The 72089-nt window shown below is 44.2% G+C and overlaps 2 protein-coding genes across 3 annotated transcripts; both read left to right on the top strand.

The window, feature by feature from the left end:
* The first annotated feature begins 943 nt into the window (after positions 1–943).
* On the top strand, positions 944–35934 carry prpf6 (PRP6 pre-mRNA processing factor 6 homolog (S. cerevisiae)). 2 transcript variants are annotated; one of them, XM_042304079.1, is made up of 22 exons: positions 944–1322; positions 2089–2251; positions 2344–2462; positions 2578–2656; positions 2846–3022; positions 10898–11035; positions 12454–12548; positions 12642–12798; positions 13296–13349; positions 13458–13566; positions 17516–17634; positions 17794–18012; positions 19051–19173; positions 19317–19438; positions 20120–20258; positions 20403–20522; positions 28040–28216; positions 30122–30255; positions 30354–30445; positions 31484–31598; positions 34995–35121; positions 35216–35934. In XM_042304079.1, exons 1-22 carry the CDS (start codon positions 1033–1035, stop codon positions 35366–35368), a joined length of 3021 nt encoding a protein of 1006 aa, XP_042160013.1. In that variant the 5' UTR covers positions 944–1032; the 3' UTR covers positions 35369–35934. The 2 variants fall into 2 exon arrangements, with proteins under 2 accessions (XP_042160013.1, XP_042160012.1); XM_042304078.1 differs by lacking the exon at positions 13296–13349 and having other exon boundaries at positions 13404–13566.
* Positions 35935–48036: 12102 nt separating this feature from the next.
* aar2 (AAR2 splicing factor) lies at positions 48037–52158 on the top strand. The gene is given in 6 exon segments (XM_042304374.1): positions 48037–48096; positions 48098–48503; positions 50727–50786; positions 51161–51357; positions 51595–51774; positions 51944–52158. Coding segments are annotated over 5 exon segments (873 nt in total). The 3' UTR covers positions 51745–51774; positions 51944–52158.
* Positions 52159–72089: the final 19931 nt, after the last annotated feature.

Raw genomic sequence — 72089 nt, forward strand, 5'->3', positions numbered from 1 at the left:
GTAACAATTTGCTCTTAACTGACTTTTCTAGTTAAAACAAAGGTTCAATACAAAAATGAAACCAGGTCTGTGAAGATTTGCAGCTCTTTGGATCCATGAAATGGTTCTGGGCTGTTAAAGCCATACATCCTCTAATGCAGCTGACAGCACATTTTCATCACAGTGAAATAATGTCTGCCCTGGAGGCAAATTAAATGAAGAGAAATTAACATGCTGAGGCCTTGGCTGTAGATGGCTAAAGTTAAAGGTGATGGAATCAAATTGATGCATAGGCGGAGGTACTTCATCACAAGACAGACAGCACAGAAACGTCATATTAGGTTGTAATTACATTTATCGCAGTGAGCCCATCCTGTGATTGACAATGGACCGCCCAAGAAGGCTTTAGTGTCCATGTTAGACTGGTTTGATATATATTAGATAATGCATCGCTGTCAAAATGTATGCCAATTAATTTTAAAACACTTTTTAAAATGTGTCGGCCAATCAGCTGTGTTTTTAAATTGGTTCTCTCAAGAAATAGGACAGTGTCGACTTTCATTATGTCAATAATGGTGAAATGCAGACTCAAAATGACCTGGCTGTCAACCCAGACTGAGGTAGCCTAATGAGCTTCTGTTGATGAGGGCTAGCAGATTCACTCTACTATGTGCTGATCAAATACATGACCCGAAACCAATGCATATTTATTCCCTATAGTTACAGGTAGACTTAATAAACCATTTAGACTCCAAATGCCAGTTGCCATGTCTGGGATATGTGCAATGGGCCTAAAGTTGGCTATTCTCCTAGCCTGCACATTTTCCTGTAGTCTGCTGCACTCTGCTGGTAGAGCATGGCAGTAGTAGTTGTGGAGCGCCACAGGGGGCGCTGTTGCAGACCAATGCCATGATTGTAAAAGGAAGTGCGTATGTTATTATTTCCAAAAGTTCCAGTCTGCCGGAAGCTCATACGAAGAAGATTATTCCGGAAGTGAACCCGTTCTTATTATACCTTAGTGAGTGAACCGCGTTGTCGGTATAACTAGCCACGATGGCTGGCAGAGATGGAAACTATAACAACAGAAATCAAAATGATGGTAGAGGCTCTAGGGGCGGTGGACAGAATTTCGGTCGAGGCTCCGGTGGCCGCGGGCAGAATGATGGTAGAGGCTTTGGGGGCGGCGGGCAGAATTCTGGTAGAGGCTCTGGAGGTGGCCGGGGTGGCGGGCGAAATGCCGAGCCCCCGCCAATGCCCATGTCCTCCCCGCTCATGGGCAAGAAGAAAAAGCCCTTCCTTGGGATGGCCGCGCCGCTAGGCTATGTGCCTGGACTCGGCAGAGGGTAAGCAGGCATGATGTTAGTTAGCTTAGCCACATAGCTAGCTACAGTAACTAAGCCACCTTTGACTGGAAAACAATCTTGAATTTTGCTGGCAATCAAGTACTTGTACCTAAATCTTGCTAATAGTGTTAGGATGCAATACGTCTAAAATTCCTTCTTTCTTGTTATTAAGTAACGTTAGTAACTACTTGTGTACCAATGCAATGTTTGGCTCGCTATCTACCTACGTAAACACTCAAGAACCAGACTGAAACAAAAACTAGAGGCTGTGGTCTCCAGGAGCAGGATTGAAGATAGCCAGCAGATCTGACCAGCTGCTAACAACTGCACTAGAGTCAGACAGACTTCCAGTGTAGATTAAGACACCACTGAGCCAACCCGAGATATGGCTCGGAATATGTATCTCGATACAGGGATGAGAAATGAGTTATACTCCGAATTGCCCCATTATCCCAATTTAACTGCCCCATTATCCCAAAACAACTTAGTTTTTTGCTAGTTTTTTTAGCAGTCGTTTAATCTTCTTGGTGTAACAGTTGGGATAATGGGACAATTTGAAGAACACCACATTTCTCATCCCTGGATTGAGGTATGTTTTCCAAGCCATCTCTTGCGCCTGCTCTGCTGTGTAATAATCTACACAGGAAGCCTGTCTGACCCTAGTGCAGCTGTAAGCAAGTGGGTTGGATCTGCTGGCTAGATTGAAGAATAATGTTCTAGTCTGTTGTTGAATCTCTCCATCTAACTCCACCTCTTCTGTCTCCAGAGCCACAGGTTTCACCACCCGTTCTGATATCGGACCCGCTCGAGATGCCAACGACCCGGTGGATGACCGCCATGCTCCCCCGGGGCAGAGGACGGTGGGGGACAAGATGAAGAAGAACCAGGAAGACGACGAAGAGGATCTGAATGACACCAACTATGATGAGGTGCTTGTTTACACATGACATCCAAGAACAAGTTCAGGCAAAGCTCATCTCACAACATATTGTAACACCTACCTCTGTCCACTTTGTCTCAGTTTAACGGCTATGCTGGCAGTCTGTTCTCCAGTGGACCCTATGAGAAAGACGACGAGGAGGCAGATGCCATCTACGCAGCTCTGGACAAGAGGATGGACGAACGACGCAAGGAGAGGAGGTGAGAGAAGATAATTCCATGTGTTTATTAGTGTGGGTTACTGCTCCTGAGGGTGTGTGTGTGTGTGTGTTACTGCTCTGTTGTGTTAACCCAGTCTGTCCTGTGTGGTCCCCAGGGAGTTGAGGGAGAAGGATGAGATAGAGAAGTACCGTATGGAGCGCCCCAAGATCCAGCAGCAGTTCTCTGACCTCAAGGTTGGTCACTGTGTTCTCATGGCAACAGAGTCAACTCTCATGTACTGTCTCCGAGCAGTTCTACCTTTAAATCTGCCAAAGACACAATTTCCATCTCTTAATGGATAATGACACTGAAAGCAATACGTCTATTCTACTCTTAATTCTCTCTCCCTTTCTCTCTCTCTGGCTCTTGGTCTCTGTGTGTAGAGGAAGCTGTCAGGAATGTCAGATGAGGAGTGGCTGAGTATCCCGGAGGTTGGCGATGCCAGGAACAAGCGCCAGAGGAACCCGCGCTATGAGAAACTCACCCCTGTACCAGACAGCTTCTTCTCCAAACACCTGACCACAGGAGACAAGCACACCACTGTGGACCCACTGCAGGGGGTTAGTAACGTTACATGCACAGAAGCAGACACACACTCAAGCATCACCAACTTCTAAGGGTCATGCATTGCCATACTCTCATACCACACTCTCTGTTTTGTCACATGTTGCAGTTTCATTATGTGCCTGTAGAAGTCAACTTCTGCCACTGAAACATTCTCCAAATCCTACCTAGGGCTGTTGGGGTGACTGTATTACCGCTACACCAGCAGTCATGAGTCATGACCGCAGTAAAATTCCATGTGACTGTTGAGTCGCGGTAATCTCCTCTTATGCACTGGACATACTTCGAGAGTACCCAACTTGCTAACTATCATCTAGTCCTGATGGCCTGGGTCTCAGGGCTCTATTGTCCCTCCATCAGGTCCTAATGGCCTGATGCTCAGGGCTCTATTGTTCCTCCATCAGGTTCTAACGGCCTGGTACTCATGGCTCTATTGTCCCTCCATCAGGTCCTAACGGCCTGGTACTCATGGATCTATTGTCCCTCCATCAGGTTCTAACGGCCTGGTACTCATGGCTCTATTGTCCCTCCATCAGGTCCTAACGGCCTGGTACTCATGGCTATATTGTCCCTCCATCAGGTTCTAACGGCCTGGTACTCATGGCTCTCTTGTCCCTCCATCAGGTCCTAACGGCCTGGTATTCATGGCTCTCTTGTCCCTCCATCAGGTCCTAACGGCCTGGTACTCATGGCTATATTGTCCCTCCATCAGGTCCTAACGGCCTGGTACTCATGGCTCTATTGTCCCTCCATCAGGTTCTAACGGCCTGGTACTCATGGCTATATTGTCCCTCCATCAGGTTCTAACGGCCTGGTACTCATGGCTCTATTGACCCTCCATCAGGTCCTAATGGCCTGGTACTTGGGGCTCTTGTCCCTCCATCAGGTTCTAACGGCCTGGTACTCATGGCTCTATTGTCCCTCCATCAGGTCTAACGGCCTGGTACTCATGGCTATATTGTCTCTCCATCAGGTCCTAATGGCCTGATGCTCAGGGCTCTCTTGTCCCTCCATCAGGTCCTAACGGCCTGGTATTCATGGCTCTATTGTCCCTCCATCAGGTTCTAACGGCCTGGTACTCATGGCTCTATTGTCCCTCCATCAGGTTCTAACGGCCTGGTACTCATGGCTATATTGTCCCTCCATCAGGTTCTAACGGCCTGGTACTCATGGCTCTATTGACCCTCCATCAAGTCCTAATGGCCTGGTACTTGGGGCTCTTGTCCCTCCATCAGGTTCTAACGGCCTGGTACTCATGGCTCTATTGTCCCTCCATCAGGTTCTAACGGCCTGGTACTCATGGCTATATTGTCCCTCCATCAGGTCCTAATGGCCTGATGCTCAGGGCTCTCTTGTCCCTCCATCAGGTCCTAACGGCCTGGTATTCATGGCTCTATTGTCCCTCCATCAGGTCCTAACGGCCTGGTACTCATGGCTCTATTGTCCCTCCATCAGGTTCTAATGGCCTGGTACTCATGGCTCTATTGTCCCTCCATCAGGTCCTAATGGCCTGGTACTCGGGGCTCTTGTCCCTCCATCAGGTTCTTATGGCCTGGTACTCGGGGCTATTGTCCCTCCATCAGGTTCTAATGGCCTGGTACTCGGGGCTCTATTGTCCCTCCATCAGGTCCTAATGGCCTGGTACTCGGGGCTCTTGTCCCTCCATCAGGTTCTAATGGCCTGGTACTCGGGGCTCTATTGTCCCTCCATCAGGTCCTAATGGCCTGGTACTCGGGGCTCTATTGTCCCTCCATCAGGTTCTAATGGCCTGGTACTCGGGGCTCTTGTCCCTCCATCAGGCCCTAATGGCCTGGTACTCGGGGCTCTTGTCCCTCTAACCACCCTGACATCAATGTAAATGCTTTCTACGGTGATTAATTCAAAACACCCATACTATTAGAGCCTATGCATGGTCTTATGAGTCCAAGCCCCCCCAAAAAAAACTACATTAAAATGATCGTGCCCTTATACAATACATATTATGCATGGAAAAAAAACATCAAACATAACTGATTTAAAATGTATTTGATACATAGTTGGTATAGTCTGTGAGTGTGGACTGTATTATTATGCTTACTGGATGAACTGGTTACCTTACGCTCCAAAATGTCTATCCATGAGTCTGGGAGAGAATGTATAGCCCTAGGCAATGCTGCTGGTTCATTGATTGTGCAGGTCGGCTTACAGTTAGCCTACAATTAGTGAATTTGTATTTGATTTTGATTAGCTTAGTAACATTACCTTTAGCTATACAGCTTATCTCACCACCATGCGTTTCCATCTCCTCTCCTTTATTCCTTTCTCAAGCGTGCAGACGGGCTGTCAACAGTTTAGTGAAATGTTTTGTTCTGAAAACATGTTACTATCAATGTTCCCGAACAGCTTCCACTTCCACTCCCAAATTAAGCACTGGGTAGCTGCAGGATCAAGGTTGAAGGGCCCGTGGCATACATAATTTGGGTGGAAAATCCCGTCGGGCAGCAAGAGCGTGCTCCTCAAACAGTGGTTGATGCGTGGAGTGAAATAAATGGAGTGAAAATTATGCTCCACTAACCCAAGTCGCCTACAAATCGGACTGGCGGGAAAGCATGCTGCCTCCATTCACACCAGTACATACAGATGACATGTCTTTTTTCCCCTGTCCTTTTGATAATGGGACATTCTAAATCGAAGACATGATATTCATTTAGAATTGTCTGATGGGTGAAAATATGATCACTTGATGAGAGAACAAGTTGTGCAGCCTGAGGCAAGGAACAGAGCGCAAATCTTTTTTTTGCTACTTTCTCAAATCATCATTAGCCTATAGTCCCACCATGCAGCCCATATCTTTTCTGATTTCTAAGACATTCTAAGGTTTGTATCATTCACAACTAAGGTTGACAAATAACTAAATCTAGCATATATGACCTGTTTCAAATGATCACTTTTACACTTACTATAAAATAATGGCACAGGATTTTTAAGCATATCTTGCCAGCTAAATGAACAAGCCTACAGCCTATGACATGGAGCATAGCCATATAACTAACATACAGCAAGCCAACTCATATTCTGTTCTTCTGAAATACATTTTCTTCATATCATGTTTCGTTAGACCGGACTAAAATAAATAATAGATTTATTGTGAGGGTGTATATTCAGGGTTGGGTAGGTTACTTTCTAAATGTAATCCGTAACATTTAGTAGTTGTCTAAAATTGTAATCTATAAAGTAACTTTTGGATTACCCAAACTCAGTTATGTAATGTGATTACATTCGGTTACCTTGAGATTACTTTCCCCTTAAGAGGCATTAGAAGAAGTCAAAACTCTATGTTACCAATTGAACGTCATCTATTGCAGGATAAATCAATGTTAAAGTTTACATTGCTGGCCGTGTATGGATGTTTAATTTTACTTTATGGGTTGGTTATGTAGGCTTCTTCTAACCTATCACTTTCTACTACATATAATAATACTATTAAATTATATCTTTACATTAAAAACAAAAGTCTATCAGAATTCCATATTTCCAAGTCCTATTCTTGAAGATCAAGGGGTACAACATTTATTGGACTGACTGGCAGTATAGATTAGCCAAATTGTTTTACCTGCGCATGACCCCAAAACCAAGGACTTATTAGCCAGCCCTACTCTGTTGTTTATGATTTTGTTGTCATGGAGGACTGATTGGGCTCATTGATTCAAGTTGAAAAATAAATCCTGTGCTCATGGAATGGCATGCTTTGAGCACTACTGAAAAGTGCTATTTACACGTGGGAAAGAAATGCCATATGCCGCATTTCAGGGTAGCCTAGTGGTTAGAGCGTTGGACTAGTAACCGGAAGGTTGCAAGTTCAAACCCCCGAGCTGACAAGGTACAAATCTGTCGTTCTGCCCCTGGACAGGCAGTTAACCCACTGTTCCTAGGCCGTCATTGAAAGTAAGAATTTGTTCTTAACTGACTTGCCTAGTTAAATAAAAGGTAAAATAAATTTGTTATAGGCCTATAGTTTACCTTTATGTTGGGGACACTGATATCTTGATAATATGCCGCTGTTTAAAGGGCAAATCCTATGCTCGTTTCGAGACAAGCAACACTAAAGCATGCACGACACCACCCTCTGCAACTGGATCCTGGACTTCCTGATGGGCCGTACCCAGGTGGTAAGAGTAGGCAACAAAACGTCTGCCACGCTGATCCTTAACACTGGGGCCCCTCAGGGGTGTGTACTTAGTCCCCTCCTGTTTTCCCTGTTTACCCACGACTGTGTGGCCAAACACGACTCCAACACCATCATTAAGTTTGCTGATGACACAGCAGTGGTATGCCTGATCACCGACAACGATGAGACGGCCTATAGGGAGGAGGTCAGAGAACTGGCAGTGTGGTGCCAGGACCACAACCTCTCCGTCAATGTGAGCAAGACAAAGGAGCTGATCGTGGACTACAGGAAAAGGCGGGCCGAACAGTAGGACCTGAGCCCTAGGACCATGCCTCAGGACTACCTGGCCTGATGACACCTTGCTGTCCCCAGTCCACCTGGTCGTGCTGCTGCTCCAGTTTAAACTGTTCTGCCTGCGGCTATGGAACCCTGACCTGTTCACCGGACGTGCTACCTGTCCCAGACCTGCTGTTTTCAACTCTCTAGAGACAGCAGGAGCGGTAGAGATACTCTGAATGATCGGCTATGAAAAGCCAACTGAAAAAGCCATTTACTCCTGAGGTGCTGTCCTGTTGCAGCCTCTACAACCACTGTGATTATTATTATTTGACCCTACTGATCATCTATGAACATTGGAACATCTTGACCATGTTCTGTTATCTCTGGCCACCCCTCATAGCCTGGTTCCTCTCTAGGTTTCTTCCTATGTTCTGGCCTTTCTAGGGAGTTTTTCCCAGCAAGAAAAGCCCCATGCTTATTCCATAGGCTGAGATCCGTACTATGTAGCTCTTGCAAAAGGGCATTTTTCACTGGCTGTCCACTGGTTTCAAAAACGATGCTTGATAGGCAGCTTACATTTCTTGAATTCAACCATTATTGAGTTCGAGAACACATTTAGATTTGTGAACGTTCATCCACAACAACCACAATCCGTGAGGCGCAAATAGCTAAATGAGAAAGCAGCAGTGTGAATCACAGAGGCTTTCGACTCAATCACTGCATTCTTATCGGCAGACTCAAAAGCCTTGGTTTCTCAAATGACTGCCTCGCCTGGTTCACCAAATACTTCTCAGAGTTCAGTGTGTCAAATCGGAGGGCCTGTTGTCTGGACCTCTGGCAGTCTCTATGGGGGTGCCGCAGGGTTCAATTCTCGGCCAACTCGCTGCTCTGTATATATCAATGATGTTGCTCTTGCTGCTGGTGATTCTTTGATCCACCTCTACTCAGACGACACCATTCTGTATACTTCTTGCCCTTCTTTGGACACTGTGTTAACAAACTTCCAGATGAGCTTCAATGCCATACAACACTCCTTCCATGGCCTCCAACTGCTCTTAAAGGCTAGTAAAACTAAATGCATGCTTTTCAACCAATCACTGCCTGCACCCGCCCGACTAGCTTCACAACTCTGGATGGTTGACTTAGAATATGTGGACAACTTTAAATACCTATGTGTCTGGTTAGACTGCAAACTCTCCTTCCAGACTCACATTAAGCATCTCCAATCCAAAATTAAATCTAGAATCAGCTTCCTATTTTGCAACAAAGCCTCTTTCACTCATGCTGCTAAACACCCTCGTAAAACTGATTATCCTGCCGATCCTTGACTTTGGCGATGTCATTTACAAAATAGCCTCCAACACTCTACTCAGAAAATTAGATGTAGTCTATCACAGTGTCATCAGTTTTGATGCCAAAGCCCCATATACTACCCACCACTGTGACCTATATGCTCTCGTTGACTGGCCCTCGCTTCATATCTATCTCCAAACCCATTGGCTCCAGGTCATCTATAAGTCTTTGCTAGGTAAAGCCCCGCCTTATCTCAGCTTACTCATCACCATAGCAACACCCACCCGTAGCACGTGCTCCAGCAGGTTTATTTCACTGGTCATCCCCAAAGCCAATACTTCCTTTGGCCACCTTTCCTTCCAGTTCTCTGCTGCCAATGACTGGAACGAATTGCAAAAATCGCTGGAAACTTATCTCCCTCACTAACTTTAAGTATCAGCTGTCAGAGTAGCTTACTGATCACTGAACCTGTACATAGCCCATCTGTAAATAGCCCACCCAACTACCTCATCCCCATACTGTTATTTATTTATGCTCTTTTGCACCCCAGTATCTCTACTTGCACATATTTCACTCCAGTGTTAATGCTAAAATGTAATTATTTTGCCACTATGGCCATTTTATTGCCTTACCTCCCCAATCTTACTACATTTGCACACACTGTATATACATTTTTCGATTGTGTTATTGACTACGTTTGTTAATCCCATGTGTAACTCTGTGTTGTTGTTTGTGACGCACTGCTTACCTTGGCCAGGTCGCCGCTGTAAATGAGAACTTGTTCTCAACTGGCCTACCTGGTTAAATAAAGGTGAAAAAAAGATCTATGCCCTATGAAGATATCAATAATCGGGGATATCCGTATCGCCGTGTTTATTCAAGTTGGATAATCTTTGGATGCCGACAGCAGTCGCACCGTTGGAAGACAGCTTGCACTGTAGCCTACAAAAACCTATTCCTGCTCTTTTCCCATGATCCATAAAACACATTTGTTGTGTCATCATCATCACTCTGACTTTTTATTTTTTTATTTTACCTTTTTATTTTACTAGGCAAGTCAGTTAAGAACAAATTCTTATTTTCAATGACGGCCTAGGAACAGTGGGTTAACTGCCTGTTCAGGGGCAGAACGACAGATTGGTGCCTTGTCAGCTTGGGGATTTGAACTTGCAACCTTTCGGTTACTAGTCCAACACTCTAACCACTAGGCTACACTGCCGCCTTGTGGTCAGACTCGCTCAGGTGGAACAAATTTAAACTTGATCCTTTTTTCAATGCTGATTTGAATGTCATTGAGAAAACAGAAGTGTCAGACTTTTTTTCCCCCACATAATAATCATCTGTTTTTTCTAAAGTATCTGTAATCTGATTACAATATTTATTTTTCTGGTAAAGTAACAGATTACAGTTACCGTCTTTTGTAATCCCTTACTTGTAACCCAGTGTAGATTAAATGGAATTATTAGACTATTTTACATGTAGAGGTTCCAAAGGCGCGCATCAGAGGCTTGTATGCGTGGAGGCCTGGAGATGCGAAACTTGTTTGTTAATTAAAGGTCAGTTACCTTGAGACCGGCAGTCTTCTGCATGACAATAACCAGCTGACAAAATGTCATGACTGCCACAGACCTAAACCTACCCATGCCAAAATGTCATGACTGCCACAGACCTAATCCTACCCATGCCAAAATGTCATGACTGCCACAGACCTAATCCTACCCATGCCAAAATGTCATGACTGCCACAGACCTAATCCTACCCATGCCAAAATGTCATGACTGCCACAGACCTAATCCTACCCATGCCAAAATGTCATGACTGCCACAGACCTAATCCTACCCATGCCAAAATGTCATGACTGCCACAGACCTAATCCTACCCATGCCAAAATGTCATGACTGCCACAGACCTAATCCTACCCATGCCAAAATGTCATGACTGCCACAGACCTAATCCTACCCATGCCAAAATGTCATGACTGCCACAGACCTAATCCTACCCATGCCAAAATGTCATGACTGCCACAGACCTAATCCTACCCATGCCAAAATGTCATGACTGCCACAGACCTAATCCTACCCATGCCAAAATGTATTTCTAGGCTGCTGGTTCTCATCCAGACTCTTATTTGTTGTGTTGGTTCCGTCTCCAGTTGAACCTCCCCGGTGGTCTAGAAAGCCCGTACCCTGGGGGGATGACCCCTGGCCTGATGACCCCTGGTACAGGAGAGCTGGACATGAGGAAAATCGGCCAGGCCAGGAACACACTGATGGACATGAGGCTCAGCCAGGTAATGCATCACTTCATTCCTACTGACTTCAAGCTTGTGTCTCGTTTGACTGTTATTCCCCAACCTACAGTGAGCTCAAAGTATTAGGACAGATATTATCATACTTTTCTTTTTGTCTCTGTACTCCAGCACTTTGGATTTGAAATGATACAATGATTATGAGGTTAAAGTGCAGACTGTCAGCTTTCATTTTAGGGTGTTTTCATCTATATCAGGTTTCAGGTAGCCTAGTGGTTAAGAGCGTTGGGCCAGTAACCAAAAGGTCGCTGGTTCGGATACCTGAGCAGACTAGGTGAAAAATCAGTCTGTGCCCTTGAGGAAGGCTCTTAACTCTAATTACTCCCGTAAGTCTCTCTGGATAAGAGCGTCTGGTAAATGACTAAAATGTTCATGTAAAATATAATGTGAACAGTACAAAAGTATTGGGTCATGGTATTGTAATGGTGAGAGGTTAACATGTCTTGGGGGTATCATATAAAATGCTACCCTCCCATGTTATTGTAATGGTGAGAGGTTAACATGTCTTGGGGGTATCATATAAAATGCTACCCTCCCATGTTGTTAATGTAATGGTGAGAGGTTAACATGTCTTGGGGGTATCATATAAAATGCTACCCTCCCATGTTGTTAATGTAATGGTGAGAGGTTAACATGTCTTGGGGGTATCATATAAAATGCTACCCTCCCATGTTGTTAATGTAATGGTGAGAGGTTAACATGTCTTGGGGGTATCATATAAAATGCTACCCTCCCATGTTGTTAATGTAATGGTGAGAGGTTAACATGTCTTGGGGGTATGATATCAAATGATACCCTCCCATGTTATTGTAATGGTGAGAGGTTAACATGTCTTGGGGGTATGATATTTGTGCATCTAACATTCTCACGGATCATTATTCATGATTCATTCAGGACTATCTGTAATCATGGTAGCATACACATTAATGTAGAAGTGTCTAGAAACATATTATATTCTTATTTACAATAAGTGTCACAATACATGATTTGCTATACATTTCTATTGGACACAATTATCTGAAACGCAAACAACAAATGCAGACAACAAATGTGTAGAACCACAAGCTTGATGTAGTCATTGTGTGCTAGGAATATGGGACCAAATACAAAAATGTTGACTTCTGTAATACACATATCAGTGAATTTGTCAGAATACTTTTTATCCCCCAAAATGGGGGTGCTATTTATTTTTTATTTTATCCTTATTTAACAAGGCAAGTCAGTTAAGACAAATTCTTATTTACAATCACGGCCTTGGGCTAACTGCCTTGTTCAGGGGCAGAATGACAGATTTTATCTTGTCAGCTCAGGGATTCGATCTAGCAACCTTTCGGCATGTGATCCCCAGTATCACTTCCTGCTTTGTATATTTGTGCTGATCTCCATCTCTCTCCTCTCAGGTGTCTGACTCTGTGAGTGGACAGACAGTGGTAGACCCTAAAGGTTATCTCACTGACCTAAACTCTATGATCCCCACGCATGGAGGAGACATCAGGTGAGTGGCACAGAGAATAAACTACGAACACACATTTTGTTGCTGATCTATATCTCTGTCTGTATTGTTGACTGTCTTCTTGTGAATGTGCAGTGACATTAAGAAGGCTCGTCTGCTGCTGAAGTCAGTGAGGGAGACCAACCCCCACCACCCCCCCGCCTGGATTGCTTCGGCCAGGCTAGAGGAGGTGACAGGGAAACTACAGGTGGCCCGGAACCTCATCATGAAGGGCACTGAGATGTGTCCAAAGGTAACGTACACAAACTGTAAAGTATCTTTTCAAAGTGCACTTCTTGCTTCCCATGATGCTTATCTGTGTATTTGTGTGCTCACTTTTTAGGTTTTAAATGAGGCATTCAATTTCTCCACCAGTCAGTGTCTGTGCTGGCCTGGTTAGATTTCCAGATGTTAATGGGCTGGCCTAATTACCCTGTATTAGATGATAGATAGGTCTAGTCTAGAGGTGCCTCTGGCTGTAATTTGCACATTACTGCAGACTAATGATAGTGCTCAAAAACTTCACCTTATTGGTGATAATGATTGATGGATGTGACTGCTAGTCTACAAACTGGTGACTCAGCCAAGGCAGTGGTGACCCAGGCAATGTGTGTGAGATGAATGGGTGTGTTTTGTCCCCAGAGTGAGGATGTGTGGCTGGAGGCCGCCAGGCTGCAGCCAGGGGACACAGCCAAGGCAGTGGTGACCCAGGCAATGTGTGTGAGATGAATGGGTGTGTTTTGTCCCCAGAGTGAGGATGTGTGGCTGGAGGCCGCCAGGCTGCAGCCAGGGGACACAGCCAAGGCAGTGGTGGCCCAGGCAATGTGTGTGAGATGAATGGGTGTGTTTTGTCCCCAGAGTGAGGATGTGTGGCTGGAGGCCGCCAGGCTGCAGCCAGGGGACACAGCCAAGGCAGTGGTGGCCCAGGCGGTGCGTCACCTCCCCGGGTCTGTCCGTATCTACATCAGAGCAGCTGAGCTGGAGACTGACGTCAGGGCCAAGAAACGCGTCCTCAGGAAGGGTGAGATGTTTGTGCCCTTTCAAAGCTACAATGGTGCAAACCAGTTCTTGTTGAGACCTGTAAAGCCTTGTTCACATTGACAGTTTCAAGTGACTCAAATCAAGTTGTTTTGCATATCCAATTCGAATCTGTTATTTTTCTTGGAGTCTGAACAGCCAATGGTAGGCATTGTTGTCACCTTAGCTTGCTACCTAACTTTTGAATGATAGGAAGTTATCTGTCTACACCACTGTGCCACACAAGTCATTACTATGACAACTAGTGTGGTATTGTCAGCAGATGACTTCTGCCTGAACACACACGCACCCCATTTGTTCACTTGTAACCTGTTCTTTGGACAGTAGAGCCCGACCGATTTATCGGTTCACCAATATTATTGGCCGATATTTCGAACCGTTGTTAAATCCATTGAAATGGACCAATATAAGATGCAAATATAACGCTCGTCATAAAAGCCCTTCTTGATAGAATTGGACTTTTTGTACATTTCGTTATTTGTCCCCCATGGCTATAAGCCTATCTTGCCTTGGAGCGCTACACTAAGACTGGACACGACCACCGGGCCAACGCATCCACACCAGTCGGAGAGGAGAGTGAACTAACTCTTCGTCTTACTGCTTCTACCGTGAGTGCTGAGTGGATAGACGCTTGCCAGCTCAATAAAATGCGCACAGGCCATTTACGTAAAGTGTCATGGTAGGGTGTCGTGACAAACAATGGATGCAATGCCCAAATGTAAAGTACGTGCTGTGCTAAGAAGTTCAAAGTTGTGGTAATGTTATGGCTTTTTAGTGAAGCCAGTGAAATCTGTTGTTTATTTTTGCTCTTTAGTAAGGGTATTCCTCAAGCTCCACCCTTCAAAGGTTTTCAGAGACACCAAAAAACATGTCACTTGGTAGGGACTGGTCCTTATTCACATTTCGCCAATCGCCATTTCTGTGATAAGTGCAAGCTGTCCAGCTAACTAGCTGTGTGAGAGGACTTGACGATGTCCTCTGAGGGATGATGCTATCAGGGATCCTTGGGATGTCCCTATGCTAAACCCCAACCACAGATGGAACAATGAGCAAGATATTTCACCGGATGTATAAATGTGAAGCATCCGGTAGGTGTTTCCACGCACTACCAAATATGGTGATGAGAGGGAACCCAGTGGCTGGCAGTAGGAGAAGATGGTTTTTTGCCAACATTCTGCAAATTTTCTCATCGACTAAACATTTGATCTCAATACAGTTTTCTGTTTCCAAAACTAGAATCTGTTACGAAGAGAGTAGACTAAGTTTGTGGACTTTGCCAAAGCTTTAAAAAAATTGCATTCTTTAGGAGTGCAAGGGCGAATTTAGTTATTGCACACTTCACCGGGTAGTGTTCCCTAACAGAAATATCCAAATACATGAAACAATGTGGCAATACGACCTCGATTGCTCAGTTTAGCTGAGCGGACAGCTCTAGGAAGAGTCTTGGTGGTTCCAAACTGTGGCCACTGTGTTCTTGGGGACCTTCAATGCTGCAGAATTCTTTGGGTACCCTTCCCCAGATCTGTGCCTCGACACAATCCTGTCTCGGAGCTCTACGGTAAATTCCTTCCACCTCATGGCTCTGTTATGCACTGACGAGTGTGTGCCTTTCCAAATCATGTCCGATAAATTGAATTTACCACAGGTGGACTCCAGTCAAGTTGTAGAAACGTCTCAAGGATGATCAATGGAAACAGGATGCACCTGAGCTCAATTTCGAGTCTCGTAACAAAGGGTCTGAATACTTATGTAAATAAGGCATTTCTGTTTTTTAATTTTTTATAAATTTGCAAAAAAAAATTGAACAAATCTGTGTTCACCTTGTCTTTATGGGGTATTGTGTGTAGATTGAGGAAACAGTTTTATGTAATACATTTTAGAATGAGGCTGTAACGTAACAAAGTGGAAAAGGTCAAGGTGTCTGAATACTTTCCAAATGCACTGTATATCAGTTATCGGTGAATATTTCCACTCTAAAATTGGAATTGGATCCAAAAATCCCATATCGGCCTGGCTCTATTGGACAGTCAGTATTTAAATACGAATTTGAAAAACAAAACTAATGTAATCATTAAGGCCTGCAGTGTGAACAAGGCTTACGTGTCTGCTATTGAGACTATTGAGCTTGGACTAGTGATGAAAGGAAAGACTGAGAGAAGAGGGAAATAAAAAAGTTCAACAGGCCATCACTCCATTTGAACCCATCCTTGAACCTTGTTTCCTATCCCAATTGACACTTCTAGCCATGACACACCCTCTATTTACACTCTGTCATGGTGGGAGCACTGCTCCATTACACACACAGTGCTGTTCCCAGCAGCATACTTCTTTGAGAGACTGGATGTTTTGCTTCCTTTGAAAGTCTTCAGCCCCTACATATCTGGGCTGCCCCTGTGTATTTCACAATAGAAAGAAAATAAAAAACTTCTCTATTTATCCATCACAATGTACCTAGAAGATTGAGGCAATGTGTTGATATTAAAATAATTGCCATGATTACATTATGAAATGTTTTTGCAGAGATTTTTGTGTTTTAGGGTTGGACAATATCCAGATTTTCATATCGTCACGTCGTCGGGATTTACGTTATTACCGTCTTCGTACACAAGGGGGCACTAAAAATGCAACAAAAAAACTATTGGGTGTCTATTACCAGAATGCTAACAAAATTAGCACAGGTAATGGCGTATAGTGGCTGCTAGCTAAATATGCTAACGAGCACAAATGAAAATAAACTAATTGCGAAGACAGGCAATCCAGCTCATAAGTTATTCAAGTATAGGTTGTAGCTACCGAATGTAATTTAGTGAGTTTGGACATTTGTAAGTGAATGTTAATAAGAGAAAGACATTTTGACAGACTTGTCTGGAGGAAGAAGAGCTCTGGCTCTGGAGCAGCAGGTGTGGAGTCGCTTGGAGAAGCCTCAGGAGCCGACAACGGAGGGGAGGAAAAAAACACAAGGAAATGGAGATGGCAGCAGTGACATCTGTACAGATAATTCATCCAAAGTGCTTTGACTTCTCAATCACGGCAGAAAGCTAACATTATATGATGCCCCATCTCCTTATTAAGTCAGCCACTTCGCTAACTAGCAAGTGAAACCAAATACACACCTGGACTCTTTCTCCCATTGTGCTATTTACAAAGGAACACGTGATTAGCTCAACTGTTCTGGGGAACTAAGGTGGTTCCTAATGTAAAATCGTGACAGACCAAATGAAGAACTCAATCTGCTTCATCTCCTAATGTTTTGCACAAGTTGACTACAGGTATTTATTTAAGTAACTACAAAAATTACAGTTTGTTGAAAAAATGAAGGCTGTAACTTAACAGAAATCCCATGTGGGATCGCCGGATTTGAAAATGACGGGGGAAGAACATAATCTGCAGTTAGGTTTCCATCCAACTGGCAACAAATTTTCATGTGAATCTTTAAAAAATCTGCATTAAAGAAAATATGTATTTTCCCACCACCAAAACGGACTTGTTGCAGATTAAATTCACGTTATGACAATCCACACAAAATGTACTTTTTCACTTACGTTTTCATGTACCAAATAAAAATGAAATGTTCAATGTGTTCAATCTATCGCATTTTCAACTCTACTGATCGTTTTGTCACAAAAACTGTTGCGTTAATTGGCCTTTGTGCCTTCTCTGGTCATACCGTGGGCTTTCACCACCCTGTGAAGTTTCCTGGGTCGCAGTGGGAGGACCTAATGCACCATGTCATCCCATGACTCCCAATTTGACTTTCATACGATGGTTATTATATCAATATTAGCACATAAAGGCGTTGCCATAATTAATTTTACAGACAAAAAGATTCCACCATGTCGAACGAACAAACGATCAGTCATTTATACAATTCGGCACGGGCCAAAAAAGTTTGGGAACCCCAGGTGTAACTCCTCTCTCTGTGTGTCCCACAGCGCTGGAGAATGTGTCTAAGTCAGTTCGTCTGTGGAAAACTGCTGTAGAACTGGAGGAGCCAGAGGATGCCAGGATCATGCTGAGCAGAGCTGTGGAGTGCTGTCCCACTAGCGTGGAGGTACACACATTGCACAATATCAATGTTCTCATAAGGACCCAGTCTCATACAACTCTACCTTCTGCATTCTGACCCTGACTGCTCATCCCAAAATATCTACTTTTTATTTTATTTTTTACACCCCCTTCCCTCACCTTCCTGCCCCCTCTACCTGTGTAGTTGTGGCTGGCACTGGCGCGGTTGGAGACCTATGAGAATGCCAGGCGTGTCCTGAACAAGGCCCGTGAGAACATCCCTACGGACCGACACATCTGGATCACCGCCGCCAAGCTGGAGGAGGCCAACGGGAATACGCAAATGGTGGAGAAGATAGTTGACAGAGCCATCACATCACTCGGGGCCAATGGGGTCGAGATCAACAGAGAACAGTGGATACAGGTGAGGGGGAGAAAGTGTGTGTGAGAGAGAGGTGAGAGTTTAGAGCAGGAAACACCACTGTGCTGCAAAGCACAAAGTGATGTGAGCCACTTCCAGCTCCTGTTATTTTCCTGTGACCCACTGTCTCCCGCATCCATGATCCAAAAGCCTTCCGCTTCACCCCAGCATTTGGAAAACGTCTAATGTTGAAAAGTCCCTTCACCCTTTACTCAAATCATGCCAGTGTTGCCCTTGACTCCACTCTGTAAAAGGATACTATAGTCACTTCCTCTCTTCAGAGGTGCTGGCGTGCCAGAGTCATTTGGAACAACTCTGTCGTCCATGTTATTTAATCACTGCAGCACAAAACAAGTGGAGCACTCAAACACTTTGCACAGTGTGTGTGTGTGTCACTTCCTGCAGGTAGGTGACTGATGTCTTTCTGACCTCTGTGCATTTCACCTCTGTTCAACTTACACTTATTGTTGTGCAACCAAGCTTTGGATTGCAATTATCTGTCAGATTTATTTCTTTGCTTTCTTTCCCCTTGTTTTGACTTTTTTCTTGGCTCTAAAGTGAAGTGGTCCATCAACAGTTCTCTGGAACAGGCATGGGAGGTATATTGGAGTACACAGGGGTAATATTAAGCATATGGGTTTGGCACTACAGAGCCAGATCAAACACTGGATTGATTCAACTCAAAAGAAAGAGATCATGTTTTTCCCCAGTACAGTTTGAAGCCCTGGCCACCCATAAATCCGTCTATAAATGGTTGAGGATCCCTGGTTGTGGTTTTTTTAGAGCATTTGGGGACATGTTTTCACATAAATCACTCTGTTGTTGCTCCAGCATTCCACTGGCTTCCCTGTGGTTCTCTCTCGCTCTCTCCTCCCTCTCCCTCCTGTCCTTCCTTTCAACTCCCTCTCTCCCTTTCAAACTTTTCTCACAATTCTTCTTCTCTTCCCTCCCTCATCTTTTCATTTTCCCTCCCGTCCGTACCCCTCTCTGTCCTCTCCTCGCTCAACCTATTCTTTCTGCCTCTTCCCCCCTCGTCTCCAGGATGCAGAGGAATGTGATAAAGCTGGCAGCGTGGCAACGTGCCAGGCGGTGATCCGGGCGGTTATTGGCATCGGCATCGAGGAGGAGGACTGTAAACACACCTGGATGGAGGATGCAGAGAGTGTAAGCATGACGACCTTTCACCCATTCCTTATCCTCTAATATCGCGATCCCCCTGGATCTATTATCGAGATACTCAGTTTATATTAGACACATATGGCATATCCTTAGTTTGATACATTATCTGTAATTATTTTTTATTTCAGTGTGTGTCCCATGGGGCTCTGGAGTGTGCCCGTGCCATCTATGCCCACGCCCTGCAGATGTTCCCTAGCAAGAAGAGTGTGTGGCTCCGCGCAGCCTACTTCGAGAAGAACCACGGCACTAGGTGTGTGTTGAAAGTTGAATTAAATGCCTGTACCTATTGATTGTAATTGTATCAAAGTAGATATCATCACTATGGCACGTTGTCATTGGCAAATGATTCAATAGAAGCCAATCAATTTCATTAGTTGCTTTTCATTCATTTAGTGTATGTAAAATAGTAATTATTTATATAAGGAATCAACAAGGGGCTATGCGTTCTCTGGAAAATAATGAGGGACGTGGAAGGTGTGTTCCACAATGCATTAGCGAAGTGGAACTAACCTTCCACAGAGTTGCAATATTTTCCAGAGAACGCATAGAGCCCCAAGTTGATTATCCGATTTATACCATGGCAGTAATTTAACAAATTTACTGCTAGAAATGTGTTCATTTGCAGGGAGAAATGTGTTTAACATCCACTGAAGTAGCTAGCACGTTTACTAGATAGCGACAATAGTTACCTTGGTAACAAACAGACTTGCTAGTTTAGCTAACCAAACCCATACGGTTAGTTATAATCAATCATTGTTTCAAAGCCTGCCTGTCCTCACACTTTCTCACCATTACTTATTCAATCTCTCTATTCAATCTTCAATCTCCTCCCTCTGTCTTTACCCACGTCTCTCTCTCACTCCCTCATTTTCTTCTCATCTGACCCCCTTTCTATCTCTCCACGATGCACCCTTTTACTTCTCCCCCCCAGGGAGTCTCTGGAGGCACTGCTGCAGAGGGCAGTGGCTCACTGTCCGAAGGCTGAGGTGCTATGGCTGATGGGGGCCAAGTCTAAGTGGCTGGCTGAGGATGTGCCTGCTGCCCGCAGCATCCTGGCTCTGGCCTTCCAGGTGAGAGAGGAGCAATGAGCTTGCTAGCCGGAGTAAACATGCTTATTCCAACAGTATCTTTCTTTAAAACAACCGGGTACACAGCAAAGTAAACCAACATTTGGTGGAAGTAAAACACCCTTCCTCCTATCTGTCTGTTTCCAGGCTAACCCTAACAGTGAGGAGATCTGGCTGGCTGCTGTGAAGTTGGAGTCTGAGAATAATGAATATGAGAGAGCACGTCGACTACTGGCCAAGGCCCGCAGCAGTGCTCCTACTGCCAGGGTGAGTGTGGGGTGGTGTGTCAGGGTTTCCGTTAGCCGGCAACTGCCTGCTTTCGGCCAATACATCCAAATGAAAAGCTGATAAAACTTTTGTCGGCCAAAAAAAATCCCATAGCAAAATAATGCTTTATATTAATTGATGGAAATACCAGTCGATGGAAATACATTTGACCGTCAAGCTTATCGGTATATAGGTTAATGTGCATAATGTGCTGGAATGAAATTGGCCTATTTTCGTTAGTCATTATGTATCTTATTCATCCCACACAGCTGTCATACACGCCCAGCATACAGAGACTATTTTCGTTGGTCATTATGTATCTTATTCATCCCACACAACTGTCATACACGCCCAGCATACAGAGCCTATTTTTAGTGGGATTTCTCCTGATGGAGGAAAATATGCACTTTTATATAAGCCCATTCATTGCGCAACAATTCTAAATGCAATCGCATGTTAAACCATTTGGTGCCAGGTAAGATTATCATTATGTGCATTTTCATGGAGCAGTTTCGTTTCAATAAACATCTAAGCATAGAAATTAAAAAGTTATTTTCACTGACAGCTGCAGCTCAATAATCAGCTAGGCGTATTGCCACGCACACTGTAGGCTTCCCAAATAGACATAGATCTATAAGCATGTGATTTGAAACGATAAACAGTAAAAAAAAAAAAATAAAGCAACTAATGATCCTCGATTCCTCTGGCCAAGTCATGCTTTCTAGTGAAGTATTTTCAATGATTTTATTTTATAATTTGGAAAATATATTTCCATTTACTTCTTTATTAGACCCACCACTATGTCATTTCTCTCCTGTTCTATTAGACCCACCACTATGTCATTTCTCTCCTGTTCTATTGGACCCACCACTATGTCATTTCTCTCCTGTTCTATTAGACCCACCACTATGTCATTTCTCTCCTGTTCTATTGGACCCACCACTATGTCATTTCTCTCCTGTTCTATTAGACCCACCACTATGTCATTTCTCTCCTGTTCTATTGGACCCACCACTATGTCATTTCTCTCCTGTTCTATTAGACCCACCACTATGTCATTTCTCTCCTGTTCTATTAGACCCACCACTATGCCATTTCTCTCCTGTTCTATTAGACCCACCACTATGTCATTTCTCTCCTGTTCTATTAGACCCACCACTATGTCATTTCTCTCCTGTTCTATTAGACCCACCACTATGTAATTTCTCTCCTGTTCTATGAGACCCACCACTATGTCATTTCTCTCCTGTTCTATTAGACCCACCACTATGTAATTTCTCTCCTGTTCTATTGGACCCACCACTATGTCATTTCTCTCCTGTTCTATTAGACCCACCACTATGTCATTTCTCTCCTGTTCTATTAGACCCACCACTATGTCATTTCTCTCCTGTTCTATGAGACCCACCACTATGTCATTTCTCTCCTGTTCTATTGGACCCACCACTATGTCATTTCTCTCCTGTTCTATTAGACCCACCACTATGTCATTTCTCTCCTGTTCTATTGGACCCACCACTATGTCATTTCTCTCCTGTTCTATTGGACCCACCACTATGTCATTTCTCTCCTGTTCTATTAGACCCACCACTATGTCATTTCTCCCACCACTATGTCATTTCTCTCCTGTTCTATTAGACCCACCACTATGTCATTTCTCTCCTGTTCTATTAGACCCACCACTATGTCATTTCTCTCCTGTTCTATTGGACCCACCACTATGTCATTTCTCTCTGTTCTATTAGACCCACCACTATGTCATTTCTCTCCTGTTCTATTAGACCCACCACTATGTCATTTATCTCCTGTTCTATTAGACCCACCACTATGTCATTTCTCTCCTGTTCTATTAGACCCACCACTATGTCATTTCTCTCCTGTTCTATTAGACCCACCACTATGTCATTTCTCTCCTGTTCTATTAGACCCACCACTATGTCATTTCTCTCCTGTTCTATTAGACCCACCACTACTTTCTCTCCTGTTCTATGCCATTTCTCTCCTGTTCTATTAGACCCACCACTATGTCATTTCTCTCCTGTTCTATTAGACCCACCACTATGTCATTTCTCTCCTGTTCTATTAGACCCACCACTATGTCATTTCTCTCCTGTTCTATTAGACCCACCACTATGTCATTTCTCTCCTGTTCTATTAGACCCACCACTATGTCATTTCTCTCCTGTTCTATTGGACCCACCACTATGTCATTTCTCTCCTGTTCTATTGGACCCACCACTATGTCATTTCTCTCCTGTTCTATTAGACCCACCACTATGTCATTTCTCTCCTGTTCTATTAGACCCACCACTATGTCATTTCTCTCCTGTTCTATTAGACCCACCACTATGTCATTTCCCTATTGGACCCACCACTATGTCATTTCTCTCCTGTTCTATTAGACCCACCACTATGTCATTTCTCTCCTGTTCTATTAGACCCACCACTATGTCATTTCTCTCCTGTTCTATTAGACCCACCACTATGTCATTTCTCTCCTGTTCTATTAGACCCACCACTATGTCATTTCTCTCCTGTTCTATTAGACCCACCACTATGTCATTTCTCTCCTGTTCTATTGGACCCACCACTATGTCATTTCTCTCCTGTTCTATTGGACCCACCACTATGTCATTTCTCTCCTGTTCTATTAGACCCACCACTATGTCATTTCTCTCCTGTTCTATTAGACCCACCACTATGTCATTTCTCTCCTGTTCTATTAGACCCACCACTATGTCATTTCTCTCCTGTTCTATTGGACCCACCACTATGCCATTTCTCTCCTGTTCTATTGGACCCACCACTATGTCATTTCTCTCCTGTTCTATTAGACCCACCACTATGTCATTTCTCTCCTGTTCTATTAGACCCACCACTATGTCATTTCTCTCCTGTTCTGTTCATTTCTCTCCTGTTCTATTAGACCCACCACTATGTCATTTCTCTCCTGTTCTATTAGACCCACCACTATGTCATTTCTCTCCTGTTCTATTGACCCACCACTATGTCATTTCTCTCCTGTTCTATTAGACCCACCACTATGTTCATTTCTTTCTCCTGTTCTATTAGACCCACCACTATGTCCTCTCCTGTTCTATTAGACCCACCACTATGTCATTTCTCTCCTGTTCTATTGGACCCACCACTATGTCATTTCTCTCCTGTTCTATTAGACCCACCACTATGTCATTTCTCTCCTGTTCTATTAGACCCACCACTATGTCATTTCTCTCCTGTTCTATTAGACCCACCACTATGTCATTTCTCTCCTGTTCTATTAGACCCACCACTATGTCATTTCTCTCCTGTTCTATTAGACCCACCACTATGTCATTTCTCTCCTGTTCTATTAGACCCACCACTATGTTTTCTCTCCTGTTCTATTAGACCCACCACTATGTCATTTCTCTCCTGTTCTATTGGACCCAGCACTATGTCATTTCTCTCCTGTTCTATTAGACCCACCACTATGTAATTTCTCTCCTGTTCTATTAGACCCACCACTATGTCATTTTTCTCCTGTTCTATTAGACCCACCACTATGTCATTTCTCTCCTGTTCTATTAGACCCACCACTATGTCATTTCTCTCCTGTTCTATTAGACCCACCACTATGTCATTTCTCTCCTGTTCTATTAGACCCACCACTATGTCATTTCTCTCCTGTTCTATTAGACCCACCACTATGTCATTTCTCTCCTGTTCTATTAGACCCACCACTATGTCATTTCTCTCCTGTTCTATTGGACCCACCACTATGTCATTTCTCTCCTGTTCTATTAGACCCACCACTATGTCATTTCTCTCCTGTTCTATTAGACCCACCACTATGTCATTTCTCTCCTGTTCTATTAGACCCACCACTATGTCATTTCTCTCCTGTTCTATTAGACCCACCACTATGTCATTTCTCTCCTGTTCTATTAGACCCACCACTATGTCATTTCATTTCTTTCTCCCTGTTCTATTGACCCACCACTATGTCATTTCTCTCCTGTTCTATTAGACCCACCACTATGTCATTTCTCTCCTGTTCTATTAGACCCACCACTATGTCATTTCTCTCCTGTTCTATTAGACCCACCACTATGTCATTTCTCTCCTGTTCTATTAGACCCACCACTATGTCATTTCTCTCCTGTTCTATTGTATGTCATTTCTCTCCTGTTCTATTAGACCCACCACTATGTCATTTCTCTCCTGTTCTATTAGACCCACCACTATGTCATTTCTCTCCTGTTCTATTAGACCCACCACTATGTCATTTCTCTCCTGTTCTATTAGACCCACCACTATGTCATTTCTCTCCTGTTCTATTAGACCCACCACTATGTCATTTCTCTCCTGTTCTATTGGACCCACCACTATGTCATTTCTCTCCTGTTCTATTAGACCCACCACTATGTCATTTCTCTCCTGTTCTATTAGACCCACCACTATGTCATTTCTCTCCTGTTCTATTGGACCCACCACTATGTCATTTCTCTCCTGTTCTATTGGACCCACCACTATGTCATTTCTCTCCTGTTCTATTAGACCCACCACTATGTCATTTCTCTCCTGTTCCTGTTCTATTAGACCCACCACTATGTCATTTCTCTCCTGTTCTATTGACCCACCACTATGTCATTTCTCTCCTGTTCTATTAGACCCACCACTATGTCATTTCTCTCCTGTTCTATTAGACCCACCACTATGTCATTTCTCTCCTGTTCTATTAGACCCACCACTATGTCATTTCTCTCCTGTTCTATTAGACCCACCACTTGTCATTTCTCTCCTGTTCTATTAGACCCACCACTATGTCATTTCTCTCCTGTTCTATTGACCCACCACTATGACCCACCACTGTTTTCTCTCCTGTTCTATTAGACCCACCACTATGTCATTTCTCTCCTGTCATTTCATTTCTCTCCTGTTCTATTAGACCCACCACTATGTCATTTCTCTCCTGTTCTATTAGACCCACCACTATGTCATTTCTCTCCTGTTCTATTAGACCCACCACTATGCCATTTCTCTCCTGTTCTATTAGACCCACCACTATGTCATTTCTCTCCTGTTCTATTAGACCCACCACTATGCATTTCTATTAGACCCATTTTTCTCTCCTGTTCTATTGGACCCACCACTATGTCATTTCTCTCCTGTTCTATTAGACCCACCACTATGTCATTTCTCTCCTGTTCTATTAGACCCACCACTATGTCATTTCTCTCCTGTTCTATTAGATTATGTCATTTCTCTCCTGTTCTATTAGACCCACCACTATGTCATTTCTCTCCTGTTCTATTAGACCCACCACTATGTCATTTCTCTCCTGTTCTATTGGACCCACCACTATGTCATTTCTCTCCTGTTCTATTAGACCCACCACTATGTCATTTCTCTCCTGTTCTATTAGACCCACCACTATGTCATTTCTCTCCTGTTCTATTAGACCCACCACTATTAGACCCACCACTCATTTCTCTCCTGTTCTATTAGACCCACCACTATGTCATTTCTCTCCTGTTCTATTAGACCCACCACTATGTCATTTCTCTCCTGTTCTATTAGACCCACCACTATGTCATTTCTCTCCTGTTCTATTAGACCCACCACTATGTCATTTCTCTCCTGTTCTATTGGACCCACCACTATGCCATTTCTCTCCTGTTCTATTGGTTTTCATATCAACTTTATTTAATTGTCCTCAAGCCAAAGGCACAATCCTAGTCAGATTAGCAACCCATTGTAGTTGTTGCATCTTTCGTTTCCTCCTGTTTCTACTTTTTAACTACTTTCATCTCTGTCACATATGGAACTGCTATTAGATGCACTGTTTAGAATGGCATCTTCCCAGCGAATTGCATTTTGACAAATGTTTGAAAATGATGTGTTATTGTCTCCTTCATTACATGAGTTCCGTGGTCTGTTAAGATGCATTCTCTCATGGCCAGTGAATTAAAATCTTCCCGGTCATCTTCCTGGTCAACCCTGGGTTGTGTATTGGTGGGAATGAGCGGATGTGTGATAGAGGATATATAATATGATACTTGTGTATGAATCACGTGTGAGCCTCGACCGGAACTTTAGTTGAGGAGAGGGGACAGAAGACAATATCCTGCTACTCCACTGTACAGATGTCAAGTCTTAATTCGACCAGTTTCTCACCGCAGGAAAATAATCCTGGGGCTACAAGACACGTGGATTATAATTAATGGACATTTTTGTAGGGGTTAATACATTTTTGTTAGGGAAAATCAAGTCGGACAATTTTTACGTGGAAATTAGAAACTTTTGAAAGTACACTATAAGTTTATATTTCCTGCGACAATTTTCTGGGAAAACAGAGTAATCAAATTTAGCCATAACCTTTAACTGTTAGCCTCAGCCAAGACTCCTATGGATACAAAGAGCTGAATCAGAGCGAGTCCTACAGTCAGCCAAGACTCCTCTATGGATACAAAGAGCTGAATCAGAGCGAGTCCTACAGTCAGCCAAGACTCCTCTATGGATACAAAGAGCTGAATCAGAGCGAGTCCTACAGTCAGCCAAGACTCCTCTATGGATACAAAGAGCTGAATCAGAGCGAGTCCTACAGTCAGCCAAGACTCCTCTATGGATACAAAGAGCTGAATCAGAGCGAGTCCTACAGTCAGCCAAGACTCCTCTATGGATACAAAGAGCTGAATCAGAGCGAGTCCTACAGTCAGCCAAGACTCCTCTATGGATACAAAGAGCTGAATCAGAGCGAGTCCTACAGTCAGCCAAGACTCCTCTATGGATACAAAGAGCTGAATCAGAGCGAGTCCTACAGTCAGCCAAGACTCCTCTATGGATACAAAGAGCTGAATCAGAGCGAGTCCTACAGTCATCCATCTTCCAGTTTCCCCAACCTCAACATCAGTGTCGGGTGAAAGAGAACGAAAGCCCCAGGGGGATATTTCAAAACTCATTTGTCTTGTCAGAGTGGCCCAGTGGGATATATAGATAACATAGTGTACACACACACACAGTTTCCTCAGTCATTTACTATCAGGGGAAATGTGAATCTGGAAGCTGCTGGCTGTGCTAGGTGTGTAGGGGTTGCTTCTCGGTCAGGTAGAACAGCAGCAATTGGTGAGATGGACCTGACCTCAAACTTGTTTTGGGAGGAAGTATTATATGAAGGTAATGGTGTTATCCATGCGTCCATGCCCAGGCTTGCTAGATTCACAACTGGATGGGAAACTGCCAAAGTGCTGTCTGTCTCCAGGAGATCATAGCATTGCCTTGCCAGATAAAGTAACAATGTGGTGTTTTTGAAGGTAGAAACACCCAGGCTAGGCTTGAGGATGTTGCACCTGGCATCATTAACATGATATTAGTTACATTTGAAATGGTTGTCTGATGTCTTGCCACCAAAAATGTATTTGTTCAATGCTATTTCTTCAAGATTTTATTCAGAATGAAATGCTGCTGAGAATATGTGTTCTAATGTAATGACTATGAAAAATGTATATACAGAGTGTGTGTTTGTCCCATTGCAGGTGTTTATGAAGTCCGTAAAGCTGGAGTGGGTTTTGGGGAACATCGAAGCGGCCCACGAGCTGTGTACTGAGGCTCTTAAACACTATGAGGACTTCCCCAAGCTCTGGATGATGAGGGGACAGATAGAGGAGCAGTCTGAGCACAACGAGAAGGCCAGGGAGGCCTACAACCAGGGGGTGAGGAAGGGGAGAGATAAGGCCGGGGAGGCCTACAACCAGGGCGAGAGGAAGGGGAGAGAGATAAGGCCGGGGAGGCCTACAACCAGGGGGTGAGGAAGGGGAGAGAGATAAGGCTGGGGAGGCCTACAACCAGGGGTGAGGAAGGGGAGAGAGAAGGCCGGGGAGGCCTACAACCAGGGGGTGAGGAAGGGGGAGAGAGAAGGCCGGAGGAGGCCCAGGGGGTGAGGAAGGGGAGAGAGAAGGCCAGGGGGCCTACAACCAGGGGGAGGAAGGGGGAGAGAAAAGGCCGGGGAGGCCTACAACCAGGGGGTGAGGAAGGGGAGAGAGAAGGCCGGGGAGGCCTCCAACCAGGGGGTGAGGATGGGGGAGAGAGAAGGCCGGGGAGGCCTACAACCAGGGGGTGAGAAAGGAGAGAGAGAAGGCCGGGGAGGCCTCCAACCAGGGGGTGAGGATGGGGGGAGAGAGAAGGCCGGGAGGCCTACAACCAGGGGGTGAGGAAGGAGAGAGAGAAGGCCGGGAGGCCTACAACAACCAGGGGTGAGGAGGGAGCGAGAAGGCCAGGGAGGCCTACAACCAGGGGGAGAGAAGGCCAGGGAGGCCTACAACCAGGGGGTGAGGAAGGGGAGCGAGGGAGAGAGGAGGCCTACAACCAGGGGGTGAGGAGGGGGAGAGAAGGCCAAGGAGGCCTACAACCAGGGGTGAGGAGGGGAGAGAGGGCCAAGGAGGCCTACAACCAGGGGGTGAGGAGGGAGAGAGAAGGCCAGGGAGGCCTACAACCAGGGGGTGAGGAGGGAGAGAGAAGGCCAAGGAGGAGTACAACCAGGGGGTGAGGAGGGAGAGAGAAGGCCAGGGAGGCCTACAACCAGGGGGTGAGGAGAGAGAGAAGGCCAAGGAGGCCTACAACCAGGGGGTGAGGAAGGGGAGAGAGAAGGCCAGGGAGGCCTACAACCAGGGGGTGAGGAAGGGGAGAGAGAAGGCCAGGGAGGCCTACAACCAGGGGGTGAGGAAGGGGAGAGAGAAGGCCAGGGAGGCCTACAACCAGGGGGAGAGGAAGGGGAGAGAGAAGGCCAGGGAGGCCTACAACCAGGGGGAGAGAGAAGGCCAGGGAGGCCTACAACCAGGGGGTGAGGAAGGGGAGAGAGAAGGCCAGGGAGGCCTACAACCAGGGGGTGAGGAAAGGAAGCGAGGGAGAGAGAAGGCCAGGGAGGCCTACAACAACCAGGTGGTGAGGGGGAGTGAGAAGGCCAGGGAGGCCTACAACCAAGGGGTAAGGAAGGGGAGCGAGGGAGAGAGGAGGCCTACAACCAGGGGTGAGGAAGGGGAGGGAGAAGGCCAGGGAGGCCTACAACAAACAGGGGGTGAGGAGGGAGAGAGAAGGCCAAGGAGGAGTACAACCAGGGGGTGAGGAGGGAGAGAAGGCCAAGGAGGAGTACAACCAGGGGGTGAGGAGGGAGAGAGAAGGCCAAGGAGGCCTACAACCAGGGGGTGAGGAGGGAGAGAGAAGGCCAGGAGGCCTACAACCAGGGGGTGAAGAAGGGGAGAGAGGCCAAGGAGGCCTATAACCAGGGGGTGAGGAATGGGAGCGAGGGAGAGAGAAGGCCAAGGATGCCTACAACCGGGGGTAAGGAAGGGGAGCGAGGGAGAGAGAAGGCCAAGGATGCCTACAACCGGGGGGTAAGGAAGGGGAGTGAGGGAGAGAGAAGGCCAAGGAGGCCTACAACCAGGGGGTGAGAGAGGTGGAAGAGAGATTGGACGTGAAGACAGGAGCGGGCATTCTGGATGATGAGAGATATCTGAATACATTCATATAGCTAGAGCGACAGTAGGCTATCTGAAGTTCAATGTTGCTCAGTTATGTGTGTTTAACACTGATTCTTCTTAACTCTGTGTGTGTGTGTGTAGCTGAAGAAGTGTCCCCACTCCATGTCCCTGTGGCTGCTGCTGTCTCGTCTGGAGGAGAGGGTTGGCCAGCTGACCAGGGCCAGATCCATTCTGGAGAAATCACGCCTCAAGAATCCACAGAGCCCAGACCTATGGTGAGATATACAGACGCATTACGCTTACACACAGACACACACTCTTAAAACACACAAACTGGTTGATGCATACACAGTACCTTGTTTGTGTGTGTTAGGTTGGAGTCGGTGAGATTGGAGTTCAGGGCAGGGCTGAAGAACATCGCCAACACACTGATGGCTAAAGCCCTACAAGAGTGCCCCAACTCAGGTAAGACAGTCCGTCACAATGTGTGTGTGATGGAAAGCAATTCTCAGTCTTTTTAGTCTGCTAGATCCAAGTGGTGATTATCCCAGTTAGCTTGGTCTCACTGTTGAGAATATGAGATGTATTTACTCACATAAACCAGGTTTCCATCTAACATTTTTACGTGAGTAAAGTACACGTCGGATAGATAATGTCACGACAGACCTGATGGAAACAGCAAATGTGTCTGTAAACTTTCCAAATGTCGACAAAACAATACTCTAGACAAGGTGGGATCTTTTTGTGAAATGTCGGTGGAAATTCCTTTATGCACAAATATGGATATAATAACCATTTCGACATAAACTTGGAGTCACGCGATGATATTGTGTGTGGTCTTTCCACTACGACTCGTCAGGAAAGCATGCAGTTTATTAGGCTGCAGATGACATAAGTTATGAACTTCACAGGGTGGTGAAAGTGCAAGATGGTGACATGATGATCGATGCTTGGCTGCCGTTTGACAAAACAAAATCATAATGATCTCATCATGTGGTATGCTGTATCTTCGAGCTGCTGGGCACATTTGCTCTTTAACGCAAAAAATATTTTTTTGCAAACCCATCGGTAGAGTTGAAAATGCAATGGAAACCCATTTACATTGGATTTGTTTATTCAGTACATAGGAATTTAACTGCACAAGTCATTTGTATGTCCATTACATCATCACGCACACAGCCTTTTATCCGCAAGTCAATTTGATGATGTAAACATCTCCGGTGGGAAATTTAGTTTTTTTGTATTTATGTGGATTTTAGAATATTTGAATGGAAATCTGTCGCCAACTGGTTGGAAACCTAGCTAGTGAAGTGTAAATAAAACAGAATTCTGATGTGTTTACTCAATTGACATGGTTTAGTCCTCAGACATCAGAAGGTTAAAGTTGTTTGTGTTTTAACTATGTCTATATTTTATCATGATCATCAGTTCAACATGAAACAGTTCAGGATGGAGAAAATTCTCTTACATATTGCATTTACATATATCTCTGTCTTTCTGTAGGTATCCTGTGGGCTGAGGCAGTGTTTCTGGAGGCACGGCCCCAGAGGAAGACGAAGAGTGTTGATGCTCTGAAGAAGTGTGAACACGACCCACACGTCCTGCTAGCCGTGGCCAAGTATGACACACACTACCAAACTACAGAACATTAATCTTTCACTCTCTCTCACAACCCCCCTCTCTTATCTGTGCTATGACCACCTTCCCCTTTGTACTGTCTCAGTAGGACAAACTCTCCCTCGCTCTGCTTTCATTCCTTCAGTAGGACAAACTCTCCCTCGCTCTGCTTTCATTCCTTCAGTAGGTTAAACTCCCTCGCTCTGCTTTCATTCCTTCAGTAGGTTAAACTCCCTCGCTCTGCTTTCATTCCTTCAGTAGGTTAAACTCTCTCTCTCTCTGCTGTCATTCCTTCAGTAGGTTAAACTCTCCCTCGCTCTGCTTTCATTCCTTCAGTAGGACAAACTCTCCCTCGCTCTGCTTTCATTCCTTCAGTAGGACAAACTCTCCCTCGCTCTGCTTTCATTCCTTCAGTAGGTTAAACTCCCTCGCTCTGCTTTCATTCCTTCAGTAGGTTAAACTCCCTCGCTCTGCTTTCATTCCTTCAGTAGGTTAAACTCTCTCTCTCTGCTGTCATTCCTTCAGTAGGTTAAACTCTCCCTCGCCCTGCTTTCATTCCTTCAGTAGGACAAACTCTCCCTCGCTCTGCTTTCATTCCTTCAGTAGGTTAAACTCTCCCTCGCTCTGCTTTCATTCCTTTAGTAGGTTAAACTCTCCCTCGCTCTGCTTTCGTTCCTTCAGTAGGACAAACTCTCCCTCTGCTTTCATTCCTTCAGTAGGACAAACTCTCCCTCGCTCTGCTTTCATTCAAAACGTCAAACTTTTTTCCAAATTAACTCCATAATATCGACTGAAACATGGCAAACGTTGTTTAGGACCAATCCTCAAGGTGTTTTTCACATATCTCTTCGATGATATATCATTCGTGGAAGTGTGCTTTCCCCTCTGAATCCCAGGAGAAAATGCCTGTGGCTGAAGATTACGCACCAATTTACACAAAGGACACTGGGCGGACCCGTGGTAAATGTAGTCTCTGGCCAATCTTCCAATGATATGCCTACAAATACGTCACAATGCTGCAGACACCTTGGAGAAACGATAGGAAGGGCAGGCTCATTCCCGGCGCATTCACAGCCATATAAGGAGACAATAGAAAACAGAGCTTCGAAAATTCTGCCCATTTCCTGGTTAAAGTATCATCTTGGTTTCGCCTGTAGCATGAGTTCTGTGGCACTCACAGATAATATCTTTGCAGTTTTGGAAACCTTAGTGTTTTCTTTCCAAAGCTGCCAATTATATGCATAGTCGAGCATCTTTTCGTGACAAAATATTGCGCTTAAAACGGGCACGTTTTTTTATCCATAAATTAAAAGAGCGCCCCCTATATCCAAGAAGTTAACGAACTGTACAAGGCTTTGAACCAGCAAGGAAACCTATATCCAGGGGGTGCTTTTCTGGTTGTTGGTGATATTAATTCCCATCACGAAAACACGTGATGCCCAACTTCCATCAACACATCTCCAACGACACTAGGGGTGATAAAGTCCTAGACCACTGTTATTCTACCCACAAGCAAGCATGTAAGGCCCTTCCTCATCCGCCATTTGACAAATCCGATCATCATGGTTCCTGGACTTCCTGACGGGCCAAGCCCAGGTGGTAAGGGTAGGCAACATCACCTCTGCCAAGCTGGCCCTCAACACAGAGGCCCCACTTGGGTGTGTGCTTAGTCCCCTCCTGTACTCCCTGTTCACCCACGACTGCGTGGCCACGCACGACTCCAACACCATCATCAAGTTTGATGACGACATGACGGTGGTAGGCCTGATCACCGGTAGTGTGGTGTGGTGTGGTGCCAGAAAAACAACCTCTCCCTCAATGTCAGTAAGACCAAGGAGCTGATTGGGTACAACGGGAAAGGCTGTAGGAGGTTAAAATAGTTTGGCCCTCATATCCTCAACGTTCTACAGCTGTATCATTGAGAGCATTTTAACTGGCTGCATCACTGCCTGGTATGGAAATAATACTCCCCTCGATCACATGGCGCTACAGAGGGTGGTGCGCACAGCTCAGTACATCACTGCCTGGTATGGAAATAATACTCCCCTCGATCACATGGCGCTACAGAGGGTGGTGCGCACAGCTCAGTACATCACTGCCTGGTATGGAAATAATACTGCCCTCGATCGCATGGCGCCTGGTACAGAGGGTGGTGCGCACAGCTCAGTACATCACTGCCTGGTATGGAAATAATACTCCCCTCGATCGCATGGCGCTACAGAGGGTGGTGCGCACAGCTCAGTACATCACTGCCTGGTATGGAAATAATACTCCCCTCGATCGCATGGCGCTACAGAGGGTGGTGCGCACAGCTCAGTACATCACTGGGGCCGAGATCCCTGCCATCCAGGACATCTATATCAGGCGGTGTGTTAGGAATGTCCTGAAAGTTGTTAGACTCCACCCAAGCCATAGACTATTCTCTCTGCTTCCACACGACAAGCTGTACTGGTGCAGTGTTCAAAGCTGTTATCAAGACAACGGGAGGCTACTTTTGAATATATCAAATATATTTTGATTTGTTTAACACTTTTTTTTTTGGTTACTGCATGATTCAATATGTGTCATTTCATACTTTTGATGTCTTCACTATTATTCTACAATGTAGAAAATAGTACAAAATGTAAACACTTGAATGAGTAGGTGTGTCCAAACCTTTGACTGGTACTGTACATGTTGACCGCCGTCACTCCAGTATCCCATCACATTGTAAATATGGTATTGGAACTGAGCCTGTATATGGTATGCTTGCTTGCTTGCTTGTTTACTTCATTTTTCTTATTTCTTGTGTTTTTGTTCTAGTATTATGTTGTTATTAATTATTGCATTGTTGGGTTTTGAGTTTACAAGAAAGGCTTGTGCATGTGACATTACAACTTAAAACTTTCATTCCTTCAGTAGGTTAAACCCTCCCTCGCTCTGCTTTCATTCCTTCAGTAGGTTAAACCCTCCCTCGCTCTGCTTTCATTCCTTCAGTAGGTTAAACCCTCCCTCGCTCTGCTTTCATTCCTTCAGTAGGTTAAACCCTCCCTCGCTCTGCTTTCATTCCTTCAGTAGGTTAAACCCTCCCTCGCTCTGCTTTCATTCCTTCAGTAGGTTAAACCCTCCCTCGCTCTGCTTTCATTCCTTCAGTAGGTTAAACCCTCCCTCGCTCTGCTTTCATTCCTTCAGTAGGACAAACCCTCCCTCGCTCTGCTTTCATTCCTTCAGTAGGACAAACTCTCCCTCGCTCTGCTTTCATTCCTTCAGTAGGTTAAACCCTCCCTCGCTCTGCTTTCATTCCTTCAGTAGGACAAACTCTCCCTCGCTCTCTCTTACTTTCACTCTGTCAACATATTAGTCGTAATCTGGCGGTAACCAGCTCGTGTGTGTGTGTGTGTGTGTGTGTGTGTTGCAGGCTGTTCTGGAGCGAGCGTAAGATCACTAAGGCCAGAGAGTGGTTCCTGAGGACAGTGAAGATTGAGCCAGACCTGGGAGATGCCTGGGCCCTCTTCTACAAGTTTGAGATGCAACACGGCACTGAGGTGTGTGTGTGTGTGAATGAGCTTGTATGTGTGTGGGAGGCTCTGTGTTGTTCTATGGTGTCTCACATTCTCTCTCTCTCTGTGTCCCCTGTAGGAGCAGCAGGAAGAGGTGCGTAAGCGGTGTGAGAACGCTGAGCCGCGTCACGGGGAGCTGTGGTGTGCCGAGTCCAAACATGTCCTCTACTGGCAGAAGAAGATAGGAGAGATCCTCACACAGGTCGCTTCCAAGATAAAAAACACCTTCTAAAGTTGGACAGACAGACACTGTGTGTGTTATGGATCTGTTTCTATGACTCCGTGCCCCTCTGTCCATTAACCAGTGACACACACCTCAAGTTCTCTCCTTTCAAAGTCTGTGGTAGGGAGTAGCAGCATAATTGCAGTCTTCAGGGACACACTTGCCTGGTCTGAGGAGTGGACTATGGTTCACTATTAGTACAGAATATTTGCATATTTACAGTGTTATACAATGTATGCAGAGTTTTTTTTAAAGCACATTGCTGTTGGGAAAATGAAAACAGGATATTTTGTTGAACTTCATTTTTTATGGAATTGTGAAATAAAATGTCCTTCAATTGAATCTACAAGGGTATTCTTGGAGCAGGCTTGGTGACCTGATACCAGCTCTGTAAAGAAGTTAATGCGACCATTAATTTGACAATGGTATTGTTTTTTTTACTCTTCTGTAATTTGTTTGATCGAGATATACACCGTAAATAGTTAGTCATGATTCATTGCTTGTGTATGTCTTACAACTGTTTAAAACCGCTCCGGAGGATTCCTCAATAAAAAACTAACTGAAAATCAACCATTTAATTGCCTTGGATATGAGATCACTTCTTAAGAAAACAAGCATCTTCCAAGATCTGTATGTGGCATGACAATATTGGTGAGATGAGTCGGCTCAAGATCACACATTTTATTTGTCACATGCTTCATAAACAACCGGTGTAGACTAACGATGAAATGCTTACTTACGGGTCCTTGTCCAACAATGCAAAGTTAATTTAAGTCTATTGATGCACCTGCGTCAATCTAAGTAACATAATAAAACATCGCCATAAATCCATTAGTTTAAACTAGAGAGATGAGTTTTTGCATGTGCAGTGTCTCAATCCACTGCATCAGTGTCACCCTTTTGCATGTGCAGTGTCTCAATCCACCGCATCAGTGTCACCCTTTTGCATGTGCAGTGTCTCAATCCACCGCATCAGTGTCACCCTTTTGCATGTGCAGTGTCTCAATCCACCGCATCAGTGGCACCCTTTTGCATGTGCAGTGTCTCAATCCACCGCATCAGTGTCACCCTTTTGCATGTGCAGTGTCTCAATCCACCGCATCAGTGTCACCCTTTTGCATGTGCAGTGTCTCAATCCACCGCATCAGTGTCACCCTTTTGCAAGTGCAGTGTCTCAATCCACCGCATCAGTGTCACCCTTTTGCATGTGCAGTGTCTCAATCCACCGCATCAGTGTCACCCTTTTGCATGTGCAGTGTCTCAATCCACCGCATCAGTGTCACCCTTTTGCATGTGCAGTGTCTCAATCCACCGCATCAGTGTCACCCTTTTGCATGTGCAGTGTCTCAATCCACCGCATCAGTGTCACCCTTTTGCATGTGCAGTGTCTCAATCCACCGCATCACTATTCTTCCAAGATAAATTATCCAGGTGAATGCCTGCCTCAGACCACTTGGAGAAAATAAAGTCCTCCCAAGTCACTTTATACACACAAGATCTCTGCTAAACATAGAATCACATGGTGGTCCATCTCTCTGGGACCTCCAATATCTTCAGAACGAAGTTGACAACAAATACAAAGTTGCCATTTGTCTTTGCAATTGATACAAACAAGCGACATACCGAGATGACTGCATCAATCTAATTAACATAATACAAACATCCCCATCAAAATCCATCTGTTGAAGCTAGAGATGTTTTTTGTATGGACTCCGTCTCAATCTACCGCATTCGCCTATGTCGGTCTTTCGCATCTGCGGTGGAAAGTGGTAGAGCTACAGTAGTAATGTTTGTCAGAGCAGGAGACGAAGACCTCTGTAGTGTCCGAACGGTTTGGGCTACAAACTAATATGACCCCAAACGGAAAGGGAGACTCACAAACACCATGATATTCTCCGTTTAACTCTATGATCCCACAAGTGTTACAGGACTCATACGAAGGTAACCCCGTACCGGTTAAAACATGTTATGGAAGGGGTTAAATGTGTGTTTAAAAAATATTTACGGACCTTTATTATATCTCCTATAAGACAGACACTTCAAACATGCATGATTTCTTTTTGGACTGTTTTGACATTTCTGAATAGAACCCTCCCAAAGGTTTAGACAGTTTGCAATATAAACGTAGGCTAAAGGCCTATTTCAATCATATTGAAATACATTTCATGTTCAATCAAGTTCTATTCATCTACTTGTAGGCTACTGTCTGTCATTTGTCTCAATATATGGTTTGGAGATGACACAGCATAATACAGACAGAAGCATGTCTGTTCTAAGAAATACATTGACAGATGTTTGTATTTTCTCTATTACACTGTGTGCACTGAAGTGACATGCATGATTGTCGCTGACACTATGACTTTCAGATGAAGGGAATGAAATAGTCTGTAATGTGCATCACTGCAGCTCTCAACTCACACAGCGGTGACGCTTCTGGCAAAGTCATTCAAAGTGTTATACTTTATCACTCAGGATGGAACTTTCCAGTGCTACTATTTTTGCTATGTGATGTTAGTATAACAAAATCAGATCACCCCAAAATAGAATAGTTGACCTATTTACCAATATGGCTTGTGGTTGTTGTGATCAATATTCCTCTCAAGGCACATTCAAGTTGCTAGAATCATGGAAGGGAAACATTCTGACCCTGCAGTCAATGCGCTACAATTCTTCATGTATTTGGAAAGCTGGGGATGCCAGTTTTCCATTGCTACCACATTTATCTCTCTACTCCTTCAATTGTGCATGTGGCTTTGTTTACAAATGCATTTTTACATCCAGTGTTTCCAGCATTGTTGAGGCACAGCTGCTCACCAGAACTCTTAAAGGGGCAACGTTTTCTTAAAAGGGCAATGACATACTTTGTAATAAAAAAAAAGTATTAATATTTATAATAAATAATAACAAATCAGGATGTTGTGTCCAATGGTGTAAATGCATATGGACAAACCCCATGCTTCAGCCTATGTACATTTTAGTGGTGTGCGGGTCAGCTGTTTGTTCATCCACCCGCATTTGCTTATAACCTATCCGCAACCACCTGACATCGGACAAAGTGAAAATCTGAGGCCCGCACCAACCCTAATCCTGCTTATTTAGAAAATGCTCTGTAGGCTGCATAAAAATAAAAATAAACATTTTGGTAGGCTATTTGTTAGTCAACTTGTCATCACACATAGCTTAACTTCTGTCATTATATGTTGCCCTAGACTGGGAAGAAAATGCACAAAAAAATTGAATGTCCAAATGACATCAATAGAAAGCTGTGAAAACGACCCAACAGGTTCCTGGCAAGATTTCAGCTTGGATGCATATTTTATGTGGTTGAAATTACTATCCACTTTTATGATGCTGATAAAGATAGGCCTACCGTCTGTAGAGGTGCTATCTAACTACTCATTCTCATAAGATGCTGAAAGAAAGGAATTACATTTCTCCACTCCTGTTCCTGAGTCAAAATGTGGCCTACATTTGGTGTATCATTTAACTACAAAAAATAGTTCAGTGGTCATTGGTAGCTCAGTTGGTAGAGCATGGTGCTTGCAATGCCAGGGTAGTGGATTTAATTGCCGGGACCACCCATCTGTAAAATGTATGCACACATGACTAAGTCCCTTTTGTCTGCTAAATGGCATTGAATTAGAGTTTGATGCCTCTTGAATTTATACACTGATTGAGTAGGTGACGTTATGGAGATTGTACTCTTATTTGAGAGATGGTGAGAGAGACAGTTCCTCAGTTTAGGGCTCTATAATGTTGATTAAAGATTATCAATGTTTGCAATTCTGTGCCATGTCACTCAGCTGTGATTATCCAATTAACTGTCCATTTATCCATACAAGATGTGGTCTTACAGTTCTGGTATTCACCCACATTGATGAATCCATCTGGTTAGATTGTCGTGGCAGACATTTGGGCAGCTATGTAAGAAAGCCTGTCTCTTTAATAACTCAGTGATGTCGTTACATCTATCACAAGCAGGCAGAGTGTTTAGTTCATTACCAAGTGCAGCTTGCCACCTACAAATCTCAGTTTCGGACATTATTTCCTTTCTGACCAATTTGAAGTCTGTTCTAGGTGACAGGTTCTTCTGCATCATCATCAAGGATGGCTGGGAGCTGCACCAGCTGGGCCATTGGTAAGTCTGACCCTTGACCAGGATAGCAGCAGTCCTAATGCATCCATCAGGTAAGTCTGAGTCATCTTCCCAGGCCGTGCAATGAAGCATCTTAGAGACATCAGGAAGGCATTGGCATCCAGGATCTGCTGGAGGTCAGGTGGGTGCAGTGGCTGGGCATGCATTTGTAGACAATGCCCCATCACATTTCCCTGCGACGTCCAATTTTTATGTTGAATAGTCCGAAATAATCCACTACGGGAGTAGAAGGATGGCTTGTACAGACGCAGAAGAGCCGGAGGTAGGTCTGCCATCTTTGGAACGTCAGGTTTGATGCGCCATCTTTGGGATTGCAAACAGCTGTGCTGAAGCTTCCGGATAGCTTCCCTTCCCGCTGAATCCAGTATCTACGACCCTGTTCCGCCACAACCCTCTCTGGGCCGGGATGGAGGAGAGTCTAGTTGAAATCTTGAATGAGTCACTCGATCAGCGGATGATGCAGATCCAAGACGATGGGGTGCATAGCATCCATCTCCAGGTGCTCTTCTCTTCACAATCTACAGCCAACTCTAAGGAGTCCTGAATCCTTATCATACTCAGGAGACGAGGGACCCAGATGGCTCTTAGAAGGAATAGACTGGTTTGACATGACGGCCTTGACCTATTCACGAAATGATTCCATCTGAGCTTGCTTCAGGAGGAGGATCTCTGTGGCTATGTAGTCTGCTGCTTCGCTGGTTGAACTGGAGAGTGGATCGGCCTCCCCGTGTAGGGATCTAGTTGTTAGGAGCTGAAGACTGGAACTCACAGACACATGTCCGCAGAAGGCTGATTTCTTCAGTTCGCTGTCATCAGGCTCCGGGTCAGCAGAAGGCATTGAAGGCCACCTATCTTCTAAGTGCTGGAGGAACTCGATGTGGTGCATCGATGTGGTTGGGCCAGTTCTTTCAATGTATTGCCCCAAGTGATGTCATCCGCAGTGTTGTTCACGGTATCTACATGCGGTACCTCCAGTTGACTACATCCGTAAGGTTCTAAATCTCTGCAACACAAGTTCCTATGAAGACCTTGTACTGTATCTACAAGATTCTGACTTGGTCCAATGAAGGACTGTAGTTGAATCGGACCAGAGGATGACTTGTTCGATGGGCAGGGTGAGTTCTGCTTGGAGGACACTGGCCAGCTGAGCCCCAGTAAGTGCAGCACTCAGCCCCAAGCGTGGCGTTGGCAGCTGTTTCTTTGGTGCAACGCGAAACCTGGCCAGAATGAAAGAAATGTGCATCTGCTTCTGGTCATCCACAGTCTGCATGTAGGCAACAGAGCCATATGATCTCTATGACGCATCACAGAATATGTGGAGGTCTCTGGTTGACTTTGGATTGTCAGCATATGGTGGTGCGTAAGTTCTGGTGAGTTCCATCTGGACAAGGTCAGGAATCTCTTGTTCCCAGAAAAGCCATCTGTCTAGCAGGCTCTGAAGTTGAATGGGCTCATCCCAAACTATCCCTTCTTTCCACAGGTCCTGGGCGAGTACCTTGGCTTGGGTTGTGAAAGGCACGATGTAGCCTAATGGGTGGTATTGACGGGCAAGCATGCTGTAGATATTCCTCATTGTAGGTTTTGAGAGCTACACAATGTGGTGCTTATATCTCAAGGAGTCTCTGAGGCAGTTTCAACGTTGCCAAAGGGGTTGGTTCCTGGAGGTCCGTGCTACTTTGGGAAAGCTACAGTTCACTGCTTTCTGATCTAGCCTTGGGCAGTATGTGCTCGATGACAGCCGGTACATTGCTGGCCCAACGGTGTATCTAAAAGCCTATAGTATGGAGCATCTGCCGCAGTACATTAACAAGGTTTCTTGCTTCATCGGCAGAGGGGATGTCACTACTTACAACTACGGCATGTTGACAGAATCTGAGGAGGACAGGGATGGTCCCAAGGTTGGTCCAGGGAGGAGAAGGTCATTGAGTGACTGTCCTTTATGCTGGAACGAACAGTTAAACACAATCCTATCTTTTCCATTGTGATGTACAATATGGTAGGTATAAACCAGGACTCAGTAGCTGGTTCAGCTACCTCAGGTGGCACCAGTGACACGTAGCCTACCGTCTGAAGCTTCTTTATCTCCTGGCAGTACACCTCTGCGCATTTTGGGTCTCTGGCGAGTATGTGGAAAGCTGCTCGTCGAGCATCTCATTCCAAAATCATGGGCATTAATATGGAGTTGGTCCCCCCTTTGCTGCTATAGCACCTCCACTATTCTGGGAAGGCTTTTGACTAGATGTTAGAACATTGCTGCGGGGACTTGCTTCCATTCAGCCACTAGAGCATTAGTGAGGTCGGGCACTGATGTTGGATGATTAGGCCTGGCTCACAGTCGATGTTCGAATTTATCCCAAAGGTGTTTGATGGGGTTGAGGTCAGGGCTCTGTGTAGGCCAGTCAAGTTCTTCCACACCAATCTCAACAAACCTTTTCTGTATGGACCTCATTTTGAGCACAGGGGCAGTGTCGTGCTGAAACAGGAAAGGGCCTTCCCCAAACTGTTGCCACAAAGTTGGAAGCACAGAATAGTCTAGAATGTCATTGTATGCTGTAGCGTTAATATTTCCATTCACTGGAACTAACTAAGGTGCATAGCCAGAACCATGAAAAACCACCCCAGACCATTATTCCTCCTCCACCAATCTTTATAGTTGGCACTGTACATTGGGGCAGATAGCATCCTCCTGGCATCCACCAAACCCAGCTACATCTGTTGGACTGCCAGATGCTGAAGCATGATTCATCACTCCAGAGAACATGTTTCCACTGCTCCAGAGTCCAATGGTGGCGAGCTTTCCACCACTCCAGCCGACGCTTGGCATTGCGCATGGTGATCTTAGGCTTGTGTGCGGCTGCTCGGCCATGCAAACCCATTTCATGAAGCTCCCGATGAACAACTCTTGTGCTGACGTTGCTTCCAGAGATAGTTTGGAACTCGATAGTGAGTGCTGCAAATGAGGACAGACCATTTTTACGTGCTATGTGATCCTATGTGGCCTACCACTTCACGGCTGAGCCGTTGGTGCTCCTAGACATTTCCACTCCACAATAACAGCACTTACAGTTGACCGGGGTGCCCCTAGCAGTGCTGAAATTTGATGTACTGACTTGTTGGAAATGTGGCATCCTATGATGGCCATTCTACCGCCAATGTTTGTCTATGGAGACTCGGCTGTGTGCTCAATTTTATACACCTGTCAGCAACGGGTGTGGCTGAAATAGCTGAATCCACTAATTCGAAGGGTTGTTGACATACTTTTGTATATATAATATAGTGTCTTCTTTTTCCTCCAAATGAAAATGTGGATTTCAAAAAATCCAAAGAATATCTCTTTAAAATTACATTTTTGTGAGAATCACCCAAAAAAACACTAAGTAGTCTGTTTGTGTGCATTCGGGCTCTGGATGTAAGAAGCACAATGCGATATATAATAATGTTCTGGGTTGGGATTTGCTGATTCCATCTGTGCCTAAAGTAAACGTTCCAGTACTGACTGAACATAAACATTCTTTAATCCAACCACACATCATTGCAGCCCTCCCAACCAGACTGACTCATCAAGGACTTTACCAAGTACCACGACCTTTTAGACAAAAACCTGTTTTAGACAAAAACCTGTTTTAGACAAAAACCTGTTTTAGACAAAAACCTGTTTTAGACAAAAACCTCCGCCAAGTGAATCAAGTGGATCTTCCAGCAAGACTATAACCCCAAACATAAAATCCACAAAGAAATGGTTAATTCACCACAAAATCAACATTTTGCAAGGCCACCTCAGTCTCCGGATTTGAGTCCCATTTAAAAACCTGTGGTTTGAGTATAATTTTTCAGTCCATAAGCACAGACGAAGGATATCAATGATCTGGAAAGATTCTGTATATAGAAATTGTCTAAGATCCCTCCCATGTGTTCTCCATTCTCATCAAGCATTAGAAAAATACTCGTATCATTATCCTCGAGCTTGCAAGGTGAGGGTACTTTAAAAAATATATTTTTTACTTACTTGTTAAACAAAATCTCTTTCTCTGATTAATTGTGTAAGTATAAAATAACATAATTTGTCCGTTTTTTTAGCATACAATATAGCTCAGTACTTGTATTATTTATTTATTGTATTTTTTGCTAATCTTTATCAAGGGATCAAATCATTTGGGACCCCACTGTATATAATAATAATAATAATAATAATAATAATAATATATGCCATTTAGTAGACACTTTTTTGCATTAATTTGACATTCCTTTGTATATAGACTTGAATGTAACAGTTTGAATGGAACAGTTTGAATACAACGGTTAGTAATGTAACAGTTTGAAAGCAACAGTTTCAGCATTATTATACTATTACGCACGACAGTTTTCCAGAACTATTTTAAGGTCTCCAAAGTGTACATAGCCTAGCCCGCTGATTGGGGAGCATCTAACCTAAACCTGTCAACGTTGCTCCCCTGCTCCTATAATCTCTCCAACGAAACCGAAAGAAACCAAAAAGGTGATTGATTGATCGTGGAAATTGTCCTCGACTTGATGGGACTGGAGTTTGCTGAAATCCTAAGCCCACCGCTAGCAACCCATGACAGAGAGGGAAACTAGAGACGCCAGTAGGATTTCGGCGATGTTGGGTAACCACGGAACTTCGGAAAAATCACTGCACATCCTGGGTCCGCTTGCCAACGCGTTGACTTTACCCATGAAAGCGTTTTTAAACACCCAAATAGGCTACTAACCTTTTGGATACAATGTACACAGCCCGATCACGAATAACTCCCGCAGCTCCTGCTGGCTCCCGATGACACGGATTTGCTTGTCTGAAGATCATCCTATAGAAAATGATAAATGGTAGGTGGCCATTCCCTTCTGACATGTGATGCATACTTGCGTAACGATGGGTGCTGTCCTAGATCAATGGAAAGCACACTTGGAGATGGGGTCCATTCATGTAGATAAAACCAACTAATGTTATAGTGTTTTCTCTCTGTTCTGAACTGTTGCATGTTGAATAGTTTGATCATGATTAAATATAGACATATACTTACAGTTTATGTCGTGCGCCCAAGAATAACCTTTCAATTACGCGCATTGCGCGCAGGACGCATTCCATATTAAATCTACAAATAATTCATGTGAAATAAAACAAGCTGACTGGCAGGTATGTGTTAACTCACACACTACTTGATTTTTCAGTATGTGAACGGGCCTGTGCTCCGTAGCGTCGTGGTGTTTCTGCTGTTGGGTGTCTCCTACAGTAAGCGCAGGTGCAACTACACGGATATACTCAGCACGTACAGAGAACTAATCTTCGTTGAACTTCAGAATTTGGTATGTGGGCCATCAGATCGTTGAATGTGTGTTACTGTTGTTCACAAGATCAAAGTGGCTTTATCTCAAACATAACTATTAGTTGTGTCTTTATTAATTTATTCTACCTGTTATATTGACTATGGAAAATGGCAGATGCAAAATTCACACTTCAGAAAAACGTATTCCATACGTCTGGCACTAGCTTGAGCCTACACAAATATTATGCAGGGCAAGTCTGTACAGTGGAATACTTGTTTGACTGCCTTCACTGATTTGTTATGAATACTATATCCTTTAAAAACATGTATATCCCTTTATTGTCTAACAGACATGTATGTTTTCTTGGAACAGAATCTGACAGGCACTTTTGACACACCCAAAGAGAGGGACCATTGTCCCTCAGGAAAGGTAGTGTGTGTGTGTGTGTGGGTGCGTGTGTGTGTGTGTGTGTGTGTGTGTGTGTGTGTTTGGTTTTACTATCCTTATGGGGACTAGGAGTCCTCACAAGGATAGTAAAACAATGAAAATTGTCAGTGTCATTTTGCAAGTCCCCACAAGGAAAAATTATATTTTAGGCTTAAATTAGTTTTAGATTTGGGGTTATGGTTAAGGTTAGGGTTAGTTTAAGGGTTAGGGAAAATTGGATGTTGAATGGAAATCAATTGTTTGCTCCCCACAAGGATAGTAAAACAAATGTGTGTGTGTGTTTGTTTGTGTGTCAGTTTCAGCACCATGGACAGGGGATGTAGCTAATATGCCCCTCTGTGAAAACAATTACCCCTTGCCTTATACTCCAATTACAACTTTGTTTATTTGTTTGTTTGAGTGATTGATTGATTGAATGATTGGTTTCTTGAATGTATGAAATAAAAATGTGAATTGCAGATGACAACACAATCATTGTACGAAATGTATTTCCAACGTGTATCTCTTATTTGACAGTATGCCTAATAATTCACTGTTTTCCCATGCTTCATTATGGCAGCTGCAGCACGTGTTGCGCTCCATCCATGGTATGACGGAGCAATTCCTGTGTCAGGGCTGGGATCAGGAACACGGGCGGGGCAGCAGAGAGCAGTGGGCCATGAAGAAGCCAGTGGAGATGATGGCAGTGCTGATCAGACAGAACTGCAGGCACACTGACCTGGTGAGGCTGCTTTAAAGACAGGGCCAGGTTTCACTATGGTTCTGGCGAATGCTTTTTGTTACTTACGGTTCATAATAATGATAGTTAATGTGTATAAATGATGTATATCAGTCAACGACGATGTAATGAGATGAGACGGATCCTCAAAGTTTTGCCTTTGCTTTCTTTAAGGTGAGGAAACAGAAGAGAACAGCGCTGTGTGTGACTGCCCAGAGGACGAAGGGAAAGAACAGGAAGAGGATGAGACTCATCAGGGCACTGATAAACTGTTGGCAGAAGCTGCAGAGTTTGTACACACCCACAAAATAATTTGAAAAAAATATGTTTTTATTTTTTATCAAAATTGTTTCAAAAAAGCTTATTTTGTAGAGTAGAATGACAGTTTGTATGTCAGGCATAGGCCTCTGTTTATGACCTTTTACTTCTTGTCTGTACAGTCCCACATGTATAAGCTATAGGTCACCATAGATCAGGGATGGGCCACTTTGATGTGGGCGGGGGCCACAAAAAAAACGAACTGATCATGCTTACTATAAGTTTAGATAACTAGCCGCTAGACTAACTTGCCAATCTAAAAAGGTTTACCTGACTTGGGCTAATTAAGTGACTGCTGATGCACAACCAACCACATGTTGAAATTGCACCTTGTGTAATCTATTATTCTAACTCTCAACAGTAAATTGAGACCCGACTGAGTTCCCCCCATTAATTATGGTTGTTAGAGGATGGTTTTACAATGCAGTGAAGATATTTACTTGTAATACCTTGGTGCACACACATTTTATAACTCTTAGCTATCTCACAATCCAGATATTGTTTTTGTGAAACCGATAGATACAGTTGTTGTTCTATGAAATGTATTTAAGATGCCCACTGATAAAGGTTTCTTAAACTGCATCATTGGTTGTTTATTCCTGTAATGATCGAAACATGGGCCATTACTAGAGACCTATTGTTTAGTTCTCTTGTTATAAGAAATTGTTAACAAAATGGACAAAAAACAAGAAACTCCCCAAGTTGCATAACTTCCAGAACGTTTCTCATTTTAGGTTTTTGTTTCTGTGGGGAAAGATATTCCACATGCACAGTCATGTTTACATGAACTCTAGCACTGTTAGTGCTATCTTGGATCCTTGGGACGTCCATACCATAAACTTAACCCTAACCATTTTAAATGTCTACTTCAATATGGTCATACCAAGGATCATTTAGCTATTTGATTTACAATTTTAGAACCCCTTAAGGTATCAAAACATTTTTGTTTGATGAAACATTGAATTTGGCTTTCCTGCTATTAGCCCATAGAAACACGTTGACTAACAGCTTTATACATAGCTTAGCAGTAAGAAAATACATTCTAAAGGAATGTCTGTCCTATATCTGAGACATATAAGAATGATCAGGACACAAATATATATATATATATATATATATATTTTTTTATATACAAATATATATTTTACATGTATTTAACCTCTTATTTTAGGCACTAAACAATCTCCATATATTTCCATTCATTTTGTTCACTGGTACCCATACAAAGAACTGATATCGCTAATTTAACGGGCCACAGATTTTGATGGGGATTTTACTATTACGCTAAATCACGCTAAATCGACTCTAGGGGGTTTTGAGCACTGGATACAAATCAGTATTCGACTTCCATCCGTCAGTTCACATACATGAAAGCCGGTCACTAGGGGGCAATAGTGACCGTTTTTACCTTCAATTAGGTTTTGATTTTGCTAGAGCTGTGTGGACAGGGATGGCAGGTTGTTTTAAGCCTATCACAAACCTTTACTCTTACGTGGATCATTCGGAGTTAATGCCTAACATAATCATCTGCCTTTGATTCCAAAGGTTGTAAATTCGAATCCAGCAATATAAAGTTGTTTTTGAGATTTTTGTTTAAAGCCTATCCCAAACCTTAACCCTTACCTTACCATTCAGAGTTAATGTCTAAACTTAACCCTTACAATTTCAGAGATAATGGCTAAACCTAACCTTAAACACTTAGAAACTTGACATTTGCAACATCTTCAAAATTTGACGTTTGAGAAACATGGATTAATGATAAATCCTGAGGTGGCATGGGGGTTGTTTGAGGAGGGAGCAACCCTGGTTGTTATGGAGCGTTCTCGAGGGCACAGAGCTCGGTATAAACTACAAGAGCTGGCAGGTCGGGTCTTGCTTCCAGGGGGTGAAGATGATCCCACCAGGCCTCCACTTCCTCCACTACTGTTCCTCCAACGCACCAGACCATGGGGGTGAAACAGGCCCTAAAAAAGGCCTCTGAAAGAGCGAGATCTGTCTGGCCAACTGGGACCCCAAAGAGGAGGATCTGGACATCTCTGCCTCCCAGAATGAAGAGGAGGTGGGCTGGGTCTGGGTGGGCCTACAAGACCTGGACCCTTTCCTGGGCCCCTAACAGTACGAGCTGATTTACAAATGTGTCTCCCTAACTGCCTGGGTGAACCAGGAGCTAGCCACAAGGTTGCAGCTTCTCCTGGGTTGTATGTGTGCCGTCAACAACCTAATCCCATAACTTTAGCTCAAACACCAAGACCCGTGAGGAACAGAACATAGTGTGCTTAAACAAATAACACTCAAATTATTGTATTTTTTCTATATTGAATACATCCTTTAAACTTTCACAGTGTAGGTTGGAAAAAGTATGTGAACCCCTAGGCTAATGACTTCTCCAAAAGCTACAGTGCCTTGCAAAAGTATTCATCCCTGTCAGAGTGTGCGCAACTGGTAGGAAGTCAGGTGCAGGAAAGCAGAGATGAGTGAACAGGCACACTTTATTCAGGCAGAGGAAAACAGACGGACGCAAACTGCTTCACAACACTCCGGCCCAAGGGAAAAAGCGATAGCGCACAAATACACAAATAGGTACAAATAACAAAACCACGGGTTACAACAATACCCAGCACAAAACCAGCCTGAAGCGTCACACACGTAACGAATGAACAATACCACACACAGACATGGGGGGAACAGAGGATAATATACACATAGAGTAATGAGGGGATGTAACCAGGTGTGCGGGAAAACAAGACAAAACAAAACAAAACAGGAACACACACAAAACACCAGCGGAACCCATCCAACTTGAAGGAGCTGGAGCAGTTTTGCCTTGAAGAATGGCAAAACTCCCAGTGGCTAGATGTGCCAAGCTTACAGAGACATACCCCCAAGTGACTTGCAGCTGTAATTGCTACAAAAGGTGAGTCACCTTACAGTATATTGACTTTTTGCATCTTCAATGTGGTAGGCATGTTGTGTAAATCAAATAATACAAACCTCCCCCAAAATCTATTTTAATTCCAGGTTGTAAGGCAAAATAGGAAAAATGCCAAGGGGGTGAATACTTTCGCAAGCCACTGTAATTGGAGTCAGGAGTCAGCATTTCTGGAGTCCAATCAATGAGACGAGATTGGAGATGTTGGTTAGAGCTGCCTTACCCTATTAAAAAACACAAAACAAATTTGACTTTGCTATTCACAAGAAGCATTGCCTGATGTGAACCATGCCTTGAACAAAAGAGATCTCAGAAGACCTAAGATGAAGAATTGTTGACTTGCATGAACCTGCAAAGGGTTACACAACTATCTCTAAAAGCCTTGATGTTCATCTGTCCACGATAAGACAAATTGTCTATAAATGGAGAAAGTTCAGCACTGTTGTTGCTCTCCCAGGAGTGGCCGTCCTGCAAAAAGCACAGTGTAGAATGTCAGCTAAAGACTTCCAGAAATCTCTGGAACATGTTAACATCTCTGTTGATGAGTCTACGATACGTAAAACACTAAACACGAATGGTGTTCGTGGGAGGACCCCACGGCGGGAGATGCCACTGCTGTCCAAAACAAACCATTGCTGCATGTCTGAAGTTTGCAAAAGTGCACCTGGATGTTCCACAGCGCTACTGGCAAAATATTCTGTGGATAGATGAAACTACAGTTGAGTTGTTTGGAAGGTACACACAACACTATGTGTGGAGAAAAAAAGGCACAGCACACCAACATCAAAACCTCATCTCAACTGTAAAGTATGGTGGAGGGAGCATCATGGTTTGAGGCTGCTTTGCTGCCTCAGGGCCTGGACAGCTTGTTATCATTGACGGAAAAATTAATTCTCAAATTTATCAACAATAAAAAATAAAAAATAAATAAGTAACCTTTATTTGAGCAAGAGAATGTTAGGCTATCTCTCCACCAATTGAAGCTCAACAGAAGTTTGGTGATGCAACAGGACAACGACCCAAAACACAGAAGAAAATCAACAACAGATTGGCTTCAACAGAAGAAAATACGCCTTCTGGAGTGGCCCAGTCAGAGTCCTGACCTCAACCCAATTGAGATGCTGTGGCATGATCTCAATAGAGCAGTTCACAACAGACATCCCAAGTATGTTGTGGAACTGAAACAGTTTTGTAAAGAGGAATGGTCCAAAATTCCTCCTACATGTCTGATCCGCATCTACAGAAAATGTTTGGTTGAGGTTATTGCTGCCGAAGGCGGGTCAACCAGTTATTTAATCTAAGGGTTCACATACTTTTCCCACCCTGCACTATGAATGTTTACATGGTGTGTTCAATAAAGACATGAAAATGTATAATTATTTGTGTGTTATCAGTTTAAGCAGACTGTGTTTGTCTATTGTTGTGACCTAGATGAAGATCAAATCACATTTTATTACCAATTTATGCAGAAATCTTAGATTTATTTCCAAAGGGTTAACATACTTTTTCTTGCCACTTTATGCCCTGGACATTCTGTTGGAGAAACACCACCAGCAGCAACCACTCAATGAGCTAGGTGAAGCGGAAGTAAGATCTATGTGATATATTTGACTGATTTATGTGGATTTATGGAGAAGATAAAGTGAATAGGAACTTAGACTAGAAGTTATAGATTGCGAAATATCAAAGGAGATTGGGGCTTAGACATTTGAATTGACATGATTGCAACCATGCTGTAGTCATATGTCTTTCTGCCTCAGGCGCCTATCCTCAACCACTATAAACCATATTTAATAGGACATCTGACAACTACAGCCTTTGCTCTAAGAGCTGTAAAATAACCTGGATATGTTACATTACTGTTTTGTGTTCGTTCATAAGCAGTTGAAAATTAACTGTCTTTCTGATTGCCTCTCTCTGTTTCTCTCCTATGCCTTTCCCTCTCCCCAGGTGAGCTGCAGTTTGCATTTGTGTATTTTCTCATTGGGACCGTGTACGTACGAGGGCTTTGAGCAGGGGAAGCATCTGCTGGCCCGGATCTATACCTGGGCCTCATCGCTGTGCTCTACCAGCAGCTGGGAGAGATACCGACAGACTTCTCTGTGGACATTGTGTCTCAGGACAACTACCTCACCTCCACGTTACAGGTGAGCTGGCATCAATTAAACCCCATCATTACTGATGTCTGTATTATAGAATATCTTCCCCAGTTCTAGAAGACAAAACAGACCGCACCGTAAATTGGTTAAAAGCAGCAGGTGGCCATCCTATCACATCTGACCACAGAACACAGTCCGTCATTTTCTATTAAATTCCTGATAATTCTACATGTTGAATCTGTGACTCGTGTCTAACTTGCTCTCCATTTCCCTTCTCTCCGTCAGGACTTCTTCCAGTTTGCCAGTGGGCCTGGGGTGGACGGCACCCTGCAGAAGGGGGCAGAGAAGTTCAAGGCCCACCTGACCACTGAGGTAGATCCTGATGATTGTGACCCTGTTGTAGTGTTACTGCCTGAGAGGATCACACTGGACTGAGCATGCTGTGAAGAACATCCAGGGTCACAGGTATGTGGGGGTCAGGAAATAGGACTGCAACCTTGCCTTAAAGAAGAGACTTATAATTTTTTATTTTTTTACATTTGTATTATTTTTATTTTTATTTATTATACTTTTAGCCCTTTTTCACCCCAATTGGTAGTTACAGTCTTGTCCCATCCCTGCAACTCGCATACAGACTCGGGAATAGGCGAAGGTCAAGAGTCATGCATCCTCCGAAACTCAACCCTGCCAAGCCGCACTGCTTCTTGACACACTGCTCGCTTACCCCAAAAGCCAGTCACACCAATGTGTGGGAAGAAACACCATACCACTGGCGACCGAGGTCAGCTTGCAGGCGCCCGGCCCGCCACAAGGAGTCGCTAGAGCGCGATGGGACAACGACATCCCGGCCGACCAAACCCTCCCCTAATCCGGATGTCGCTGGGCAAATTGTGCATCATCTCCCGGTCACGGCCAGCTGTGACACAGCGTGGGATCGAACCCAGGTCTGTAGTGAAGCCTCTGTTTTCTTTGTCTCTCATTTCCTTCAAGTGTGTTGCCTTGAGCTTGACCATTCTTAGGAAAAACAACTGACCTCCAAGGCTCTTGATGCTGGGGTGTCATTCTAGTTCTGGCCATGCTGCCCCCTCCCTGGCTCTCTGTCTTTAACTTCTCTGCCAGTCTACTCATAAACAAGCACATGTCCATCTAAAATTAATGGTCCAATTGGAATCAGGAATGGGGTCAATATGGCACTTTCTACGTGGATCATTCTAAGGTTCTAGAGGAGAATGGGGAAATGTGGAAAACCTCACTGATACCCTCTAGTGGTCCTTCTGTGTTCATGTTTGCACCTATCATCAATAGTTCGTTATTTTTTGGGATTGCCTATCTTAGATTTTATTGAGGGTGTAGAGAAATGCTTGTGCTCCTAGCTCCAACACTGCAGTAGTATCTAACAATACACAAGAATCTAAAAGTAAAAGAATGCAATTCAAAATTATAGATGTGTGTTTGTGTGATGAGACGTATATGTGGATGTATAAGTATATATGTATTATGGACAGTATGTGGATTGAATATGTAGTATATCTGAATACGTAGGATAGAATAGTGTATGTACAGCAATAGTTGAATAGGTTGGCCTAGACTAGAATACAGAATACACAGTTGAAGGCGGAAGTTTACATACACTTAAGATGGAGTCAATAAAACTAGTTTTTCAACCACTCCACAAAATTCTTGTTAACAAACTATAGTTTTGGCAAGTCGGTAAGGGAATCTACTTTGTGCATGACACAAGTCATTTTCCTAACAATTGTTTACAGACAGATTATTTCACTGCATCACAATTCTAGTGGGTCAGAAGGTTTACATGCACTAAGTTGACTGTGCCTTTAAACAGCTTGGGAAATTCCAGAAAATGATGTCATGGCTTGAGAAGCTTCTAACAGGCTAATTGACATCATTTGAGTCAATTGGAGGTGTACCTGTAGATGTATTTCAAGGCCTACCTCCAAACTCAGTGCCTCTTTGCTTGACATCATGGGAAAATCTAAAGAAATCAGCCAAGAGAAATAAAATTGTAGACCTCCACAAGTCTGGTATATCCTTGGCAGCAAATCTCAAGCGCCTGAAGGTACCACGTTCATCTGTACAAACAATTGTACGCAAGTATAAACACCATGGGACCATGCAGTCATCATACCGCTCAGGAAGGAGACGCGTTCTGTCTCCTAGAGATGAATGCACTTTGGTGCGAAAAGTGCAAATGAATCCCAGAACAACAGCAAAAGACCTTGTGAAGATGCTGGAGGAAACAGGTAGAAATGTATCTATATCCACAGTTAAACGAGTCCTATATCGACATAACCTGAAAGGCCGCTCAGCAAGGAAGAAGCCACTGCTCCAAAACCGCCATAAAAAAGCCAGACTACGGTTTGCAACTGCACATGGGGACAAAGATTGTACTTTTTGGAGAAATGTCCTCTGGTCTGATGAAACAAAAATGTTTGGAGGAAAGAGGGGGAGGCTTGCAAGTCAAAGCACACCATCCCAACCGTGAAGCACTGGGGTGGCAGCATCATTTTGTGGGGGTGCTTTGCTGCAGGAGGGACTGGTGCACTTCACAAAATAGATGATATCATGAGGATATATTGTGGATATATTGAAGCAACATCTCAAGACATCAGTTAAAGCTTGGTTGCAAATGGGTCTTCCAAATGAACAATGACCCAAGCATACTTCCAAAGTTGTGGCAAAATGGCTAAAGAACAACAAAGTCAAGGTATTGGAGTGGCCATCACAAAGCCCTGACCTCAATCCCATAGAAAATCTGTGGGCAGAACTGAAAAGGCGTGTGCAAGCAAGGAGGCCTACAAACCTGACACAGTTACACCAGCTCTGTCAGGAGGAATGAGCCAAAATTCACCCAACTTATTGTGGGAAGCTTGTGGAAGGCTACCCGAAACGGAGTCAGGTTTTTTAAAAACAAATTAAAGGCAATGCTACAAAATTCTAATTGAGTGTAAACTTCTGACCCACTGGGAATGTGATGAAAGAAATAAAAGCTGAAATAAATCCTTTTCTCTACTATTATTCTGACATTTCACATTCTTAAAATAAAGTGGTGATCCTAACTGACCTAAGACAGGGAATTTTTACTAGGATTAAATGTCAGGTATTGTGAAAACAGAGTTTAAATGTATTTGGCTAAGATGTATGTAAACTTCCGACTTCAACTGTACATATGAAATCAAATCAAATCAAATTGTGTTTGTCTCATGTTCCGAATACAACAGATGTAGACCTTACAGTGAAATGCTTACCTATGAGCCCTTAACCAACAATGCTGTTAAAAAATCCAGATAAGAATAAGAAATAAAAGTAACAAGTAATTAAAGAGCAGCAGTAAAGTATCAATAGCGAGACTATATACAGGGGGTACCGGTACAGAGTCAATGTGTGGGGGCACCGGTTAGTCAGGGTAATATGTACATGTAGGTAGAGTTATTAAAGTGACTATTATGCATATAGATAATAGAGTAGCAGCGGTGTAAAAGAGGGGGGGTGGGGTGGGGGGGTGGGGGGAATTCAAATAGTCTGGGTAGCCATTTGATTAGGTGTTCAGTAGTCTTATGGCTTGGGGATAGAAGCTATTTAGAAGCCTCTTGGACCTAGACTTGGCACTCCGGTACCGCTTGCCGTGCGGTAGCAGAGGGAACAGTCTATGACAAGGGTGGCTGGAGTCTTTGACAATTCTTAGGGCCTTCCTCTAACACCGACTGGTGTAGAGGTCCTGGAAGGCAGGAAGCTTGGTCCCGGTGATGTACTGGGCCGTTCGCACTACCCTCTGTAGTGCCTTGCAGTTGGAGGCCGAGCAGTTGCCGTACCAGGCAGTGATGCAACCAGGATGCTCTCAATGGTGCAGCTGTAGAACCTTTTGAGGATCTGAGGACCCATGCGAAATCTTTTCAGTCTCCTGAGGGGGAATAGGTTTTGTCGTGCCCTCCTCACGCCTGTCTTGGTGTGCTTGGACCATGTTAGTTTGTTGGTGATGTGGACGCTAAGGAACTTGAAGCTCTCAACCTGCTCCACTGCAGCCCCGTCAATGAGAATAGGGGCGTGCTCGGTCCTCTTTTTCCTGTCGTCCACAATCATCTCCTTTGTCTTGATCACGTTGAGGGAGAGGTTGTTGTCCTGGCACCACACGGCCAGTTCTCTGACCTCCTCCCTATAGGCTGTCTCGTCGTTGTCGGTGATCAGGCCTACCACTGTTGTGTCATCGGCAAACTTGATGATGGTGTTGGAGTCGTACCTGGCCATGCAGTCATGAGTGAACAGGGTGTACAGGAGGGGACTGAGCACACACACCTGAGGGGTCCCTGTGTGAGGATCAGCGTGACGGATGTATTGTTACCTACCCTTACCACCTGGGGGTGACCCGTTAGGAAGTCCAGGATCCAGTTGCAGAGGGAGGTGTTTAGTCCCAGGGTCCTTAGTTTAGTGATGAGCTTTGAGGACACTATGGTGTTGAATGCTGAGCTGTAGTCAATGAACAGCCTTCTCACATAGGCATTCCTTTTGTCCAGGTTGCATCATCTATGGATCTGTTGGGGTGGTATGCAAATTATAGTGGGTCTCGGGTTTCTGGGATAATGGTGTTGATCTGAGCCATGACCAGCCTTTCGAAGCACTTCATGGGTAAAACAGTATGTAAACATTATTAAAGTGACCAGTGTTCCATGTCTATGTACATAGGGCAGCAGTCGTTAAGGTCCAGGCTTGAGTAAATGGATGGCAGCCAGCTAGTGACAGTGACCAAGTTCAGGGCAGGGTACTGGGCGGAAGCCGGCTAGTGATGGCTATTTAACAATCTGATGGCCTTGAGATTTCACAACCATCTGCAATGTGTGTCTAATATAGCATGCAGTAACATTACCATTCACTGTAACCTTGTGTAACTGGTCATTCTCTTTGATTAAACACAACTTTAAATCCATGTGTGCTTTTTGGTTACTCTATTCTGTAAAGGTTACTTACATATTAAGTCCACTAGATGGCGGCGTTCACTATAGATCTGTTACTTTCAGAATTGCCGCAGCAGAATCAAACATTTTGCCCGCAAATATCACAAAGAAATTCCTCTTAATCTTGAAGGGACTGAATAAATTACCAACACTTTTCAGATTGAGGAAGAATCAGAAACTCCCCACTGTTTAGTGTTGGTAGGGGGTGATATATGTGTGTGTGTGTGTGTGTGTGTGTGTGTCCCTCCATTTAGTCTGCCTTTAGTCTACTTTGTCAAGTGGTAGTTAAAGTGAGACAGTGATGCAGTGAGCTCCATTGTGAGAGTGTTCAAAGCCATCCTAAAAACATTTGGGAGTTGATGGAGCTGATTTCACGATGTTCATGAGGCCTGAAATGGTGTGTGTGTGTGTATGTGTGTGCGTGCATGTGTGTGCTTGTTCTTGCACATGTGTAAAGAATACCCTCTCATTGACTCTGAGGGGTTTGGAACTAGCCTTATGTTTGCCTGTTGATCCATCCAGTTCATCTATTCAACCATTTGTCTGTCTTTTAGCTCCAATGATTCCCTTTGATGAGGCCCTGCTCTGTGAAGCAGTCTGTGGAACCAATCAGAAGCTGGAAAGAGGAGAGCCTCCTAATGTAATTACCTCAGCCAATGGAATCTCTACTATTGATGATGATTCCCCTATAATTCTAATTCTATGGAAATGTTTTTGCATATGAAGAAATTCTGGATCTCATTTCCCACCTATCTGATGAATGTTCTGAGCTGGTGGACCATCAAATGACCCAAGTTCTGCTCTGTGGTTTGAGTGTCATGTATAGAGAGGAGGCTAGACTGGTATGGGCTTTCAGTGAGGAATAGAGAAGAGGTCTTCATTAAGGAGTTGAAAATGCATTGAAACTCAAGTGAACTCAGTTGTTCCTACACTATGTAAGTGGTCAGTGGTGGTCCATTCCCAAGCCTGCAGAACAGGACCATACACATGGACCGTGGTCCGTCATTCTCTCTCAGGGTGAGACACGTGTCAGCTGACCACTTGGGTTTCAACAACTCTGTCTGGAATGAATAACTGACTAATTACTACCACATTTCCTCCACAGCAACGGAAGGAATCTCAGCCAGACATACAAATACATAGGACTCAGTGGAGGCTGGTGAGAGGAACTATTGAAAGATGGGCTCATTGTAATAGTTGGAATGGAATTAATGTATTGGTATCAAACACCAAACGTATGAAAATCACGTTTGACTCTGTTCCATTAATTCCATTCCAGCCATAACATGAGTCCGTCCTCCACTGGCTCCTCCCACTAGCCTCCGCTGATAGGAATATATTGGTGTAGGACCTAAAGCTTTAAAGCTACTATCCTTAGTTGCTACAACATGTTTTGACTTAATTAATTAATGATATATACCCAATGATTCTTGAAGAATATAATATATAAATGCCTCATGAGCTTAGTTCAACTGTCGTACCCCATAAGAACCCAAAATGGAAGCTTGTTTAAGTCCAATGTGTGTAAACAATGTAAATGTTTTCAAACACTAGAAATGGTCTCATATACTTTTGATATCATGGATGGTCAGTCCTTGCATCCGTAGCTCTGTCTATGCATTTGAGAGCTTTTTACCAAAACAGAAGTGGGTGTCGCTTTGTTACTGTTTCAATTCATGACAACTTTAATGGATATGCTATTTCATATATTTAACAGACATGTGAACACCCTACTGTGGATGTGTTAGGGAATTTGACATCAGGAGCTCCTCAACATGCTCTCCAATTACGGACGGACCATCACTGTGTTCCATTTCATTCCAATAACCCCTCCACCCATTCTAAAACGTTCCTAATTGCCTCCGGAATTGCAACCATTTCCTTTTAATATCCCTGATTTGATTCATTTGGGGGGCCCAGCCTGTGCTACCTGTCACATACACACAAACACAGAGAACACACAGACAGTCTAGAAAGCAGGAGGTTGATTTTGTGGAACCTGAAAACATACCCTCCCAGGCCCAGTCAGTCAATGTGTTTTTTTTTACTCCATTAGATGTGGAATGGTCATTTCCATGGAGCTCACAGTAAAAACACTGATCTCTCTGTCTCTCACTGAGCAGGAGCTAATGCATTACCAACAACGACGAGACGGCCTACAGGGAGGAGGTGAGGGCCCTCGGAGTGTGGTGTCAGGAAAATAACCTCACACTCAACGTCAACAAAACTAAGGAGATGATTGTGGACTTCAGGAAACAGCAGAGGGAACACCCCCATCCACATCGATGGAACAGTAGTGGACAGGGTAGCAAGTTTTAAGTTCCTCGGCATACACATCACAGACAAACTGAATTGTCCACTCACACAGACAGCATCGTGAGGAAGGCGCAGCCTGTGCCTCTTCAACCTCAGGAGGCTGAAGAAATTCGGCTTGTCACCAAAAGCACTCAGAAACTTCTACAGATGCACAGTCTAGAAAGCATCCTGGCGGGCTGTTGGTATGGCATGCACCGCCCTCAACCGTGGCTCTCCAGAGGGTAGTGAGGTCTGCACAACGCATCACCGGGGCAAACTACCTGCCCTCCAGGACACCTACACCACCCGATGCTACAGGAAGGCCATAAAGATCATCAAGGACATCAACCACCCGAGCCACTGCCCGTTCACCCCGCTGTCATCCAGAAGGCGAGGTCAGTACAGGTGCATCAAAGCTGGGACCGAGAGACTGAAAAACAGCTTCTATCTCAAGGCCATCAGACTGTTAAACAGCCACCACTAACATTGAGTGGCTACTGCCAACACACTATCAATGACACTGACTCTACTCCAGCCACTTTAATCATGGGAATTGATGGGAAATGATGTAAATATATCACTAGCCACTTTAAACAATGCTACCTTATATAATGTTACTTACCCTACATTGTTCAATGGATACTGTACTCTATATCATTTCCTTATGTAATACATGGCCACTTTAACTATGCCACTTGGTTTACATACTTATCTCATATGTATATACTGTAGTATCAAAATCTTGCCTATGCTGACCATCACTCATTCATATATCCTTATGTACATATTCTTTATCACACTGTGTATAAGACCTTGCTTTATTACTGCATTGAGCACAAGGAGCTAACCATGTGTATGTGACAAATAAAATTTGATTTGATTTGATTTGCATGGAAGGTGTGTGTGTGTGTGTGTGTGTGTGTGTGTGTGTGTGGAAGGTGTGTGTGTGTGTGTGTGTGTGTGTGTGTGTGTGTGTGTGTGTGTGTGTGTGTGTGTGTGTGTGTGTGTGTGTGTGTGTGTGTGTGTGTGTGTGTGTGTGTGTGCGTGTGCGTGTGCAAATGAGAGAGAGTTATGGGTCATAGCCATATTTCTCAGGATTCATGGAAGAATTGGCATTGTCTCTCTTTCTCACATTGACAGTCAATCTGTTTAAATCCATCGCGAGGTACATAATTGTACTGAATAGCTTGTGAGAGTGTGGGCTTTAAGTAATTGACCATGTCCCCATGATTACATGTGGGATGGACGGGTATTAGCATAGTGGTTAAGAATGTTGGGCCAGTAACTGAAAGGTCACTGGTTCAAATCCACGAGCCAGCTTGAGCAAGGAACTTAATACTGATTGTTGCTCAGGATAAGGGCATCAACTAGAATGTGAATGTTTAAAGCAAATTGGGATCGTTCATGTTTAGAAAAAATGTAATTCACAGTACAGTTATTACTTATCGGAGGAGATATGCATCTGTAGGTCCAGGTTGCAGGTCCCAACCCAGACAGTCTTTCCTGAGACATTGTGCATTACATGTCCACTGTGCTGCACACAATTTAAGCTTAGCCTTAAATGATGCACGCCAATATATACCAGAGATAATGGACTGTTAGTGTCACCAGCACCGTACCAGGCTGCATACTATTGCTGGCTTGCCTCTAGCTAAGCAGGGTGGATCCTGGATAAGAGACCAGATGCTGTTGGAAGTGGTGTTGGAGGGCCAGTAGGAGACACACTTTCCTCTGGTCCCCAAAAAATATCCCAAGGCAGTGATTGAGGAAATTTCCCTGTATAGGGTGGTGTATTTTGGCTTGGATGTTAAACAGGTGTCCTAACTCTCTGGGTCACTAAAGATCCCATGGCACTTATCATAAGAGTAAGGTTATAAACCCTGGTGACCTGGCTAAATTCCCAATCTGGCCCTCATACCATCATGGCCACCTAATTATCCCCAGCTTCCAATTGTCTCATTCCCCCTCTCCCTTGTAACTATTCCCCAGGTTGTTACTGTAAATGAGAATGTGTTCTCAGTAAATTTAGCTGGTAAAATATATATATATATATTTTTTTATTGCAACCAAACTCAAACGCCGGTTCACCAGTTGATCTATAAATGATTCAAGAAATTAAAGCCCTCAAGAACTATTGTTTTGATCAACAAAAATAACTTTTATTGATCCCTGCCTACAGACAGAAACTAAAACAAGAGGCTCCCACGCTGAGGTCTGTCCAACGCTGGTCCGACCAAGCTGACTCCACACTCCAAGACTGCTTCCATCACGTGGACTGGGATATGTTTCGTATTGCGTCAGATAACAATATTGACGAATACGCTGATTCGGTGTGCGAGTTCATTAGAACGTGCGGTGAAGATGTCGTTCCCATAGCAACGATTAAAACATTCCCTAACCAGAAACCGTGGATTGATGGCAGCATTCGCGTGAAACTGAAAGCGCGAACCACTGCTTTTAATCAGGGCAAGGTGTCTGGTAACATGACCGAATACAAACAGTGCAGCTATTCCCTCCGCAAGGCTATCAAACAAGCTAAGCGTCAGTACAGAGACAAAGTAGAATCTCAATTCAACGGCTCAGACACAAGAGGCATGTGGCAGGGTCTACAGTCAATCACGGACTACAGGAAGAAATCCAGCCCAGTCACGGACCAGGATGTCTTGCTCCCAGGCAGACTAAATAACTTTTTTGCCCGCTTTGAGGACAATACAGTGCCACTGACACGGCCTGCAACGAAAACATGCCTATCTCTCCTTCACTGCAACCTAGGTGAGTAAGACATTTAAACGTGTTAACCCTCGCAAGGCTGCAGGCCCAGACGGCATCCCCAGCCGCGCCCTCAGAGCATGCGCAGACCAGCTGGCCGGTGTGTTTACGGACATATTCAATCAATCCCTATACCAGTCTGCTGTTCCCACATACTTCAAGAGGGCCACCATTGTTCCTGTTCCCAAGAAAGCTAAGGTAACTGAGCTAAACGACTACCGCCCCGTAGCACTCACTTCCGTCATCATGAAGTGCTTTGAGAGACTAGTCAAGGACCATATCACCTCCACCCTACCTGACACCCTAGACCCACTCCAATTTGCTTACCGCCCAAATAGGTCCACAGACGATGCAATCTCAACCACACTGCACACTGCCCTAACCCATCTGGACAAGAGGAATACCTATGTGAGAATGCTGTTCATCGACTACAGCTCGGCATTCAACACCATAGTACCCTCCAAGCTCGTCATCAAGCTCGAGACCCTGGGTCTCGACCCCGCCCTGTGCAACTGGGTACTGGACTTCCTGACGGGCCGCCCCCAGGTGGTGAGGGTAGGCAACAACATCTCCTCCCCGCTGATCCTCAACACTGGGGCCCCACAAGGGTGCGTTCTGAGCCCTCTCCTGTACTCCCTGTTCACCCACGACTGCGTGGCCACGCACGCCTCCAACTCAATCATCAAGTTTGCGGACGACACAACAGTGGTAGGCTTGATTACCAACAACGACGAGATGGCCTACAGGGAGGAGGTGAGGGCCCTCGGAGTGTGGTGTCAGGAAAATAACCTCACACTCAACGTCACCAAAACTAATGAGATGATTGTGGACTTCAGGAAACAGCAGAGGGAACACCCCCCTATCCACATCGATGGAACTGTCGTGGAGAGGGTAGCAAGTTTTAAGTTCCTCGGCATACACATCACAGACAAACTGAATTAGTCCACTCACACAGACAGCATCGTGAAGAAGGCGCAGCAGCGCCTCTTCAACCTCAGGAGGCTGAAGAAATTCGGCTTGTCACCAAAAGCACTCACAAACTTCTACAGATGCACAATCGAGAGCATCCTGGCGGGCTGTATCACCGCCTGGTACGGCAACTGCTCCGCCCTCAACCGTAAGGCTCTCCAGAGGGTAGTGAGGTCTGCACAACGCATCACCGGGGGCAAACTACCTGCCCTCCAGGACACCTACACCACCCGATGTTACAGGAAGGCCATAAAGATCATCAAGGACATCAACCACCCGAGCCACTGCCCGAGCCACTGCCTGTTCGGCCTATATCGAATCTTCCATTCCTCTCAAAAATTTTAGAGAAGGCTGTTGCTCAGCAACTCACTGCCTTCCTGAAGACAAACAATGTATACGAAATGCTTCAGTCTGGTTTTAGACCCCATCATAGCACTGAGACGGCACTTGTGAAGGTGGTAAATGACATTTTAATGGCATCGGACCGAGGCTCTGCATCTGTTCTCGTGCTCCTAGACCTTAGTGCCGCTTTTGATACCATCGATCACCACATTCTTTTGGAGAGATTGGAAACCCAAATTGGTCTACACGGACATGTTCTGGCCTGGTTTAGATCTTATCTGTCGGAAAGATATCAGTTTGTCTCTGTGAATGGTTTGTCCTCTGACAAATCAACTGTAAATGTCGGTGTTCCTCAAGGTTCTGTTTTAGGACCACTATTGTTTTCACTATATATTTTACCTCTTGGGGATGTTATTCGAAAACATAATGTAAACTTTCACTGCTATGCGGATGACACACAGCTGTACATTTCAATGAAACATGGTGAAGCCCCAAAATTGCCCTCGCTAGAAGCATTTGTGTCAGACATAAGGAAGTGGATGGCTGCAAACTTTCTACTATTAAACTCGGACAAAACAGAGATGCTTGTTCTAGGTCCCAAGAAACAAAGAGATCTTCTGTTGAATCTGACAATTAATCTTAATGGTTGTACAGTCGTCTCAAATAAAACTGTGAAGGACCTCGGCGTTACTCTGGACCCTGATCTCTCTTTTGAAGAACATATCAAGACCATTTCAAGGACATCTTTTTTCCATCTACGTAACATTGCAAAAATCTGAAACTTTCTGTCCAAAAATGATGCAGAAAAATTAATCCATGCTTTTGTCACTTCTAGGTTAGACTACTGCAATGCTCTATTTTCCGGCTACCCGGATAAAGCACTAAATAAACTTCAGTTAGTGCTAAATACGGCTGCTAGAATCCTGACTAGAACCAAAAAATTTGATCATATTACTCCAGTGCTAGCCTCTCTACACTGGCTTCCTGTCAAAGCAAGGGCTGATTTCAAGGTTTTACTGCTAACCTACAAAGCATTACATGGGCTTGCTCCTACCTATCTCTCTGATTTGGTCCTGCCGTACATACCTACACGTACGCTACGGTCACAAGACGCAGGCCTCCTAATTGTCCCTAGAATTTCTAAGCAAACAGCTGGAGGCAGGGCTTTCTCCTATAGAGCTCCATTTTTATGGAACGGTCTGCCTACCCATGTCAGAGACGCAAACTCGGTCTCAACCTTTAAGTCTTTACTGAAGACTCATCTCTTCAGTGGGTCATATGATTGAGTGTAGTCTGGCCCAGGAGTGGGAAGGTGAACGGAAAGGCTCTGGAGCAACGAACCGCCCTTGCTGTCTCTGCCTGGCCGGTTCCCCTCTTTCCACTGGGATTCTCTGCCTCTAACCCTATTACAGGGGCTGAGTCACTGGCTTACTGGGGCTCTCTCATGCCGTCCCTGGAGGGGGTGCGTCACCTGAGTGGGTTGATTCACTGTTGTGGTCATCCTGTCTGGGTTGGCGCCCCCCTTGGGTTGTGCCGTGGCGGAGATCTTTGTGGGCTATACTCAGCCTTGTCTCAGGATGGTAAGTTGGTGGTTGAAGATATCCCTCTAGTGGTGTGGGGGCTGTGCTTTGGCAAAGTGGGTGGGGTTATATCCTTCCTGTTTGGCCCTGTCCGGGGGTGTCCTCGGATGGGGCCACAGTGTCTCCTGACCCCTCCTGTCTCAGCCTCCAGTATTTATGCTGCAGTAGTTTATGTGTCGGGGGGCTGGGGTCAGTTTGTTATATCTGGAGTACTTCTCCTGTCCTATTCGGTGTCCTGTGTGAATCTAAGTGTGCGTTCTCTAATTCTCTCCTCCTCTCTTTCTTTCTCTCTCTCAGAGGACCTGAGCCCTAGGACCATGCCCCAGGACTACCTGACATGATGACTCCTTGCTGTCCCCAGTCCACCTGGCCATGCTGCTGTTCCAGTTTCAACTGACCTGAGCCCTAGGACCATGCCCCAGGACTACCTGACATGATGACTCCTTGCTGTCCCCAGTCCACCTGGCCATGCTGCTGCTCCAGTTTCAACTTCCACCTGACTGTGCTGCTGCTCCAGTTTCAACTGTTCTGCCTTATTATTATTCGACCATGCTGGTCATTTATGAACATTTGAACATCTTGGCCATGTTCTGTTATAATCTCCACCCGGCACAGCCAGAAGAGGACTGGCCACCCCACATAGCCTGGTTCCTCTCTAGGTTTCTTCCTAGGTTTTGGCCTTTCTAGGGAGTTTTTCCTAGCCACCGTGCTTCTACACCTGCATTGCTTGCTGTTTGGGGTTTTAGGCTGGGTTTCTGTACAGCACTTTGAGATATCAGCTGATGTACGAAGGGCTATATAAATAAATTTGATTTGATTTGATTTGATTTGTTCACCCCGCTATCATCCAGAAGGCGAGGTCAGTACAGGTGCATCAAAGCTGGGACCGAGAGGCTGAAAAACAGCTTCTATCTCAAGGCCATCAGACTGTTAAACAGCCACCACTAACATTGAGTGGCTGCTGCCAACACACTGACACTGACACTGACTCAACTCCAGCCACTTTAATAATGGGAATTGATGGGAAATGATGTAAATATATCACTAGCCACTTTAAACAATGCTACCTTATATAATGTTACTTACCCTACATTATTCATCTCATATGCATACGTATATACTGTACTCTATATCATCGACTGCATCCTTATGTAATACATGTATCACTAGCCACTTTAACTATGCCACTTTGTTTACATACTCATCTCATATGTATATACTGTACTCGATACCATCTACTGTATCTTGCCTATGCTGCTCTGTACCATCACTCATTCATATATCCTTATGTACATATTCTTTATCCCCTTACACTGTGTATAAGACAGTAGTTTTGGAATTGTTAGTTAGATTACTTGTTGGTTATTACTGCATTGTCGGAACTAGAAGCACAAGCATTTCGCTACACTCGCATTAACATCTGCTAACCATGTGTATGTGACAAATAAAATTTGATTTGATTTGATTTGATTTGTCCGCTAAAGATGAACATCTTTTAATATCTGCCAATTTGTCTGTCCAGAATCCAGATGACCCATCCCCAGAGTTCCCTATACAGTTAGTCTCTTTCCGTAACGTGGCAATTAAGGAGAACAAGAGGCTCAATTAAAGATGTTGCAGAACTGCTGTACCTTAAGCACCACTCCCTTCTGCCCAGTTTCAATGATGTTGCTATAGCAATCAATCTATTTTTACCATCCCTGTAACTGTCGCTTCTGTGGAGAGATCCTTTTGTCAACTAAAACTCATAATGAACTACAAGAAGAAGCATTAGACTCTCGGCCTGAAATACGCTTTGGAACACCTGAGTAAGCTCCACTCATTGCACTGGTGCCGTTGTAATGAACACGAGAGGAGACAGAGAGCTGGTTTCAAGCGCAGGGCGAGGCAGGTGTTTATTGCAAAGGACCACAGGAGGAAGCAGGTATCTGGGTCCAGGGGCAGGCAGAAGGTCATACACAAGGGGTCCAACAGTGCAGCAGAACAGGCAGGGAAAAGGCAAAAGGCGTCGTTAGTGAGGCAGGCCAAAACTATCATACACAGGAGGATTAAATTACAGGTAAAAAACAGAGCTCTGAAAGATGTGTGTTACAAAACAAACAATACCTCAATACCTCAATACCTACAATGATGGGGTGCAAAGAACTGAACTAAATAGAATTCAGGTGATTGGGATCTGGAGAGTGAGCTGCGTTCAGGGGATCTAGGTGTTTGAGGGTGTGAGTTGAAAGCAGCCGTTACAGCCGTTGTAGCCTACTCCACAGCATTTATTCACTGATATCCTCGTATACTTTCAATCAGTTGAAAAGCGCAGCATCATATGAGGCAAAATGCATCATACCATCTGTATTTCTATATATTGAAAGCTATATATTTGAAAACATGATTGCTGGCATGCAAAACATTTTGGGACTACACTGTATAAATAATGGGCTAATGATACAAATACCAAAAGATTGTTTCTGAGTTTTCCTTTAACTGCTGCGTGGGTGGGGGACAGAAATAAGGGGAGCGCAGTCTGTTAGCCAGGACAATAGTCCATGGACTGCATTAGATTGGTCTATAGAGCTCATTCCCAGGACCCTATCTGAATTGTGAATTCACATGTCATTTGATGACTTTCTTCTCATTTAAACTATAGAAAAATTGCAGTTTAAAAGTTTAAGCGCTATATGGCCCACTTTGGTTCTGCAACCAGATGTGTGTTTATAAACCTTCACCAATGTATATTTTCTCTGATGGTGAACGGTAAACAGCTCGGTCCGTCCTTCATGTAATGCATAATCAATTAGTGTTAACTACACTGTAAATATTATATGATGACGCCATGTGTATGGGCAGTGATGAATTGTGTGTATGTGCAGTGATGAATTGTGTGTATGGGCAGTGATGAATTGTGTGTATGTGCAGTGATGAATTGTGTGTATGTGCAGTGATGAATTGTGTGTATGGGCAGTGATGAATTGTGTGTAGTGATGAAGTGATGAATGATGTGTGTATGGGCAGTGATGAATTGTGTGTATGTGCAGTGATGAATTGTGTGTATGTGCAGTGATAAATTGTGTGTATGGGCAGTGATGAATTGTGTGTATGTGCAGTGATGAATTGTGTGTATGTGCAGTGATGAATGTGTATGTGCATGATGTGTGTGTATGTGCAGTGATGAATTGTGTGTATGTGCAGTGATGAATTGTGTGTATGGGCAGTGATGAATTGTGTGTATGTGCAGTGATGAATTGTGTGTATGTGCAGTGATGATGTGTGTATGGGCAGTGATGAATTGTGTGTATGTGCAGTGATGAATGAATGTGTATGGGCAGTGATGAATTGTGTGTATGTGCAGTGATGAATGATGTGTGTATGTGCAGTGATGAATTGTGTGTATGTGCAGTGATGAATTGTGTGTATGGGCAGTGATGAATTGTGTGTATGTGCAGTGATGAATTGTGTGTATGTGCAGTGATGAATTGTGTGTATGTGCAGTGATGAATTGTGTGTATGTGCAGTGATGAATTGTGTGTATGTGCATTGATGAATTGTGTGTATGTGCAGTAGGGATGTGACAAATGTAAAACCTATTCATGTTTAAATTGAAAAGTTTTGTTTATTTACAACAAAAAATCATAAAGTTATATGTGAATTCATAATGTAGATATGGTCCTGCTAATGACCTCTAGAAGGCAATGCAGTTAGTTCCATCTACTACAGGCTACCAGACGGTGCTCACCTTCCTGCTGTCCCCCACCCACTTTGCAACAATGGTAGTTCATGACATTTTTATGTTCTCTGCTGTGTGCCTCTCCTCCGTCTTCTCAGTGGTCGGTACATGGGACTTCATGTCCCACTTCTCATCAATGTGATGGCTCACTGCAGTGATGTAGGACAGTGTTCTCAGTGGTCGGTACATGGGACTTCATGTCCCACTTCTCATCAACGTGATGGCTCACTGCAGTGATGTAGGACAGTGTTCTCAGTGGTCGGTATGGCTCACTGCAGTGATGTAGGACAGTGTTCTCAGTGGTCGGTACATGGGACTTCATGTCCCACTTCTCATCAATGTGATGGCTCACTGCAGTGATGTAGGACAGTGTTCTCAGTGGTCGGTACATGGGACTTCATATCCCACTTCTCATCAATGTGATGGCTCATTGCAGTGATGTATGACAGTGTTCTCAGTGGTCGGTACATGGGACTTCATGTCCCACTTCTCATCAACGTGATGGCTAAACTGCAGTGATGTAGGACAGTGTTTTCATATATGTCCAATAATCTGTTGTTAATGCCACATATGGGGTGTTTGAAATTTCTTGCGTTGAACTTACAGAGCACTTAATGAACAGTGTCTCCATCCGGACCATCACAGTTTTTCGACATTGAATCTTGCAGACATCCTGTACCATTGACAATGTCTGCATAACAACTTAATCATGTCTGGAATCAGCGCTGTGATTCTCTCACTCCGTCCCTTATTGTCTTCGGTTGGGTCTCACAGTTAGGGGATTTGTTTCTAAAAGTTAACGATCCCAATTTCGTTTAAATGTTCACACCCCTGATGTGCAGTGAGAGTCAGTGAAAGATATGACCATGTGTGTAACTGTAGATTGTGTGTGTGCAGTGTGCATTCAAGTGTGTGTGTGTGTATGTGTTAGTCAAGCCTTTACCAATGTGAGCCCACTGGGGCAGTCCCAGCACTCAGCTCTCCCACGCGGCTCAGGCTGCCCCTCTATCTCCCTCCCTCTCAGTCCTGGTCCCCGAGGGCCAGTTGTGGAGCCCCCCAACACTATGTTTTTTCCTGGTTATTCCTTCCCCCCCTCTGAAGTTTTAAGTGTGTTCATGAGGCAGGCACGTGCACTTTCCCAAGGAGTGTTTGAGTGTGTGTGTGTGTGTGTGTCTGTGTGTGAGGAACAGTGCTTGAGAGAGCGTGTGTGTGTGTTTGAAGCTCAGAGTGTGTTAGTAACTATGCTCAGAGGAGAGCTATGCGTGTGAACAATGTGTTCTGTTATAGTAATCTGCAGAAGTAATTAATGGCAAGAGCTGAAAACAAGGCCATGGCTCTTTGAAGCCTGGTCAACAGCCGGCATGTGTGTCTCTTTGTGTGTGTGTGTGTGTGTGTGTGTGTGTGTGTGTGTGAGAGAGAGTGAGAGTGAGAGAGAGAGCAAGAGAGAGAGCAAGAGATTCTTACTGGTATGAAAGCCTGCTGTATTGGCCTGCTAACTTTAATGAAGTAACGCTTCAACAACTATTACCTAAGTGAAGTTACTGAAGTGGTCAAAACATTGCTAGTTATGAATGAAACCTCTATGAGCATCTTACAAGGTGCAGTTATTTTCCTTTCTTTTCATATTTGTCATGACACAAGTCGAGACCCAGATGCAGACACAGGAGGCAGATGGTTGGTGTCTTAAAATGTTTATTAATCCAAAAGGGTAGGCAAGAGAATGGTCGTGGACAGGAAAAAGGTCAAAACCAGTTCAGAGACCAGGATTGGCAGACAGGCTCGTGGTCAAGGCAGACAGAATGGTCAGGCAGGCTCGTGGTCAAGGCAGACAGAATGGTCAGGCAGGCTCGTGGTCAAGGCAGACAGAATGGTCAGGCAGGCGGGTACAAAGTCCAGAAACAGGCAAGGATCAAAACCGGGAGCAGGAGACCGGGGAAACCGCTGGTTGACCTGGAAACATACAAGACGAACTGGTACAGAGAGACAGGAAACACAGGGATAAATACACTGGGGAAAATAAGCAACACCTGGAGGGGGTGGAGACAATCACAGGAACAGGTGAAACACATCAGGGTGTGACAATATTGTAATGTAGTGTACACCCTGCAGCTGTAGGTAAGGATAAGGGAGCAAGAAATCATATCCTTGAGTTTAGCTATGAGATTCTAACTCTTGGGATGGAGGCTGACTGGGGACACACAGTGCCAGCCAAAAGTTTGGACACACCTACTCATTCAGGTGTTTTTCTTTTATTTGTACTATTTATAGAAAAATAGTGAAGACTTCAAAACTATGAAATAACACATATGGAATCATGCAGTTACCAAAAAAGCTTTAAACAAATCAAAATATATTTTATATTTTATATTTGAGATACAAAGTAGCTGCCCTTTGCATTGATGACAGCTGTCACGACTTCCGCCGAAGTCGGCCCTTCTCCTTGTTTGGTGGTCGACGTCACCGGCTTTCTAGTCACCACCGATCCATGTTTCGTTTTGTCTGTATTACACACACCTGGTTTCAATTCCCATATCATGTTCCTTATTTAACCCTCTGGCATACATTTCTGTTCTGTCCATGATTGTTGATGTCTTTAGTGGTGGTTGATTGTGCTAGTGTGTATGTATGTTCCTATTTGGAATTTTGCTTGACTTTTTTTGAGTAAACTCAGTTGTGTTGCTCAAAACCTGTGTCCTGCGCCTGATTCCGCTACATCTCTGCACCCGATCGTTGACAACAGCTTTGCACACTCTTGGCATTCTCTCAACCAGTTTCATGAGGTACTCACATGGATTGCATTTCAATTAACAGGTGTTTCATGTTAAAAGTTAATTTGTGGAATTTCATTCCTTATTCATGCGTTTGAGCCAATCAGTTATGTTGTGACAAGGTAGGGGTGGTATACAAAAGATGTTAAAAGATCGAGTCCATATTATGGCAAGAACAGCTCAAATAAGCAAAGTGAAAGGACAGTCCATCATTACTTTAAGACATGAAGGTTAGTCAATCCGGAAAACTTCAACCACTTTGAAAGTATCATCAAGTGTAGTCGCAAAGCCATCAAGCGCTTTGATGAAACCGGCTCTCATGAGGACCGCCACAGGAAAAAAGGAAGACCCAGAGTTACCTCTGCTATGGAGGATAAGTTCATTAGAGTTACCAGCCTCAGAAATTGCAGCCAAAATAAAAGTAGATGTATGACACATGCACAGGCACGAACACGAACACACACACACTGTCACTGCCTTCGTGTTTGTGTGTCTGTTTGCATTCACAGCTAAGAATAGATGACCAACACTTTATATACTGAGGACTCAGAGACGCCCTGTTGTTTAGTGTTGGCAAGGGGTGGTATGTGTGTGTGTGTGTGTGTGTGTCCCTCCCTTTAATCTGTGCCTTTAGTCTCTTTTGTCAAGTGGTAGTTAATGTGAGACAGTGATGCAGTGAGCTCCATTGTGAGAGTGGTCAAAGCCATCTTAACAACATTTGGAGGTTGATGGAGCTGACGTCACAACATTCATGAGACCAGAAGTTGTGTGTGTGCGTGCACGTGTGTAAAGAATACCCTCTCATTGACTCTGAGGGGTTTTGAACAGGCCTTATGTTTGCCTGTTGATCCATCCGCCATTCATCTATTCAACCAATTGTCTTTCATCCACCACTTCTGGTAGGTTTCTGTCCCTTAGCTCCAGTGATTCCCTTTGATGAGGCCCTTCTCTGGGAAACAGTCTGTGGAACCAATCAGAAGCTGGAAAGAGGAAAGGCTCCTAATGTAATTACCTCAGCCAATGGAATCTCTACTGTTGGTGATGATTCACCTATAATTCTAATTCTATGGAAATGTGTTCCGCAGTCTCAGGCTTTGCTTGTTATGCTCCATAGAATGTTTTTTATTATTATTATATATTTTTTGTATATAAAGAAATTCTGGAACTCATTTCTCACCTATCTGATGAATTTTCTGAACTGGTGGTCCATCAGATGACCCAAGTCCTGATCTGTGGTTTGAGTGTCATGTATAGAGAGGAGGCTAGACAGGTATGGGCTTTCAGTGAGGAATAGAGAAGAGGTCTTCATTAAGGAGTTGAAAATGCATTGAAACTCAAGTGAACTCAGTTGTTCCTACACTATGTAAGTGGT

The sequence above is a fragment of the Oncorhynchus tshawytscha genome, linkage group LG22, assembly GCF_018296145.1.
Source record: "Oncorhynchus tshawytscha isolate Ot180627B linkage group LG22, Otsh_v2.0, whole genome shotgun sequence".
In the NCBI taxonomy this organism is placed as follows: Eukaryota; Metazoa; Chordata; class Actinopteri; order Salmoniformes; family Salmonidae; genus Oncorhynchus; species Oncorhynchus tshawytscha.

What these genes read in the sequence shown, in the direction of transcription:
- prpf6 (XM_042304079.1), top strand. Translation starts at nt 1,033, where the DNA reads ATGGCTGGCAGAGATGGAAACTATAACAACAGAAATCAAAATGATGGT. An exon ending in CTGTGGACCCACTGCAGGGG is followed by an intron (nt 3,023 to 10,897) that starts GTTAGTAACGTT and finishes TTCCGTCTCCAG; the next exon opens with TTGAACCTCCCCGGTGGTCT. An exon ending in AGCCAGGGGACACAGCCAAG is followed by an intron (nt 13,350 to 13,457) that starts GCAGTGGTGGCC and finishes GACACAGCCAAG; the next exon opens with GCAGTGGTGGCCCAGGCGGT.